General features: G+C 33.9%; 2 protein-coding genes across 2 annotated transcripts; both read right to left on the reverse strand.

The window, feature by feature from the left end:
• Positions 1-5114: 5114 nt before the first annotated feature.
• Positions 5115-5785, reverse strand: LOC139854158 (F-box protein At2g35280-like). Its single transcript, XM_071843481.1, has 2 exons — positions 5625-5785; positions 5115-5544 (listed from the first exon to the last, which is right to left on the reverse strand). The coding sequence occupies exons 1-2, from the start codon at positions 5783-5785 to the stop codon at positions 5115-5117; spliced, it is 591 nt and encodes a 196-aa protein (XP_071699582.1).
• A 13947-nt stretch (positions 5786-19732) lies between these two features.
• Positions 19733-34336, reverse strand: LOC139854159 (uncharacterized). The gene is made up of 8 exons (XM_071843482.1): positions 33604-34336; positions 33394-33490; positions 32943-33137; positions 32552-32857; positions 32348-32447; positions 20660-20665; positions 19997-20461; positions 19733-19915 (listed from the first exon to the last, which is right to left on the reverse strand). Exons 1-8 carry the CDS (start codon positions 34334-34336, stop codon positions 19733-19735), a joined length of 2085 nt encoding a protein of 694 aa, XP_071699583.1.
• Between the last annotated feature and the right edge of the window lie 37753 nt (positions 34337-72089).

Here is a 72089-nt window from a genome sequence, read left to right on the forward strand (position 1 = left end):
TTTAATTGTGCAAGTTTTAGTTGTTAATCAAAATCAATCAAAACCCCCTAATCAAACAAACCCTAGGACAATTAATAGTTTCAATTATCCGACTTAAACCGCTCTCTTGGGACGAACTTGAAACGAATACTTACATTAAAGTACTATAATAAACAAACCGGGTTCTAAGTGCTCGTTAGTTGTGTATGCTTATTTGTAGTGTTTGAATCATGTATAAATTTAGAGGGTAAAAGATGTATTGTTTCGCACACATCACACCCTATCAAACTAATCTCTTAATGTTTTTGTTCAGGTCACCTACAATCCACGCTGCAGTACATGGGTTGTTGATAGTGGGGCTTCCAGGCACATGACGGGAAACTTGTCTTTAATTTCTAATGTCATGGTAGTAGATAGTGGACCTGTTTTTTTTTTTTTTTTTTTTTTTTTTTTTTTTTGCAGGAGATGAGGGTGGTTATGCAAGTGTCAGTTTTAATAAGGTGAATTATGTTGAGCAGATGTTAAACAATTTGCTTTCTGTATCTGAGGTTGGTGACAAAAAGTATACAGTTGATTTTGATGATAAGTTATGCTATATTTTGAGAAAAGAGTATGTGATACCAGAAGATATGATCCTTATGACCGTGCCAAGATGCAAAGATTTCTATATTCTTGATATGAAAAAGGCTCATGTGAAAGCTGCAATAGGTCATCAGGCCTTTATGTCAAAAGCTACTGAACAAGAGTCAATTTTATGGCATAAACGTATGCATCATTTGAGTTTGAGAAAGACGAACACTCTCGTTCATAATGGGCTTGTTGAGGGTGTTAAAATTAAGAGTTTTCAGATTCCATAAGGTTGTCTATTGTGTAAGAAAGGGAAACAAACTAAGAAGTCTCATACATCCAAGAAGCATCATTCTATCGATATTTCTGTAGAGTTATTACATATGGACCTCTTTGGGCCAATTAATCGTATTTCTTCATTCCAGTCACTCCTAAACCTCAACACCCACCGAATAACACATCTAGGAGTCGTCCTAATCTAGCATATAGCCTAAGTTTGATTCATTCGACCCCGACATGACCCGTTATTCGATTGAACCTTGTTCTAGTATTTTCCGCCATTAGATCAAGCTTAGAACGGTCCTAAGATCCTTATTAATTCGTCTACTGACATGCATTTTCTACACCTACTTTTATTGAACTAAACTTAACTAATTTAACACACGAATACAGGTAACTATTCCTGATCAATGTAATAAAGAAGCTAGTAAGCACAAGTTCATCCACGGAGAGAAAAGTGTTTATGATTGAAATAACTAATAGTTATCCTAAGAATTGGGGGGTTTTTGTAAGTATTTAATGAATTAAAATAGTAGCAAAAGTAAACTAACGAATTAACCAGATAAGGAGAAGCAGTGTCCACTTTAATGCTTAACAAATGACTATGATTATTCTTTTATTAAAACCGTTATTAAAGGTCTAGGTAATTAGTTCACATCAGTCTCACGAAATCAATGAACCAAAGGCATAATGAATTTAATTAACTCACATTAATTATCATTCAGAGGTTCAGATTACCATGTTAAATTAAACGAGACTTTCTCTTGGTTAAACTCACATAAAACCTAGACTATCGGGATCACTCATTATAGCCTACACGATTGTGTTATCACAATATCAATTTAATCACCAATTGCAATCACATACAATTGTCTAGATCTAAAAGATGAAGTATAAGCTATGAATATTGCTAAACTCACATAAACGAAATCCAATAACCTGTATAATTAAATTAACGATATATAGATGAACACAACATTGGATCTTTCAAAATAGCATGAATAATTAAATATAAAATCCTTAATAAATCAAAAGATAGAACAATTCATAATCGTAAGTCTTACATCAAGTGGACACAAATAGGTTAGCCTAGCATAGTAAAAGAAAGAACAAATAAACAATTGGACCAAGTAGTATTCATCATAGAATCACTAAAATAATGAAAAACTAGGGTACCAATGATAATTAGATGATCCAATCTTCAACCTTGTTGTTAAGATCTTCAAAATTGATGATGAATGGCCTCTAAATCCTCAAAAACGTCCCTCCTAGCTCCAAAATTCGTAAAATAATAGCTGCCCTAAGTTAGGGGTTTATTAGAGGTACTTATAGTAGGAAAATCGGAGTCCTCACCGACCCCGTTTCGCGACCGAGACCTTGATGAAAAACAGCCATTCCGACCGGACTATAACAATCGTGACCGTGATTCTTAGCTGCTTCGAAACTATTGAGTTCTATCATTCTATTGTAGCCGGGATACACCCCATCGCGACCGCGATGGGACCCTGAGCTGGAATTCGATCATTTTCTTCGTATTTTGCTTTGTCCCAAGCTCATTTGATACTGGAACTTGCTGAATTTATTCATAAAATCAACTCTAAGACTTCTTGAGCTCACTTTATCATTTTCTTTAAGATCATGAACTAAAGTCTTCAATTTTCACAACTTAATAACCAAAAGAACACGATATCGCGCATGAAATAGATGTATAAATGAGCCGATATCAAATTCCCCCACACTTGAACCTTGTTTGTCCTCAAGCAAGACTATTATTCAATATAAATAAAATAGCAAGGTTCAAGCCTTCAACAAACTCAATCTCTTCAATTATCAAATTTAGAATCGCTCGCATGCTTCACAACCGGGATCAAGAACCTCAATATGGCGGAATCATCCAAAAAGTTTGGCCTTAGGGAAAACAAGACCTTTGAAAACCATTTTTTTTATTTTAAGAACGGGCACTACAAGAAAACTGCGTTCTTAGGACCCCTCGTCTGGGACCCCTACGAAAAAGCGTCCTAAGCGACTAAAAATTGGGACGGGGTAATTCTTGGGGTCCTATAATATCCTAAGCTAATAAAGTGGGGCCCTAAGAATAGGACATATAATTTTTGGGTCATATTATTGATACGCTTATAAATCTTTATCCTAAAAAGATGTTTGATATGACACACAATTTTGGGGTCCAATTATTTTTTAGGACACCTAATTTTTGGGTCATATTAATGATACGCTTATAAATTTTTGTCCTAAAAAGATGTTTGATATGACACACAATTTTAGGGTCCTATTATTTTTTAGGACACCTAATTTTTGGGTCATATTGTTGATACGCTTATAAATCTTTGTCCTAAAAAGATGTTTGATATGACACACAATTTTGGGGTCCTATTATTTTTAAGGACACCTAATTTTTGGGTCATATTGTTGATACGCTTATAAATCTTTTTCCTAAAAAGATGTTTAATATGACACACAATTTTGGGGTCCTATTATTTTTTAGGACACTTATAATAAGGTCACAAAAATAGGACGCTTTTATAATAAGGTCACAACAATAGGACGCTTGGGTATTTGAGGTCCTAACTCTTAGGACCCTTAAATTTGTAGTTGCATAAAAATGTACTTAATAGGACACTATCTTGTTGGTGTCTCATAATGATCAACCAACAAGATAATACGGTCACAACAATAGGACGCTTGGGTATTTGAGGTCCTAACTCTTAGGACCCTTAAATTTGTAGTTGCATAAAAATGTACTTAATAGGACACTATGTTGTTGGTGTCTCATAATGATCAACCAACAAGATAATAAGGTCAGAAAAATAGGACGCTTGAGTATTTAAGGTCCTAACTATCATATGACTATATTAGGACCCTTACTAAAGTCGTATTATTGCACTTTTGTTACAAAAAGGACTAAAGTATTATATAAGTTAACTTCCATTAAATATTCAAAAGCATTGATGGCGTAGTGGCTTGTGTGTTATTATTTCAAGTGATTGACCTGGGTTTAAATCCATTTTATGTCTCTTTTGTTTCTAAAATTAAAAAAATATAGTTGGGCCAGATTTAAGCTGGGAATTGTAGTTGGGCCAGATTTAATGGATTTATTTTTTATTTTTGAAATTTCAGCTGGGAATTATAGTTGTGTCATATTTAATGGATTCATTTTTTATTTTCAAAATTTCAGCTGGGAATTGTAGTTGGGCCATATTAAATGGATTCTTTTTTTAAAACCGTAAACTATTACATTAACTTCATGAGATACAAAACAATATAGGTAACAGTTAACATCATTAGATCAACAAAGCAGTTAGGTTTACAATCCATTGAGCCTACACATTTTACAACTTATAATTCACATTTCTCAACAACAATTCTATCCAATACTCCTTCCATATCGATGCCGATTTTCCATCGGTACACCCTTAACAATTCATTGAATAAATATGGTTGTCGATCAATAGTTAAAACATAGCCCAAAAAACATGATTGTTTCTTTTGCAGGATAAACAAACGTGTAAAGTTTTTATGTTTCTTAATGAGCTCCCAAACCAACATTAATGCAGAAATAGATTATGTTTCTCAATGCGTATTCAGTGTATATATATTCAGTTTACATGATCGTAAAGTAAGTCACCCAAACAATATATAGTTAACGATGCAATTAATGATGTTAGTTAATGATCTAATTAATAATGTGAATTGAACACGACCCCTAGCCTTTTCACATTTACTTGGGATAGAATTATTAGCAATGAATTTTGCAGTTAAGAAAATAAAAGAATATGAGTAGTTAAATTCAATTCTGCACTCAATTGAATTCTGCAGTAGAGACAAAAAATAAAAGAAACAAAACAAATGGAATCCTTCCTTTTTAAGGTATATTAGTTGAACTTTGGATTAGAAAGGGACTAATGGCCGGTGACAGTTTTAAGCAACAAGTCAACAGCAAATTGCATACAAACATATATACAAGTAAAAGGGCAGAGCTAGTCAACAACAAACATTAAAAAGGAATCACCTTTTTGGGTGTTCTTTGTTTCTATTAGCATAAAGAACATAAATTCGTGCAGCACCATTGATTGGTTCATGTTAAAATGTATTAATTAAAAACTATGTTGTGATGATAAACCCTAAGCAAAATGGAAGCAATCCAGATAATACGAAGGAAAAATGGAAGCAAATAAACTGATCATCATATAATTAATAGAAATTACTACTAATATTTACATTAAATTAAAGGAGTATAATTTATACAAAATCTAAAAGATACTAACATAAATCTAGTTATATGCAAATCGGTTTACAAAAACACCCAACTCATAAGCCCAAAAACACGACATGCATTCCAGTATCGTGAGTTCAAACCCATGGATGTGTGGAAAATAACCACGGTGGTCAGAGATAGGGCACGACGTTGCCACGTAAGCAAAATGACGGCGGTTAAATAAGCATAAACAACGCAGCAAATCAAAAACCCTTGTTCTCACAGCAACCACCATCTCCGGCTCTGGTGGGAATGTTTCATTCAAAATTTGTAAACCGACATGCTTTTCCTCTATTTTGCAAGAGGCAAACATAATTAAACCATAAACATAAACAGCCTCTTTAAGTTGGCTGTTCGAAGCTTGCTTGAGACATTCAAGCCCATAATCGGTATGTCTACCGTCAAAATAACCTATCAAACCCCAGCGAAATATCGCATTAGGGTTTCTAAAAATCATACAATGAAATAAAAAACAAAGAATCTAGGGTTTCCCCAAGGTAATAGAGGCCACCGATCTAGGGAAAACCTTTTTAATAGTAAAGGATCTTTGGAAAGCTTCGAAAAGCTTTTGCAAACCGACTTACACATGAACAACTGGTCGGATGAGTAACTTCCAACTCGAGATAAAATTTCCACAAGCATATCTTGTGGAAGATTTTCGATTGTCTTCGGTTGAGTAACTTCCATTTTTTTAAATAAAAAATACGAGAAAAAAGGATGAAATTGGTGTACTTGAGAGAAATGTGTACAGGAAGATGATGGAAAGTATAACAGAGAATAGACTTGAGAAGAAAATATGCAACTTGCTTTCTGGCATTAAAAGTTGATTTTTGGTGAAAGTGACTCGACAAGTTACCACGTATGCGCTTAATGATGATTTTATTTAAGTATAAAATATACTTCTAATTTTATTTCAATTAGTATCTATAACAAAGTCAATATATATTACTAGCAAGTAATATTAAGTAAAGGATTACATGGCAAATAATAACCATTAGGTTATTATGAGGACCATTAGATCAAACTCAATGATATATTTGCCAATTTATGATATAATTCTAACTTGGTACAAAAATATGAAAGACAATATATATATATATATATATATATATATATATATATATATATATATATATATATATATATATATATATATATATATATATATATATATATATATATTACTAAATACTGACTCCAAACAAAATAAATTATTAGAGTTTTAAACTTCATATACCCTTCTTAACTTTTAAAATCACATATACATACCCACTTACATAAATTAATAGTATCATATATGCCCATTACTAACATTTGAAAAAGCATATTTATCCATATAAACAAATAATATCACATGCAATTTGAGAGGTTTCTTTTACAAGTAGATTTTTGGTGATACAAGTTTCCTATTTTACCCTTAAATTGCTATTAGGTCAATATACCATTTATGGGTAAGATAGACAATTTATATCCTATAATAACTAACTATACAAAAAATAAATAAAAACTAAATAAAAATGTGGGACTTATAAGTCCATCACAGCACACAGTCCATTAATTACCCACATAATAATTGCCTACATAATAGGGATGCATTTATCTTACCCATAAAGTATGTTACAAGTTACAACTATTTTTTACTATGGTATTTTTTTTATCTGTTGGATATAGAAATTACAACACAAATAAAAACTAAAAATTTCATAATCTATAAAAACTTGATCTCTTTGTGTTTTCACCTTCACTTGGACTGCCTTGACCACGAATAGTTCTACAAAACACAATAATAATAATAATAATAATAATAATAATAATAATAATAATAATAATAATAATAATAATAATAATAATAATAATAATAATAATAATAATAAATAATAAATGGATCTTAATTAATAAATGGAATGATGATTCTTAATAAAAATCACTCAAAATAGCACCCACTCTTGTCCCAATTTATGTTTACTACAACGGTGAGTATTCGGATGATTGGAAATGGTATACACTTGGCGAAAGAAAAACGTTCGAAAAATTGAAGTAATTTGATAATTTATATGGTGTTGAGGTATGGAAGAATGGACATGTACTCGTATTTATATAGGAGAAAACCTAGCTAACTGTTGCAAATATATCAGTTGTATAATAATCTTCTATTCTTATCTTTTAAAAGGGATAATTTATATGGTGTTTATATTTATTTTAATAATAATCTTCTATTCTTATCTTTTAAAAGGGAGTTTGGGGTGATGTAATGACATGTTTTAGGCTATTGTAACAAGTGCTTCAAACAATTGTAAAATGCTATTGATGATGTAATAATTAAAACTATTTAAATTTAAATTAAATATGTGTATTCTATAACTAAATGATCAAAATATTGCTTTCTCAACTTTATACGCAACTCGATTTCCAATGTATATCCACCAGAGTGTTCCCTTGCACACACAATCAATCCTTATACATAATCTTTTTTTATTTTATATTTTTTCTAAACCAATGTAATTTCTTTAAATAGCAGTTTACCCTTTTCAAAATCAACATACATTTTATTCCAATTTACACTTCAACTTTTAAGTGGCCATTATCTATCCACCATTTTCAACACCCAAATACAAAAGATACCAAATCTAGGATCATGAAAACCTGTCTTCCGGATCATTGACCATCATGATATTTGCAATGCATTGAGTCACAGTTCCATAATCAGATCAGAGAGATCATAGTTATTCTGATTGTGAAAATGTGACTCAATCCGTTGCTAGCAATAGCATGATTTTCTACGTGCGGGTTTTGGGCCTGGAAAAAGATCTTAGAAAGCACATATCTCCATCTTTTTCATCTTATAGATATACATGTCTTGCAAAAATAAAACATAAAAAAATAACATCACTAAAAAATAACATCACTAAACATTATGAAAAAAGATCATGAAAAAATAACATCACTAAACATTATGAAAAAAGATCATGAAAACCTGTCTTCTGGATCATTGACCCTCATGGTGTTAGCAATGCATTGAGTCATAATTGGTAGTGAGGCATACCCAATTTAGATGAAAATTGTAGTGACCAATTTAGATGTAAATTGGGTCATGCATCAATACCATATGGGAACCAATGAAGCTCCATCTTTGTCTTTTGTTTAAAAGATGAAAATTTTCTAGTTTTGTGTTTTAAAAAAAAAATGACATCACTAAACATTATGCATTGTTTGTTTGTACAATACAACCTTTAAAATTGATAGATCCACCATTTTTTTTCATCTTCATTGGTTCCCAAATGGTAGTGAGGCATAACCAATTTAGATGATATATGTGTACTTGAGAGGTTTATTTTACACGAAGATATATGATATATATGATGGGAAAATACAACCGAAGAGAGAGAAATAGGTTGCTTTTACAAGAAGATTTTTGGTGATACAAGTTTCCTATTTTACCCTTAAATTGCTATTAGGTCAATATACCATTTAAGGGTAAGATAGATAATTTATATCCTATAATAACTAACTATACAAAAAATAAATCAAAACTAAATAAAAAGGTGGGACCTACAAGTCCATCACAGCACACAGTCCATTAATTACCTTACTACTGTTACCGATAAAGTAAGTTACAAGTTACAAGTTACAACCATTGTGTACTATGGTATTTTTTTATCTATTGGATATAGAAATTACAACACAAATAAATTAAGTACAGGTTACACTCGTACAACACTAACCATTCTCTATATTTGAAATTTGAGATTATATATGTATCATAAGTGTAACACCCCGTCAAATCCCTTTAACGGAATGTTAACTCTGGTCCCAGTGCTTGGCTTGACTTCTACGTAACAGTAATATTCTATAGTGGAAGCAATTAATACCTGAGAATAAAACACGCAAAATGGGTCAACAATAACGTTGAGTGAATCTACAGGTTTTAGGTAAACAATACAGTATGTTTAAGGAACAACATTTTGAAAACGTTTACTAGTGAAAGACCACCAAAGTTTAATGTTAAAGTTTTTAGACAACACCGTTTCTCGTTTCCAAAGTTTGTTGACACTACCATGTAAAATTTCAATCATTTGTAGACAACACCCTGTCAAGTTTTATCTCATTTGCTCGTAAACCATAGTTTAAATATCGTTGTATAGTATCTGAAAGACAGTTATCAGAAAAATAGTTTAATTTCCCTGCCCACGAGATTCTATCGCTGCATACACCGAGCACCTGAATACTAGCATTAACCCGAGTATAGATGCCACTATACCCGCCTTTACCTCCTAAAATGTTATACACCTGTACGAGTGTATCTAATGTTCAAAATAAATGCACCACTGCTTTTATAGTGGGTGAGGTTGTCAACCTAATGGATCCGTCCATCTAAATTGTGCTTACACCGATGGTATTAAAAGTATCCAAGCTAGAGGCTTTGTGTACAAACTCAGTATGCATATGTGTAGTACTCATGTCAATATAAAAGTAATTGAAAATGTAAATATAACAGTGTGTATTCTCATCCCTGAAAACATGTAAAAAGCGGGACTGTAGACTCACCTTCGAATAAGCTAGGAATGAAAGACAAATGACTTGTACGGTTTAGACCCGAGTAATGTAACCTAAGTATACGTATGTAGGTTGGTCAATATATGTATCTTATATAAGTGTGGTATCATAGTGTACATTGTATTATTGCTCGACTCAACGCGTTTCAAAGTAAAAGTCAACTATATCATGCAAGTCAAACAAAGTCAACCGAAGTCAAACCGAAAGTCAAACTTGGTCAAAGTAGTCAAATAAAGTCAACATCAGTAGATTCATGTCAAATATTGGTTAACATGTCAAACCTAAGTCAAACAATACGTTTCAGGTCATGAATGATCATTTTCACAATTTCAGTTTATCGTTATGTACAAAGTTAATGAACACGTAGCATATTTGGCACATTATCTCATAGTACAAAATTCAAGTAATTATGACAAACTCCAGATCATAATTAGACTTAAAATTGATTACAAAAAGTCCAGCCAGGGACTCATACGACAATTAAAAGTCAGGAATCAGAAGGGATACATTTGGGGTTTGCCAGGTCAGTTTCTGACTGCGCACTGATTTCATTTTGGCTATAACCGGAGTTAGGAACTTGAAAATGATACAAGACCAGTGGCCACAGTTCAAGGACAAATAAAAGTAACACATATCAAAAATCTAGCCACTTTTGTTTAGCCAATTGGTACAGTTTATTCGTGCAAATTGAACATTCAGTTTTTCAGCTCAAATCAGAATTCACATAAAGTAAGGCTCTATTGTGCCCAATGCATAAGGTTTCAGAGATTGACATAAACTAACAATAAGTCAAATATCATATTAAGTTTCATTTTCCAGAAGTATACATGCTCAATCAATATACAAAATTCACAAAGTACAAAACCGTGTTCAATTACAGATTCGATTCCCATTTCGTTAGTCACATTCGCATACGATTATCCGAAGATCTAGATACAATTAACCCACGATATCTACATGAAAGATGAAGTAATTTTTGTCTAATTTTCAAATATGCAAATATTTAATTACAGAAGTTAACACATTTTATCATACAAGGTTATTTTTATGCAAGTGCTGTATAAAACTTCATTTACACTAATTCTAGCATATCGTTGGCTATACATAAGCAAACGACATGATATCCTAGTCTAACTTGAGTGTTTTTAAATTATCTTTCCAGTGGTATAAGTCTCACATTCCAATTCGTTTTCTATCAATACCAGATTTCTGATCAAGCAACAAAAACACAACGATAATTCAAACTGACATAACTTAATCATACGGAAACGAAATCAAGGGAATCCAAAGCCTAAACTCAATAGTTTTTCGCAAGGAATCTGATTATAACATAATAATTAACATTTTAAAAACTTAATTTTTCTGATCAAACAATAACAAATTCGTTTTTAAACCCTAGCGCATCAAACAATCAAAATAACGATTACAATTAACACGTATACGTATAGACTTGAGCAATTGACAACATAACTATGAAACTCACATGAAAATCAGATTTTTAAGATTTAGGGTTCATGCAATTATACCTTTGATCGCTAAATTAAATACACCAATGCGTAGAGGAGATCGGGAATTACAACTTTCGTGTTCAAGGTTTAATCAAAAGATCAAAAATTGAAGGTGGTGATGATGTCGACGTGAAAGAGGGAGAGGGAGGGAGAGGCAGTCGAATTTTTTTGAGTATAAGTGAGGGTTCTGCTAAATTTAGGTTTACCCTCTAATTTATATTAGGGTTTAATTATCATCAAATACAAATAAGTCCCTCAAGTAGTGAAAATTCAACATAAAAGGGTGGGGAGGTGGGGTTCGGCCGATGGGCCCCATGGGATGGGTTCCCGGGCCCTCGTTTTGCAAAACCGTGTATTCGTGGTCCGTTTTAAGTGTCGTTTAGTCGTACCGAAGGCCCGGAACGCTAATCCGATCGTTAAATGCAACCAATCGCTTAATTTATTAAAAACCCAATAAATTAAATATTTTAAAAAGTTAATAATTAATTAAATTAATTAGTAAAATAAACCCGAGCGTTTAGTTGCTCAAAAATCTATTATCAAAATCGTATCGTTTTTATCGTATTTCATTATTCGAAATATTTATTTGAATTAATATCAACCCATATCAATTAATGAAACCCTCCAAAGGTCAAGTACGCATTTAATACACGTAAACACATAAAAGTTAAATAATCGCCGTTAAATAAACTAACAGAAGGTTAACGAAGGTAACGGAAAAATCAGGGTTATTACATTACCCACCTGTTATTGAAAATTTCGTCCCGAAATTTTAGTGATCGTCCGCTGAAGTGGTTTCCTCGGGAAACGATTGCGGATACTTCAGCCTCATCTGGTCTTCACCACCGAACTTTAATGGTAGGAATTCTGCTTTGCTTCAACTGTTTGACCTCACGGACCAAGATTTCAATAGGTTCCTCAATGAAATGAAGTTTATCGTCGATACGTAGTTCCTCTAAAGGAATAATCAAATTATCATCGGCTAGGCACTTCTTTAGATTGGATACATGGAAAACATCATGAATACCGCTGAGTGCTTGTGGCAGTTCCAATCTGTAAGCTACTGGTCCGACTCTTTCAGTTATCTCAAACGGTCCAACATATCTAGGACTCAATTTACCTCATTTTCCAAATCGTACAACACCCTTCTAAGGTGATACCTTAAGCATAACCTTGTCACCAACTTGGAACTCTATGTCCTTCCGTCTAACGTTAATGTAACTCTTTTGATGACTTCGAGCCGTTCTCAATCGTTCCTGAATCTGTAGAACTTCCTCAGTTGTCTCCTGAATAATCTCAGGACCTGTCAACTGACTATCTCCCAACTCGCTCCAACAAACGGGAGATCTACACTTTCTTCCGTATAATGCCTCGAAAGGTGCAGCTTTAATACTCGCATGGTAGCTGTTATTGTATGAGAACTCAGCTAGTGGTAAATACTTATCCTATTCGTTTCCAAAATCAATGACACATGCTCTCAACATGTCCTCAAAAGTCTGAATAGTTCGTTCGCTCTGTCCATCTTTCTGGGGGTGATATGCTATGCTCATATCTAAACGGGTTCCCATTGCTTTCTGCAATGATTGTCAAAACCTGGAAGTAAATCTGCTGTTGTGGTCGGATATAATAGATATAGGCACTCCATTCCTAGAGACGACTTCTTTAATGTAGACCTGAGCAAACTTCTCCATCTTATCAGTTTCCCTTATCGGTAAGAAGTGTGCGGATTTAGTGAGATGATCTACGATAACCCAAATGGTATCACGACCTCCAGCCGTTCTCAGCAGTTTCGTAATGAAGTCCATGGAAATACCTTCCCACTTCCACTGGGGAATTTCAAGTTGAATCAGTAATCCTGATGGCTTTTGATGCTCAGCCTTGACTTTAGCGCAAGTCAAGCACTTCCCGACATAAGTAGCAATGTCAGCTTTCAAGTTCGGCCACCAATAAAATGCCTTCAAATCTTCGTACATCCTATCTGATCCCGGATGAATTGAGTATCTCGACTTGTGTGCTTCCTCCAACACTAGTTCTCTCAATCCACCAAACTTTGGTACCCAAATTCGGTTAGCAAAGTACCGTGTTCCGTCCTCTTTGATGTCAAATTTCTTATCCATTCCTCTGAGAAATTCAACATCGACATTTTCTTGTTTCATGGCTTCTTGTTGTGCTTCGCGGATTTGCGATGTGAGATTCGTACGGACAACTATGTTAAGTGCTTTAACCTTAAGAGGTTTCTCTCACTCATTTCTGCTCAAGGCATCTGCCACAACATTCGCCTTGCCCGGATGGTATTGAAGTTCGCAGTTATAATCGTTAAGTAGCTCCATCCAACGTCCGTGTCTCATGTTGAGCTGCTTCTGATCGAATATGTGCTGTAAACTCTTATGGTCAGTGAAGATAGTGAACTTGGTTCCAAACAGGTAGTGTCTCCACATTTTAAGTGCAAAGACAACAGCTCCTAACTCAAGGTCATACGTAGTGTAGTTCTGCTCGTGAATCTTTAACTGACGCGATCCATAAGCAATAACGTTGTTTCGTTGCATAAGCACGCAACCAATTCCTTGACGTGAGGCATCACAATAAACCACAAAATCTTCACTTCCCTCGGGTAGAGACAATACTGGTGCAGTTGTCAACTTCTCTTTCAACAACTGAAATTCAGTCTCTTGCAGTTCTGACCACTCAAACTTCTTGCCTTTATGAGTCAACGCGGTCAATGGTTGGGCGATCTTAGAGAATCCTTCAATGAATCTCCTGTAGTAACCAGCTACACCCAAAAATTGCCTAATCTGCGTTGGCGTCTTTGGAGTTTCCCAATTCTTAACCGACTCAATCTTTGCTGGATCGACCTGTATTCCATTGGCCCCTACAACATGGCCAAGAAACTGTACTTCTGGTAACTAAAAGTCACACTTAGAGAACTTTGCATACAACTTCTCTTCTCTAAGCATAGTCAATATCGAACATAGATGCTGCTCGTGCTCTTCTCTGTTCTTGGAGTACACCAATATATCATCAATGAACATAATGACGAATTTATCTAGGTATGACTTACACATGCAGTTCATGAGGTCCATGAACACTGCTGGTACGTTCGTCAAACCAAACGACATCACTGTAAACTCATAATGTCCATAACGTGTTCTAAACGCTGTCTTCGGAACATCAGCTTCTTTGACTTCTCAATTGGTGATACCCGGATCTCAAATCAATCTTCGAATAACAACTGGATCCCTGAATTTGATCAAATAAGTCATCAATCCTCGGTAACGGATACCGATTCTTGATTGTCAACTTGTTCAATTCTCTGTAGTCGATACACAATCTCATCGACCCATCCTTCTTCTTATCAAACAAGACTGGAGCTCTAACTTGGGAAGTCGTGGTCATGTGACACACCTTCTAGTACATGTCACAATTTAGGGCATTACAACCCTCATGTTCTTCACTCTGGGAAGCTCTTGTAGTTCTAAAGGTGCAAATGTGTGTATTGTATGCGTAACGGGTGCAGCTGTTGGCACCAAATCAATCCGAAATTCGACTTCACGGTGGGGTGGACGTGTAACCTCAGGACAATCTCTAATAGTTGGGAAACATTCGAGTCTCTTAAATGTCGGCTCATCTTTACTCACATGTTCCAGAATTGCTAGACATTCTCATCTCCTGTACTGCTGGACCTTCGAGTAATTACTGTAACATGACGGTGTACTGATCTCTTCCTCGTACACTATTATTGTCGATGAAAGAAATTCGAATAGTCTTCTGGCCGCAGCTGCCTCGGTTGTTTTGTCAAATAACCAGTTTGTTTCAACCACTAAGTTAAAACTTCCCAGTTTAATAGTTTTATAGAGTACACGTTGTCTAAGGAAGGTACAGGTTTATAAACGTCGTGACTAGTTTCTCTAGCGTTAAAGCTTCTCTCAGCACTGGTGTTGACAGCATATATAAAAATTATGGTTGATGAGTGGGAACGTGATGATTTTCATGGAAAACGAAAATGAACAAGGTGTAATGGCAACTCAAACAAAATCTGATATTTAATCGAAAAAGGGTTGGTACAAACTCCCATACGGGTGTGTCTCGCAGGAAAAGATGAAGTGTAGTTCGCGTCGATGTGTTCAAAGTTGGTTGGTAATGTATGTGGGTATAATGAAAATGATTGTCGCTTAAGAATAGTATGTTGGAACAAAATGATGAGGGATATGGTAACGGGTAGTATTACTAGTAGCAATGAGTGGTGGCGTTAGCGATAAGTAGCGATGGGTTGCGATAAGCAGTGATGATAGTGGTGGCGAATAAGTTATTAGATAGCGTGCTCACATCATGAGTATATATACATGTATACTAATGCACCCAATATGGCATAATAGTTATCAATCAGTAGGCTCGTATTGGGAAACAAAATCATGATCGACGGGTGACTGAATGATAGGTAAGTTGGAAATCAAGTGGACAATATCTACTACGTATTGTGCGGGCTGTTACCAGGAATCCTCCTTTAAAGACGTATCAGAATTTAGTTGTGATGCACATTAGTGAGTAGTAAAGCGTGGATGTGTTAATGGTGATGAGTAGTGCTTGGTAGTGGTAAGTAGTAATGATTAGTATTGAGTAGTAGCAAGTAGCAAGGGGTAATAGTAAGTAGTATTTAGTATCGACAAGAAGTGAGAAGTAGTGATCAGTCCAGTCAGAGGCAGCGTGGAGTAGTAGTTAGCAACAATAAACAGTACTGAGAAGTGGTATGAGATGACGAGTATGTTTAAGTAGTGTCTTTGTAGTGACGGGTGGTGATCGGTGGTGGCAGGAAGTGTCGAGTGGTGAGGAGTGGTGTCATGCTTACAAGTTACTTATAAGTTATAATAACAATTAGTTTGCACAGTGTAAGTCTCTACTCATATTTAAGGTTATACAATTTGTGTTCACAACGGTGTTTATCCAAGTAACCTACTTGACTCGCTCCCAATTCCTTATTTTGCGATGTCAGAACTTCTATATGAGTCACCGTAATGTAATCCCAGTCATTACATTACACTATCTCACATATCCATTTCGACATCACTCCGTAAGTTCAAGATAGCGTAGTCAACTTAATTTAGTTAAATCTGGCTTCGTGTGTACGTATGTGTTTCGTGATATAGTATATTTAGTCCAAGTCCATGTTGTATGGTATAAGGCATATATGTATGTGATGTATTGTGTAGCCATACATGTAGCATTGTGAAGCAAATAGTGCAGGTATGATGTATAAAAGTCATCCAAGACACACAGCTATAGACTAGACTTCACTAATGCGTCCTACGGTTAGACACACTAATGTATCCTAGTTCCCTATAGCCAAAGCTCTGATACCAAATGTAACACCCCGTCAAATCCCTTTAATGGAATGTTAAATCTGGTCCCAGTGCTTGGCTTGACTTCTACGTAATAGTAATATTCTACAGCGGAAGCAATTAATACCTGAGAATAAAACACGCAAAACGGGTCAACAATAACGTTGAGTGAATCTACAGGTTTTAGGTAAACAATACAATATGTTTAAGGAATAACATTTTGAAAATGTTTACTAGTGAAAGACCACCAAAGTTTAATGTTAAAGTTTTTAGACAACACCGTTTCTAGTTTCAAAAGTTTGTTGACACTACCATGTCAAATTTCAATCATTTGTAGACAACCCCCTGTCAAGTTTTATCTCATTTGCTCGTAAACCATAGTTTAAATATCTTTGTATAGTATCTGAAAAACAGTTATCAGAAAAATAGTTTAATTTCCCTGCCCACGAGATTCTATCGCTGCATACACCGAGCACCTGAATACTAGCATTAACCCGAGTATAGATGCCACTATACCCGCCTTTACCTCCTAAAATGTTATACACCTGTACGAGTGTATCTAATGTTCAAAATAAATGCACCACTGCTTTTATAGTGGGTGAGGTTGTCAACCTAATGGATCCGTCCATCTAAATTGTGCTTACACCGATGGTATTAAAAGTATCCAAGCTAGAGGCTTTGTGTACAAACTCAGTATGCATATGTGTAGTACTCATGTCAATATAAAAGTAATTGAAAATGTAAATATAACAGCGTGTATTCTCATCCCTGAAAACATGTAAAAAGCGGGACTGTAGACTCACCTTCGAATAAGCTAGGAATGAAAGACAAATGACTTGTACGGTTTAGACCCGAGTAATGTAACCTAAGTATACGTATGTAGGTTGGTCAATATATGTATCTTTTATAAGTGTGGTATCATAGTGTACATTGTCTTATTGCTCGACTCAACGCGTTTCAAAGTAAAAGTCAACTATATCATGCAAGTCAAACAAAGTCAACCGAAGTCAAACCGAAAGTCAAACTTGGTCAAAGTAGTCAAATAAAGTCAACATCAGTAGATTCATGTCAAATATTGGTTAACATGTCAAACCTAAGTCAAACAATACGTTTCAGGTCATGAATGATCATTTTCACAATTTCAGTTTATCGTTATGTACAAAGTTAATGAACACGTAGCATATTTAGCACATTATCTCATAGTACAAAATTCAAGTAATTATGACAAACTCCAGATCATAATTAGACTTAAAATTGATTACAAAAAGTCCAGCCAGGGACTCATACGACAATTAAAAGTCAGGAATCAGAAGGGATACATTTGGGGTTTGCCAGGTCAGTTTCTGACTGCGCACTGATTTCATTTTGGCTATAACCGGAGTTAGGAACTTGAAAATGATACAAGACCAGTGGCCATAGTTCAAGGACAAATAAAAGTAACACATATCAAAAATCTAGCCACTTTTGTTTAGCCAATTGGTACAGTTTATTCGTGCAAATTGAACATTCAGTTTTTCAGCTCAAATCAGAATTCACATAAAGTAAGGCTCTATTGTGCCCAATGCATAAGGTTTCAGAGATTGACATAAACTAACAATAAGTCAAATATCATATTAAGTTTCATTTTCCAGAAGTATACATGCTCAATCAATATACAAAATTCACAAAGTACAAAACCGTGTTCAATTACAGATTCGATTCCCATTTCGTTAGTCACATTCGCATACGATTATCCGAAGATCTAGATACAATTAACCCACGATATCTACATGAAAGATGAAGTACTTTTTGTCTAATTTTCAAATATATAAAGATTTAATTACAGAAGTTAATACATTTTATCATACAAGGTTATTTTCATGCAAGTGCTGTATAAAACTTCATTTACACTAATTCTAGCATATCTTGGGCTATACATAAGCAAACGACATGATATCCTAGTCTAACTTGAGTGTTTTTAAATTATATTTCCAGTGGTATAAGTCTCACATTCCAATTAATTTTATATCAATACCAGATTTCTGATCAAGCAACAAAAACACAACGATAATTCAAACTGACATAACTTAATCATACGGAAACGAAATCAAGCGAATCCAAAGCCTAAACTCAATAGTTTTTCGCAAGGAATCTGATTATAACATAATAATTAACATTTTAAAAACTTAATTTTTCTGATCAAACAATAACAAATTCGTTTTTAAACCCTAGCGCATCAAACAATCAAAATAACGATTACAATTAACACGTATACGTATAGACTTGAGCAATTGACAACATAACTATGAAACTCATATGAAAATCAGATTTTTAAGATTTAGGGTTCATGCAATTATACCTTTGATCGCTAAATTAAATACACCAACGCGTAGAGGATATCGGGAATTACAACTTTCGTGTTCAATGTTTAATCAAAAGATCAAAAATTGAAGGTGGTGATGATGGTGATGATGTCGACGTGAAAGAGGGAGAGGGAGGGAGAGGCAGTCGAATTTTTTTGAGTATAAGTGAGGGTTCTGCTAAATTTAGGTTTACCCTCTAATTTATATTAGGGTTTAATTATCATCAAATACAAATAAGTCCCTCAAGTAGTGAAAATTCAACATAAAAGGGTGGGGAGGTGGGGTTCGGCCAATGGGCCCCGTGGGATGGGTTCCCGGGCCCTCGTTTTGCAAAACCGTGTATTCGTGGTCCGTTTTAAGTGTCGTTTAGTCGTACCGAAGGCCCGGAACGCTAATCCGATCGTTAAATGCAACCAATCGCTTAATTTATTAAAAACCCAATAAATTAAATATTTTAAAAAGTTAATAATTAATTAAATTAATTAGTAAAATAAACCCGAGCGTTTCGTTGCTCAAAAAGCTATTATCAAAATCGTATCGTTTTTATCGCATTTCATTATCCGAAATATTTATTTGAATTAATATCAACCCATATCAATTAATGAAACCCTCCAAAGGTCAAGTATACATTTAATACACGTAAACACATAAAAGTTAAATAATCGCCGTTAAATAAACTAACGGAAGGTTAACGAAGGTAACAGAAAAATCAGGGTTGTTACAATAAGAAACATAAATTCCGTCATCATCTATAAAAACTATAGTTTTGGGATATTTTTGATAAATACAAAAGAACTAAATGACACACACTCATTTGCTTAAATACCAGCATTAGTCATAACAATATTTTTCATAAGTACTACGAGTATATATTGTCGGATTATAGGCCCCTTTGAATTATGAGCCTTGTTCTAGTACACATGTTGAACACTCACAAATCCGCCCCTGATCATGATCAATTTGATTTTTATCTGTAGCAGCAACTAAAGTATCATCGTCAACAATGGCCCCATCCAAATCGCCTCTAACCATATCAATAGTCTCATTTTCTACAAGTTGAGGACCCATCGGTGTGTCACTCTGCAAATGTGTTTCAACATCATCGATACAAATTTATTCATCCATGTTAAAATTATCTCTAGGTGTTGTCTTGATCACAACTTTCCAATCTTTACGAATAGGATCTGCAACATAGAATACTCGTTGTGCTTGCGAAGCTAGGATATAAGGCTCTTTAGTTTGCTTCAGACCTCGAAAATCGAGTGTCGTAAACCCATTCTCATCAACTTTTATCCTGGAACCACTTGATATCCAATCACAATGGAACAAAACAACTTTCTTCTCATCACCATACTGCAACTCGATTATATCTTTTAAAACACAGTAGTAAGTGACATCTCCCACAATAAGATCATTATCTCTAGCACTCGAGAAGCTACTTGTTAGAGCCTGAAGTATGACTCTGCTATTTTGTGTTGTCCTATTCTTCTCTACATCTTTAATGTGAAATCGGAAACCATTTATGATATATCCCTTATATTTCTTTACAACCTCACTTGGACCGTTTGCCAATGTCTCTATATCACTTGTGATTCTGTTATCCCGACTAGTCATGTCCTCATCAACCTGATTTGAGGCAATTTATTTATACAGTAATAAGTTTGGCTCAGTTATGTGACGACCCGGAAATTTTCGACCAAATTTAAACCTAATCCTTATATAATTTCGATACGATAAGCAAAGTTTGTAAAGTTAAGTCTCAAAATGTTTGAACTATTTTTGATGAATGCAATTGTCTTTGACTATTCCCGACGATTCACGAACCATTATCTGAAAATCAATACATATATACAAATATAAATATAAGTACATTTATAATATTTTAAAAATTAATAAAGTATATTTTAATCAATTGAATTAACATATAAAATAATATCTAGAGTAATAAGGTTGTTATTGAAATAAATATTAATAGTAAAATCAGTATTAATAAAAATATTACATATAACATGAATGTGAAATTTAATATGTATTAATTGTTATATTATTATTATTTCTATATTAGTATTTTTATTATTATTAATAATATTAATAGTAGCATTATTATTACTAATATAGTTATTAATTAATGATATTATTTGAATATAAATAAAAAAGACTATAAATCAAAATCACCATCACTTAAATTATTTAATAATTTTCTTGTCTTGTTTTTCAACACCCGTGAATCAACGTTGATTAGTAAGATTACTAGTTTATTTTTATTCTATACTATATTATTACTTTATGTATTATTAATATACATACACGACATATAATCTAAGAATCACCACCACTTGTGATTTTTATATTTTTTTTCTGTCCCAGCTGCTTTCCATCACCAACCCAACAAACAACTTTATTCATCTCCCTTCTTCTTTATGCTCATCAATAATCACAACCACCATCGAGCCTTAGGATTTTCGTTTTATATTTTGGTAATCATGTTTCACCAAGCCACAATCACCATGACTTCACCATTTAATGATCACTTCCACCACCATCTATTCCTTCACCACACCCGGCCACTTTAATACCACCATCACCTCTAGCAAACCACTAGCACCACCTCACAAATTGCTTCATCAACCTAAACCATGTATCCGTCTTTGTATCAAGTTCAAACACCACCAAAACCGAAGCCATAACCATCGGCTAACCCACAACAACCGCCACCATCTTATAATCACCATCCTTTTTTTTTTTATTTTGGGTGTTTCTTTAAACTCACGACCATCTTCTTCAACCAACCCACTTGTAATTACGAACGAACTTCGACTGCCACTTCTGTTATCCTTTTCTCTTCGGTACCACTCTCAAACTAAACAACCCATGAGACTGTTACAGTGATGTTTGCTCTCTAACAAACCCAAACCCACCAAATTCGTGACCCATATTATTACTATTACGGGACTGAAATTAATTTTTTTTTTTTCTCTTTTTAACTGATCAAACCTGCGTAATTTTTTTTTTTTAAAAAAAAAAAAAAACAACAACCACCCTACTACCACTTGCCCACTTGTTAGAGTTATTACAAAATATGATGAGCTGTAAAGTTCTCGTTTGCAAATTGCCTTATGATACGATTTGTTTTTTTTAATACAAAAACTTTTGACTCAAAACTAATTGGTGGATCCAATTCAATAAAGCTAGTAGATTACTAAAGTGGATTCCTCTAAATCTTGTGGGCCGTAAAAACCTAAGGATATATGGGTTGCTATGATGTGTTTTTCTGCTTCGATTTCCATTAAAATGGAGATAGTATTAGAATACTCTGATGATACCGTAAATAAAGATAATGGTGTTGATGAAGATTTGGAATATAAAATGACGATGAACATTGTTAAAAAAATGATTATGATGGTTACGATGAAGATGGTAGTGACTAGCATAACGATGATAAAACGAGTAAATGATGATGACGTTTAAGATGAAGTTTAAGATGATGATGATGATACTCGTTTATAATGGTGATACACGAAATGATTATGATGAAGAAACGAGTATAGGATGATGATGGTTAGAGTGATGTCGAGACCATGAAGATGATGAACTGTTCTGGGTATTGATTTTGAAGAAGAAAAGGAAACAGATTTATACGGTTAATTAAATTTAATCTCTAAGTTAAAACATAAATGAAACATCAGAGGAATGGTATGCGATTGTTCTTGGGAAACAAAAGGTCTTGGGTTCGAACCCAGGTCACAATAACATTTTTTAATTATCAGAGAAGCTGGGCTGTGTTAAAAGATTGGGCATGTTGGGCCGTGATCCAAACTATTATGTTGGGCCGATTATGTTGTGCAAACAGACTATAGAAATAAAAATTAGTATTAAGGCAGATAAGGAATGGCAGAGAAATGGTTAAGGATATGTGTGTGTAACCGAGAGGTCTCGGGTTCGAGACTGGGCGAGGGCGTTTTATTTTTTAAATCCGATTCTTTAAAAGGTAACATTATGTTTTATTACAATTATTGTTATGTTATTTATTTATAACATTAATATTAGGATTATTATCATCGTTAATATAATTAATATCATTATTAAGACTACTAATATTATACTATTAGGATTATTATTAATAATTTTATATGTATTATTATTATTACTCAAATACACCTTTTATTTATTATTATTAATATTATTTTACCAAATAAATATTTGTTATATAAAAAAAATATATTTAAATACATATGACATAACGATAGTAATATTCTTATAATAAATACTAATTATGTATCTAAAGTAACTAGAATAAAAATAGTTAATTAAGTTATTAATGAAACATATAATTTACTAAAATAACAATTAATATATATAAATTTGTTTGATTACAATTATATGTGTTAATATAGATACAAATGATATAGGTTCGTGAATCCGAGGCCAACCCTATATTGTTCAATGTCGTTCTATGTATTTTTACTACAAAATACATTAGGTGAGTTTCATTAATCCCTTTTTAAATGCTTTTGCAATATATATTTTTGGGACTGAGAATACATGCGCTGTTTTTATAACTGTTTTACGAGATGGACACAAGTAATCGAAACTACATTCTATGGTTGGATTATCGAATTAAATATGCCCCTTTTTATTAAGTCTGGTAATCTAAGAATTAGGGAACAGACACCCTAATTGACGCGAACTCTAAAGATAGATCTATCGGGCCCAACAAGCCCCATCCAAAGTACCGGATGCTTTAGTACTTCGAAATTTATATCATGTCCGAAGGAGGATCCCGGAATGATGGGGATATTCTTATATATATATTGTGAATGTCGGTTACCAGGTGTTCAATCCATATGAATGATATTTTTGTCTCTATGTATGAGACGTTTGTTTATGAGAAATGGAAATATGAAATCTTGTGGTCTATTAAAATTATGAAATGATTATTTATGTTAAACTAATGAACTCACCAACCTTTTGGTTGACACTTTAAAGCATGTTTATTCTCAGGTACGAAAGAAATCTTCCGCTGTGCATTTGCTCATCTTAGAGATAGTACTTGAAGTCATTCATGACATATTTCAAAAGACGTTGCATTCGAGTCGTTGAGTTCATCAAGATTATTATTAAGTCAGTTATAGTAAGATATATTACAAAATGGTATGCATATTGTCAACTTTCAATGTAATGAAAGATTGTCTTTTCAAAAACGAATGCAATGTTTGTAAAATGTATCATATAGAGGTCAAGTACCTCGCGATGTAATCAACTGTTGTGAATCGTTTATAATCGATATGGACTTCGTCCGGATGGATTAGGACGGGTCCTTTCAGTTGGTATCAGAGCGGTGGTCTTAGTGAACCAGGTCTTGCATTAGAATGTCTAACTGATAGTTGTTAGAATGCATTAGTAAGTCTGGACTTCGACCGTGTCTGCATGTCAAAAGTTTTGCTTATCATTTTTGTCAAAAATCATCTGCTTATCATCCTTAGGAAATTACATGCTCATTATTCTTAGTCTAGACACGTTTTACTGCATTGACTACATAAATAGTGTATAGACAAAATTTATATCTTAGCGTATCTGACAATTCATATCTTAGCGTATCTGTTACTGTAGACCTTTCCTGATATCTCTCATAAATTTCTCCTTAATTTAAGGGATCCTGGTACTATATATATCTATGCAAATTATGCATTGAGAATACCATCCAACTATAAATTGCTGTCACTAAACTCTTCATACCAAAAAAAAAAAAAAAAAAAAAAAAAATCTTTCCTGAGATCGCGTAAGATGGCCTCTACGAATCAACCAAGTTCCTCTGACTCCGAAGACAGCGTGACAGGAGCACACCAACCAATCAACTACCGTGATTACTGGAGAAAATGGGGGTGGGTTCGCGACATACTCACCCTATGGAGAAGGGAAGAAGGTACTCCATATCATGAACCGAATCTACCACCTAACCTTGGAGTACTTGACCCGCTCACCGGTGAACCCGTTCGCAACACCATTTATACCCTTTTTGCCAGAATTTTTCGTCTTGAGACTACCATTAACGGAACTAGAGAAGATATTCAACCTCTACCCCACACTGATAACCAACCAGGGTTAGTAGAAGAAGTTAAAGAACTCCGAGCTCGAGTGTTAACTTTAGAGAGCACGGTACACAGTTTGCAAGCATCAACAGTATCACCAACACCAGTCACATCACCAACCTTAGCACCAACAGCACTAGTACCACCAACAACAACATCCGCATCACCAGCTTCGACATCTCATTCTGTACCTCGAGTATAATCATTGTTCCACATGACGTTCTACATCATTTATCTTCGTTCGACATGATGATTATGTAAACTCTAATGTTTTAGAGATTATACCTACTTGTTGAAACGGTAAATCAAAAGAGTTTAATATCATATTGACTCGTTAAATCCATGGTTACATCTGAAGAAAATATATATGTAAATATATTTTCATAAAGATTGTGATTAAAAATTCTCTTGTACAAACTGTTAATGGTGAAAATATCTTAACGGGTAGGTAATACCCGAGAACTATTTAAATTTCACATTAATAAGTTACATTGTACGTTCTTCAAATCTGTTTCAACAGTCATATACTATCCTACTTATATCCACCGATATACAAATCAGTTCACCCCAGAATAACCATATTCATCCAATTTCATATTTCGAATTTGATTTATCAAAAATCAAGTGGCATAATGAAGGAAACATTTGACAAAATAAAATTTGTTAGAAACAAACAAATTAACTATGAGAAATTTTGTTAAGAATCCACGTTAACTGTTCCTAGCTAATTCTTCCTAGCTAACTGATTACATTTTATTTATCGCAATTTAATTATCGCAATTTACATTCTCGCAATTTTATCTATCGTCATTTAATTTCTGTTATTTATTTTACGCACTTTAAATATCGGGACATGTATACAAGGTTTTGACATATCATATCGACGCATCTATATATATTATTTGGAATCACCATAGACACTCTATATGCAGTAATGATCGAGTTCTCTATACAGGGTTGAGGTTGATTCTCAAATAATATATATACTTTGAGTTGTGATCGAGTCTGAGACATGTACACGGGTCACGATACATATTAATTAAATCGAATATTATATATTAAATTATATATGAATTATTGGACTGTTAACTGTGGATTATCAACTGAGGACTATCAACATTGGACAATTAAAATAAATTAAAATATTGATTATAACATATGAAACTAAACATATCTTCAAGTTTGCCACTTGATCTCATCTTAAACCTCATCTATATCTTGACGATTACAATCTGCGTTCAAACCTTTCATGATTCTTGAAAACATCTCAATCGAGAAGATGAACCAACCACACTTCATCTACAGAAAGAAAAGATTGATGCGTATAGTTATACACCTGAGAAACTCTCGGCAACTGAGTAAACGTTTAACGCGTAGTTGTGCTAATTCCTTTAGCGTTATTATTACCGAAAATAACTTTGCAATTCCTTTTCAAAACTAGTCAATTTTGTCACAGCTCCAGCAAGTCAACTTCGACTTTTCGTTCGAAACAACCTTATTATCACCTTGACTAATATGTATGTTCATTTATTGTTACCAGGTAACCTTTTATATTCCACCATATTACCATCAGCGTTTAATCATCTAAAAACACAATTCTCCTGAAACCACCTCGGATTGATAACCGATGATTCAGATATCGTAGCATTAAATGCAGAGGAAACAGAAAAATTGTAGATGGTCTAAACAGCCAAAAGTTTGATGATAAATAAGGGAGTGTTAGGAACGCTCGATAGAAAATTTGGTACTGAAAAGCAGATTGAGCTAACCATAAAGGAAACCAAGGAGAAATACAAGTAACATACCCTAAATTCATAGAACTCAGATAAATCTAGATCCGTTGAAATCTTTAGAGAATATCTTGCTCCGAAGTCATGTTAAAATCTTGCGAAAAATCTTTCTCCATCAACCATCGAACTTAGAAATTCCAAAATATCATCATCAATATCTTCGATATTTCTGAGGATATTTTCATAAATATTCTCGTCCGAAATTATATACCTCTTCGTGCTTCCTGTGTGTCATTATATTGGAAACATTCAATAGAAAAATTTAGTACCGAAAAGCAGATTATGCGAAACTATGAAGAAAGCCGTAGACAAATCACAAAGAATAAGTTTGACTTCAAAGAATCCAAATGATTCAATGTCTGCTAAAGTCTTTAGTGAATATCTTACTCCTTACTCTAAATCCTTGCAGACAATAGTTTCTATCATCCTCTGATCTTAGATATTCCGAGATATTATCGTATCTTTCATTATAAATATCCTCCATATTTCTGGAGATATTTTTATAACTATTCTTATCTGAAATCATTAATCTCTTCGTGCTATCAGTATTATATCATATAGAAGCTGTTAGTTTCTATATTCGGTAGACTTTCGAATTTAAAATATGAATGTTTTTGAAGTAGTGTTGGGAACTGATGCATGAGTTAGTATAATATAATGACACTTGATCAACGTGATTATATTATAGTAAGTCATGCTGAGTTCTAATGGGACATGATGGTTCACAGTAAATCATACCACCATCATGTGTCATGTTACATAACTCTTTCATTCTAATTAACTTCTGAACATATCAAGAAAGTATATTCCTGATAGCTCTACTCTCAATGATTCTGGTAATTTGACTAATCAAATCGTGCTATTACGTTCTTTCTTGATTATAACATTAAACTCATTCGCAACTCCATACTTACAAATTCTAGACCATTACTCGTTTTATTAGAGATTGAGAGGAGATTAAAAAGACGAAGAGCTCCGAAACATAAAGGGAGATATAAAACTCGACGACAATACTGAAATTTCAATAATTAAAAAAATTAAAACATCACGACAATTAAAAATTTAAAAGATTACAATCAAGCTACTCGATTGTCGTCAATTGTCATCTGCAAAGTAGCGTTCACCAGTCATTTCACCATCCGTGAGGTACTCTGGAGACATCGGTATTTCTCTTGATGCCTCAACTGCTGCTTCAGTTGATTCATCGAGGTAACGATAACTCAACGTCTCTTCATCTTCCAGAACCGCATACAAAGAAATACGTTTACCACGATCTTCAATGGTATCTTTTATAAAGTACCATTGATCATCGGTACACAGAAAACTTGCCCTACAATCCGCATCATAATCGTCTTTATAAAAGAACACAGACGTAAATTCACACGGGACTTTTTCCTTCAGAAAGGATAGCAAGTCTTGTAAACCAACATCACGAATGTCAATATCTTCAAACGAAATACTGTCGCACCACTTATATTCCTTCATTTGATTACGGAAATCACCTCCGTAATGAACATCGAATGAAACAATCATTGGGGGAAGTGTTAACATTTTGCAGTTTGGGAGTGTTTGATTTTGATTTTGAGAAAGGTGGAAATGTAAAAGAAATATATGTTTGAGTGAATAAAATGAAGTATATGGTTGGTGTTATTATAGGATAAAAGTGACCGTTGGGATAGCCGTTGGAATTTTTTTTTTACTAACGGCTAAAAAAAAAAATTTGGGCAAGTTTTTGGGCGAAGGTGGACGATGCCCGTTAGGACCTCTCTCATGATAGTTTCATTCGTGATATAAATATACATTCAATTTATCCAGGTTAGACCCTGTGATAAAATTCTATTTATCAACTCATATTTGCCATGAAAATATTTTTATTGTTAGCCATGACGACCTCACTCAAATTTCGGGACGAAATTTCTTTAACGGGTAGGTACTGTGACGACCCGGAAATTTTCGACCAAATTTAAACCTAATCCTTATATAATTTCGATACGATAAGCAAAGTTTGTAAAGTTAAGTCTCAAAATGTTTGAACTATTTTTGATGAATGCAATTGTCTTTGACTATTCCCGACGATTCACGAACCATTATCTGAAAATCAATACATATATACAAATATAAATATAAGTACATTTATAATATTTTAAAAATTAATAAAGTATATTTTAATCAATTGAATTAACATATAAAATAATATCTAGAGTAATAAGGTTGTTATTGAAATAAATATTAATAGTAAAATCAGTATTAATAAAAATATTACATATAACATGAATGTGAAATTTAATATGTATTAATTGTTATATTATTATTATTTCTATATTAGTATTTTTATTATTATTAATAATATTAATAGTAGCATTATTATTACTAATATAGTTATTAATTAATGATATTATTTGAATATAAATAAAAAAGACTATAAATCAAAATCACCATCACTTAAATTATTTAATAATTTTCTTGTCTTGTTTTTCAACACCCGTGAATCAACGTTGATTAGTAAGATTACTAGTTTATTTTTATTCTATACTATATTATTACTTTATGTATTATTAATATACATACACGACATATAATCTAAGAATCACCACCACTTGTGATTTTTATATTTTTTTTCTGTCCCAGCTGCTTTCCATCACCAACCCAACAAACAACTTTATTCATCTCCCTTCTTCTTTATGCTCATCAATAATCACAACCACCATCGAGCCTTAGGATTTTCGTTTTATATTTTGGTAATCATGTTTCACCAAGCCACAATCACCATGACTTCACCATTTAATGATCACTTCCACCACCATCTATTCCTTCACCACACCCGGCCACTTTAATACCACCATCACCTCTAGCAAACCACTAGCACCACCTCACAAATTGCTTCATCAACCTAAACCATGTATCCGTCTTTGTATCAAGTTCAAACACCACCAAAACCGAAGCCATAACCATCGGCTAACCCACAACAACCGCCACCATCTTATAATCACCATCCTTTTTTTTTTTATTTTGGGTGTTTCTTTAAACTCACGACCATCTTCTTCAACCAACCCACTTGTAATTACGAACGAACTTCGACTGCCACTTCTGTTATCCTTTTCTCTTCGGTACCACTCTCAAACTAAACAACCCATGAGACTGTTACAGTGATGTTTGCTCTCTAACAAACCCAAACCCACCAAATTCGTGACCCATATTATTACTATTACGGGACTGAAATTAATTTTTTTTTTTTCTCTTTTTAACTGATCAAACCTGCGTAATTTTTTTTTTTAAAAAAAAAAAAAAACAACAACCACCCTACTACCACTTGCCCACTTGTTAGAGTTATTACAAAATATGATGAGCTGTAAAGTTCTCGTTTGCAAATTGCCTTATGATACGATTTGTTTTTTTTAATACAAAAACTTTTGACTCAAAACTAATTGGTGGATCCAATTCAATAAAGCTAGTAGATTACTAAAGTGGATTCCTCTAAATCTTGTGGGCCGTAAAAACCTAAGGATATATGGGTTGCTATGATGTGTTTTTCTGCTTCGATTTCCATTAAAATGGAGATAGTATTAGAATACTCTGATGATACCGTAAATAAAGATAATGGTGTTGATGAAGATTTGGAATATAAAATGACGATGAACATTGTTAAAAAAATGATTATGATGGTTACGATGAAGATGGTAGTGACTAGCATAACGATGATAAAACGAGTAAATGATGATGACGTTTAAGATGAAGTTTAAGATGATGATGATGATACTCGTTTATAATGGTGATACACGAAATGATTATGATGAAGAAACGAGTATAGGATGATGATGGTTAGAGTGATGTCGAGACCATGAAGATGATGAACTGTTCTGGGTATTGATTTTGAAGAAGAAAAGGAAACAGATTTATACGGTTAATTAAATTTAATCTCTAAGTTAAAACATAAATGAAACATCAGAGGAATGGTATGCGATTGTTCTTGGGAAACAAAAGGTCTTGGGTTCGAACCCAGGTCACAATAACATTTTTTAATTATCAGAGAAGCTGGGCTGTGTTAAAAGATTGGGCATGTTGGGCCGTGATCCAAACTATTATGTTGGGCCGATTATGTTGTGCAAACAGACTATAGAAATAAAAATTAGTATTAAGGCAGATAAGGAATGGCAGAGAAATGGTTAAGGATATGTGTGTGTAACCGAGAGGTCTCGGGTTCGAGACTGGGCGAGGGCGTTTTATTTTTTAAATCCGATTCTTTAAAAGGTAACATTATGTTTTATTACAATTATTGTTATGTTATTTATTTATAACATTAATATTAGGATTATTATCATCGTTAATATAATTAATATCATTATTAAGACTACTAATATTATACTATTAGGATTATTATTAATAATTTTATATGTATTATTATTATTACTCAAATACACCTTTTATTTATTATTATTAATATTATTTTACCAAATAAATATTTGTTATATAAAAAAAATATATTTAAATACATATGACATAACGATAGTAATATTCTTATAATAAATACTAATTATGTATCTAAAGTAACTAGAATAAAAATAGTTAATTAAGTTATTAATGAAACATATAATTTACTAAAATAACAATTAATATATATAAATTTGTTTGATTACAATTATATGTGTTAATATAGATACAAATGATATAGGTTCGTGAATCCGAGGCCAACCCTATATTGTTCAATGTCGTTCTATGTATTTTTACTACAAAATACATTAGGTGAGTTTCATTAATCCCTTTTTAAATGCTTTTGCAATATATATTTTTGGGACTGAGAATACATGCGCTGTTTTTATAACTGTTTTACGAGATGGACACAAGTAATCGAAACTACATTCTATGGTTGGATTATCGAATTAAATATGCCCCTTTTTATTAAGTCTGGTAATCTAAGAATTAGGGAACAGACACCCTAATTGACGCGAACTCTAAAGATAGATCTATCGGGCCCAACAAGCCCCATCCAAAGTACCGGATGCTTTAGTACTTCGAAATTTATATCATGTCCGAAGGAGGATCCCGGAATGATGGGGATATTCTTATATATATATTGTGAATGTCGGTTACCAGGTGTTCAATCCATATGAATGATATTTTTGTCTCTATGTATGAGACGTTTGTTTATGAGAAATGGAAATATGAAATCTTGTGGTCTATTAAAATTATGAAATGATTATTTATGTTAAACTAATGAACTCACCAACCTTTTGGTTGACACTTTAAAGCATGTTTATTCTCAGGTACGAAAGAAATCTTCCGCTGTGCATTTGCTCATCTTAGAGATAGTACTTGAAGTCATTCATGACATATTTCAAAAGACGTTGCATTCGAGTCGTTGAGTTCATCAAGATTATTATTAAGTCAGTTATAGTAAGATATATTACAAAATGGTATGCATATTGTCAACTTTCAATGTAATGAAAGATTGTCTTTTCAAAAACGAATGCAATGTTTGTAAAATGTATCATATAGAGGTCAAGTACCTCGCGATGTAATCAACTGTTGTGAATCGTTTATAATCGATATGGACTTCGTCCGGATGGATTAGGACGGGTCCTTTCAAGTTATATCATCACTACATTATCGTAATAAAACTAGCAAAAATAACTTACGTAATCAGACAGCCACTCCTCAAACTCCTGAGTATGTAAATGTTGAATGTCACGCTTACGTTTTTTTGAATTTTGATGACTAAGAATATTCAGATGCTCTCTGCAATCAAAGTAACAAAAAGAGAATAATGTACATTATCGTCAAAATTACACAATGTCATATAAAAAAATAATCTCATAACATAGTAAATTTAAATAACTTACGTTCGTAAGAAATCTATTTCACTACAATTGAACAGCACATGTGAGTGTGCAATAGCCAAAGTGTCATAGCCGAGTTTTACTACGTTTGTTGCACCAATTGGTCGACCAGGCATATAAAATATTGGTAAGACATTATCATCACCACCATCATCATGATTTCGGCTAGTCTTATTATGTATGGTCTCGACATCACTGGCTAAATACAGAGAACAAAATGACAAACACTCTTCCACTAAATATCCTTCTGCAATTGAACCATCGGGTTTACTCTTGTTTCGCACATAAGATTTTAATGTACCTAAATACCTGAGTGGTCAAAAAAAGTTTATATCAGATTCAAAAAAAAAGTTGTATTCAAACGAGTATAATTTACTACATCATAAATGGTCACCTCTCGATTAGATACATCCAACGGTAATGAACAGGTCCCCCTAATCTGGCCTCTGAAGCTAGATGAACCGATAGATGAATCATGACGTCAAAAAATGATGGTGGAAAAATCCTTTCTAAATCACAAAGTATTTTTCCAATATCTTTTTCCATGTTAAATAAATCATTAGGATTAAGAACTTTTGAGCATAATTGTCTGTAGTACCGACATAACTTCATGATAATAGAATGCACAGCTTCGGTAAAATATTTCTTATTGCCACGGGAAGAAACTGCTGCATCAAAATATGATTATCGTGACATTTTAGGCCTAACATTTTTGGAGTAGGTTTTACCTGAATGCATCTAGAAATATTAGCAGCATAACCATCTGGCACTTTCACCTCTTTTACCACATTACAAAATTTTCTTTTTCTTTTTTATCCATTTCGAAACATGCAGGAGGCAAATACACTTTGCCATTTGATAAAGGTTCTGGATGAAGTTCATGTCTAATACTCATTTCTTCCAAATCATAACGTCCTTTTAAATGATCCTTGGTCTTTCCATCTATATTCATTAATGTTCCAATGAGACTGTCACACACATTCTTTTCAGTATGCATTACGTCTATATTATGACGTATTAAGTTATTTTTCCAGTATGGTAACTGAAAAAAATACTTCTCTTCTTCCAATTATATGGTAAGGATAGGTTATCCTTCACAAGTTTTCCAAATTTTATTTCAAAACCTTTCAGCACCGCAAGCACTTGTTCCCCTGTTAAGCTACGAGGTGGCCCTTCACGTTCTTCCATGCCATCAAAAGAATCTTTATCCATACGGAAAGGATGCAACAATTCCAACCAGTGACGATGTGCCATGAAGATTTCTTTGTGGGAGTTTGATAAACGTGTTGATCTGGTTTCCTTATGGCATGAAGGACAAGCTAATTTACCTTTAGTGCTCCAACCCGATAAATTTGCATACGCAGGAAAGTCACTTACCGTCCATAACAAAGAAGCATGCAGTGTGAAGTAACTCTTAGTTGATGCGTCAAAAGTATTAACTCCAGTATCCCACAACTCTTTTAACTCATCAACTAGAGGTTGCATATAGACATCTATATTATTACCTGGAGTAGATGGACCGGGTATAAGTAAACTTAGGAATAAAAAAGGTTTTTTCATGCACAACCATGGAGGTAGATTATATGGCATTAAAATAACAGGCCATGTAATATGTGAAACACTCATGTTTCCAAAAGGGTTAAACCCATCACTCGCCAAACCAAGCCTCACATTACGAGGTTCTTTAGCAAATTCAATATTCTCATAATCGAATGTTTTCCAGGCTAGTGAATCTGCGAGATGTCTTAATCTACCATCTTTCGTACGACTCTCTTCATGCCATCTCATCGACTAGGCCATTTTAGGCGACATAAACAATCTTTGCAAGTGTGGTATGAGTGGAAAATAACGCAACACTTTTGCTCCAACCTTCTTAGCTTTATAATCACCATCATTATCAGCTTCTGTGGTTGACTCATTTTCAGAATCATTATTAATTTGTTTATATCTTGAGGTCTGACATACGTCACACTTAATTTTGTCCTTGTTTTCTTTCCAGTACAACATACAATCATTTGGACAATCATAAATTTTCTCATAACCAAGACCCAAATCTCTTATTATCTTCCTTAATTCGTACAATGACTTCGATATGGCAGTATGAGGGAAGGCTTCCCTCATTGTGTCAAGAATCATGCTGAATCCTTTTTCATTACATTTTCCAACACATTTTGAATTGAAGTGTCTAACAATGAACGAAAGAACAGAGAACTTACAGCCGGGATATAATTCTTTCTTTGCATCTTCCAATACTTTATTAAAATTTTCAGCATTTAAGTTTGGTACAGTCTAATTTTTAGTTTGTTGGATATCATCTTCATCTTCATCTTCATCTTCATCTTCAAATACATTGAAGACGCATTGGGCCAATGCTTGCATATCATCTTCATCGGCATCTTCAAACGTTGGTGTATCATCCGGTTCGAAATACACATTTGGAATTTTATAACCTTATAGCAAATGTGTTTTAGCCTGGACCCGATCAACCTGTTTGTGATTACCGCAATATTTGCACGGACAATATATATGACCATCTTTTCCCTTTTTAGAGAAAATATGTTCTATAAATTTTTCAAGTCCTTTTTCGTATGCAGGGGAAGATCTACACAAGGACATCCAAGTCGAGTCCATCATATATAGACCAGTATTCTACAAACACATTTAATCGAACATAAATTAACGTGGTTCAAAATCAAAGATTGTACTGTAAGAATTAAGGGGTATGGACATGAAACAAAATAAATTAACCTGTTTTAAAATCAAAGATTCAAAATTAAGGGGTATGGACAAAGCGTATGAAACAAGCTGACCCAATTTTTCGATGATTGAAACTTATATCTTTAATTACGTACTAACTGATTAATAATCGATGATTGAAATTAACTTAGATCTGCAAACACATCTTCAAAAACTGATGATGATTGCAATTGTAATTAAATACGTACGATGTTATTATAAATTGTTAATAGTAATAGTAATAATTATAATAATAATTATTATTATTATATGATGATTTTGATACATCTAATAAGATCTAATACGAGTATAAGTTTAAGATAAATATTCAAATAATTAATAAAATATAAAATAATATACATAATGTTGGTTAAAAGTTGGCCGATGGTGTACGGATCATCACCCTTATAGTTTAGGCCAGGTATAGGGTTATGGTACATGGTTTAATGTTTATTGTATATAGGATATAGGATTTAGGGTATCGAGTTTAGGATTAAGTGTTTATGATTTAATGTGTACGTTTACGGTATATGGTATAGGGTTTAGGGTTTAGGGTTTGGGGTTTAGGGTTTAGGGTTAAGTGTCTATGATTTAATGTTTAAGGTTTAGGGTTTAGGGTTTATGTAACATCCTGTTTTTTAGTTACACGTTATTTTGGACGCCATTCGAATTACTAGGCATGTAAGCGTATATTTGGATCCCAAATAAAGTTTGAGTTAATGTTCTAAAACCTTACCATTAGATGTAAATCTTATTACGTTTCCAACGATATTTGATTCATCGAAAACTGAGTTACGGTTTGAAAGTTACGACCAAAACAAACTGTTGTTTCAGTCCTAGTGCATTTGGACGCCGTCCAGCCTTTTTGAAAGCCGTCCAAATGGCCTGATGGGCCAGCTGTGTAATTTTAAAGTTTTTAAAAGAGGGTATTTGAGTCTTTTCACTTGGGGATCGGTTGAGCCATTAAAACTTATCCAATTTCATTCTTATCCCCATTTTCACCTTCTCAAACACTCTCATCCAATCCTAGAGAGAGAGGAACCCATTTTAGAAAGAGAGCTTGATTTGAGGAAGAAGATGAGTGAATTGGGTCAAGTCGTGAGAGTTAATGTTGTTCACCTCGTTTATGGCTACGTTGTGGTAGTGTTGTTAAGTTCTAAATCCGAATTTCATTGTTAAGATTATTATTTGAGTTAGGGTTTGTGCTAGTTGGAGTTATAACCCACTTATTATGAAATTTGGGGGTTTTGGGTAAGATTCATGAAAGTAAACCCAAATTGGTGACTTAGGGTTTTGATTGATGAAATTGTAAGTTTGGATCATGCATGTGTTGGTTAAACTTTAGAACACTTGTGTACTAGTGATCTTGGTGTGTGTTGACTTGATTTTGGGTGTAAACCCTAATTTGGGTCAAAATCGGTTTTGAGTTGAAATGGGTCAAGTGTTCTTGATTTTTGGTGTCAAATGATGATTTCGAGACACAATCACTAGTTGTTATTGATCGTAGGTACTTTGGGTGTAATTTAACAAGTCAAAGTGAGTTAAACCTAATTTGGTCAATGGAAGTCAAACTTTGTGTTAAGTGTTAAATTGGTGACTTTATGACATAATCACTAGTAATGGCGCTTATGGGTCGAACTTGACTTGTTTTAGCGGTTAAGTGCAATTTAGGTCGAGTTGCACTTATGGGTTGGTTTTGTATGATCAAGTGCATTAAGTGTTAGTGAGTACTTGTTTGTATGGGTCGAAATTACCACCCGTAGTGGTAATTGGTTTGTGTCCATTAGGTGTTAAATGGGCGGGTTTTGGCGAGCAAGATGTGATCTCTCGACTAAGGGATAATTGCGTCGGATTCTCTTTTAGAGAATGTATATTTATGTGTATATTGTGCCTATGTGCGATATAGGTAACTATTTGCTCGGATATGAGGACGGAGATCTTAATACACTACTCGTGCGAACGTTTCCAAGGTGAGTGGAATAATTATATATGTATGTATATAGTCTACTTATTTGTGTGCTATGGTATGAACCAAAGAGCTGGTAGTGCCATAGTATGTGCGAGTGTGCAATGATGTGAACCAAAGAGCCGGTAGCATCATAGTACGTGTGTTGTAGTGTGAACCAAAGAGCTGGTAGCACTATAGCACGAGTTGTTAGGGTGTGAACCAAAGAGCCGGTAGCACCTTAGCGTGAGTATGACTCAGAGTTATGATGTGAACCAAAGAGCCGGTAGCATCATGACAAATGCGTAGTGGCGTGAACCAAAGAGTCGGTAGTGCCATAGCATGTGACGTATGGTGTGAACCAAAGAGCAGGTAGCACCATAGCGTGGGTATGGTTAACCATATTGTGTGTGTGTGTGTGTATTGTTTATTTAGCATTTAATATTGTGATGGATATATGCTATTGGTTATGCTAGCTTACGGTATGGGAGATTATTAGCTTTATACTTGCGATGGTATGCTAATTAGATTGCTAGCATGTATGCGGTATTTGTGTAAGTGTTTGCAAGTAAGTAGATTATATATGTATATGTATAATTATTGCATTCACTAAGCTTTATGCTTACCCCTCTCGTTGTTTACCTTTTTACAGGTATTGTGTTATGAAGCTAGCTAGTTGTTAGGCTAGATGCGTAGGAGCACTTGGACTCGATAGGGTAGCTTTTGGAGATATGGACGCGGATTGGGGATTTGGTAGTCCCCGGGATTATGCTCGTGGCATTGGGTGGGGTTATTGAGTCTTAACCCGTATTTGTGGCGTAAACACTTTTATTTAACGTTTTATTGATGTAAAACTTGATTTGGTTGTACAAAACGTTTGGTTGTGGATTTGAAGTGTTTAATGTATTTTGAAATGAAATGGGGCTGATCAGGTCTGATGGACGCCGTCCAGATTTAGTTGGACGTCGTCCAGTATAACGTGGGTTGGGTGAGTACAATCACAGAACATTTTAGTGTTACTAGAAGCCATCCTGATTGTTGGACGCCGTCCTGTCCTTTATTACCGGACGCCGTCCAGAGACCTGGATGCCGTCCATATGTGCTGTTTATAAAAAAACAAATTAAGACATGTTTTTGGTAAAACGAATTTGGGTCGTTACAACTGGTATTAGAGCATAGTCTAAGGGAATTAGGTGACCTTGGAGTAGGTGCCTAGTCTTAGACTTATTGACAGTGGTGCATTATTTGCAGTACTTGTAGGAATACGGGTCGGATTGAGATTTGTTAGTGCCTTAGAGTAGGTGACTAACTAGGACTTGTGTTTGTCTAGAGTGTGATTATGTGGGGCCTTATTTCATGTGTAAATTAGTGCCTTAGATAGCTAGTGCCTAATGTAAGTAGGCGAACTTGGACGTTGCTTTAGTGATAGTCACCTAGGTTGTAGGTTGACTTGTTGTTGCGATGTACTTGTGTACATTTATTATTATATTGTATATAGGTGTATATATATACAGGTATCTTTTTTTACGGTGTCCTAGGGACGAGTCTATTGGAAAGATTCGGAGGTTTGACGATTTTGAGTGATCAAGTTCGCGGTAAGGACTTTGGTCATTCGGGTACTAGGAGTTTTCGCGTGTTATTTGGTGTGAATGCCGCGTCAGTCCGGGTAAAGTACTTTGCGTGACCATGCGAAAATGGTAAGGTCCGCAATTGTAATAGTGACTGATCACCATTATTACAACCGTGTATCTTGACACCAAGCATGACATGACAAGTACCGAGCAGAGGAAACGTGGCATGGTTGGGGTAGAATCGAGACGAGTTAGGAATCTTTTATTGGTTCCTAGGATATAGTGGTCTCGGGTGAAGTGCTTATTGTCACATTGGATTTGTTGTGAGTCAGAAATTGTTACGGTGGATTCGGTTAGTTAAGTGAGTGAGCCAACTCACGAGTTCGGTGCATATTTAGTCACCCTACGTAGTGGGTGCATTATTGAGATCGTCATTGGTTGTAGTTACCCATCGTAACTAGGATGACCGATTAGTGTTTATGTGTGTATGTCGAGGACTTGAATTCTGTAATGGAATGCGACAAGTCTAATGTTTGTAGTTTGGGGTTACACTCGGTAGAGTGTGTGGTTAGAGGATCATGTAAGGATTCTAGTTGTGAGTTGCCTTGGAATTGGCGAATCGAATAGTCTTAGGGTCATTAAACTCATGGGAGTGGGACCCGTAGAACGATGATTGCGTTAGCATGTTAGCGTGTTGTGGATTATAGGGTAACATTCCTAACGGAATATCCCTCGTAGTGGTGGATGTGTCGATGTGTGGAAGGGTGTAAGACTTGGTGTTCCCGAGCATCTCCTTAGTGATAGAGGAAGGCCTTCATTTAGGCTATATCGTTTGGCCTTGTGGAATTCGCGGGTAGCACGTGATCGGTAGAAACCTTCGATAAGATAATAAACCGTAAGGTTTTTCGGGTAGGTATGAGTTTGGGTCATTATTGTAGAGAGATGGGCGATATTGGGTGTATGAAACCCAAGGATCAAGTTTCTAAATCTCGATAGGTTGCGGTAGGAGTTGCATGACACTGCGTCAGGTGCCTCCTTATACCTGCTAGTGTAATGTTCAACTCCGGTGATGGTGTGATCACTTTGTGCTTAGGGAATCCGTGAGATATCCTTGGAAGCAGTGGAGATTACAGTAGTGATCGACGGGTGATAGTAATTCGACGGTTGCGAAAGTCAAAGATTAAGAGCATTGCGGTGAATACTTCTTATGAATTGACGGATGAGCGAATCTTGTTGCTCTTAAGTATGGATGGGTAAAGATTACCGGTGAGCCGGTGATGGACTTAATGGTTGGTTAGGCCAAAGGTTTTGATGAAGTGTTGATATTGTGGTCGATATAATTATTGCACCGGATTGGTCACTCTTCTCCATGATAGTAGCAATTATTATTAAAGGTTCGTTGCGAGAAAGGTCGGGTGATCTCGACTGAGTTCGCAACTGATTAAGCGGAGTGGCATATGCCTAGTCGTAGAGGTGTATGTGAGACTTTGGTGGAGTTCGCTTTGCGAACGGTGAAGGACTGTTATTTGTAATTGTGGTATGAAGGTGCGATGTTGTCGCGTGTACGACATCTCAACTGAAGGTGCATGTCGGCTCTGAGAGCCTAAAGTGAATTCGTGGTGACTTGGAGTATATGACCAACGATGAGGATGGTCATGTGTTTTGTGGAATGATAATTCCGCAGGATGTTATCATCTTGGCGGTGAGAATGTGGAGCCAAATTCTAAGTGGGGGAGTTTTTACTGCCGCTTGAGGAAACTTCGGTGGTGTTATGTATAGTGAAATGTCGGAGTGTACCGTGCTAAGCCTCAATAGGTATTCAGAGTTCCTAACGAGGAAGAGTGACGGGTTTTTGATGTTGACTCGAGATCGGGCATTACGATTGTGAGTTACAATTCTGGAATGTTATGCATGAAGGTTGTAATGATGGGATCGAAGGAAGTGTAAGACTTTCTATGTAAGGTGGTCGTTTAGTACCAATGTGCGGTATGAGACCAAATGTGATGTTTGAGATCCCGACGTGAGAGAATGAAGTTGTCGTTGTGGGTACTCTCATAGTGAAAATATGGGTTGTCTTGAAACTCAGATAGTATTATTGAATGGGTACGAGTTTGATGTCGCGAAGGATACTGTATTTTCCCTATCGGGAAACGTTTTCGTGGGAATTGTCAGTGGATTATTCCACTTTATGGACGATTGTGAGGCGGAGAGTGTCGGTTCTGATTGTCTCACGTAGAGACACGCAGATGTGTTTGGTTGCGATAGTGTGTACCCTAGTGATGTGACCCGTGGGTTACATTGAGATGTCGAGGCCATCCTTAACGGACGGTCTAGGTAGGAAGGTTCACCCGGCGTTGGTGAATATTTTGTGAGTCGTGTGGCGAATTGCGGAAATTTTGTGATGATAATTCGCCATTTACGGGATTCTAGTATACGAAAAGTCTCCATGATAGTACTAGGAAGACGTCTTGTGTGGTTGTGTGGTAGGGTTTAGAGGAGGAGCCCTATGTCGAATGTTGATGTATTGTTCGGCACGTGGTGTATTATTGTCATTCTGGATTAATCCAGTGACGGATGGTCGTGCGCGGATCGATTGATGGGAAATTGGTGCTCCTAAAGTGATTATTTTGGAGTACCAAAATTTCTTCGTTGAAGGAATGACCCAGTTGTGGAGCCGGAGGAAGTTGGTTCTCGGTCTAGAGAATATTCATGAATGACCGGTTGAGTAGTACGTTTGGGAACCGATGGAATACGGAGTTTTAAGGAAACATGAATCCTTCTCGATTTGGATTAATGCAAGTCATGGTTCACGATGTAGTGGGTTTAGTAGATTGCGTTGAGTGTATGAGATATCGCTTTTTGCGGTAGTGCACGCTAGTGATTATTAGCGTGTGGTGAGATCTTAGAATTCACGAAAGATGTTATGGATGTCGGGCTTGGTTGTGTTTCGTAGGATCGTGAGGCGTGATTCCTAGTTGTAAGAATGTGAGAAGGCTTTGGAGCACTTAACTATTGGTAGATGATGAGGATCACGGGGACGTGATCCAGGCTAAGTGGGGGAGAGTTGTAACATCCCGTTTTTTAGTTACGCATTATTTTGGACGACATTCGAATTACGAGGCATGTAAGCATATATTTGGATCCTAAATAAAGTGTGAGTTAATGTTCTAAAACCTTACCATTGGATAGTAAATCTTATTACGTTTCCAACGATATTTGATTCATCGAAAACGGAGTTACGGTTTGAAAGTTACGACCAAAACAACATGTTGTTTCAGTCCTAGTGCATTTGGACGCCGTCCAGCCTTTTTGGACGCCTTCCAAATGGCCTGCTGGGCCAGCTGTGAAATTTTAAATTTTTAAAAGAGGGTATTTAAGTCTTTTCACTTGGGGGTCGGTTGAGCCATTAAAACTGATCCAATTTCATTCTTATCCTCATTTTCACCTTCTCAAACACTCTCATCCAATCCTAGAGAGAGAGGAACCCATTTTAGAGAGCGAGAGCTTGATTTGAGGAAGAAGATGAGTGAATCGGGTCAAGTCGTGAGAGTTAATGTTGTTCACCTCGTTCATGGCTACGTTGTGGTAGTGTTGGTAAGTTCTAAATCCGGATTTCATTGTTAAGATTATTGTTTGAGTTGGGGTTTGTGCTAGTTAGAGTTATAACCCACTTATTATGAAATTTGGGGGTTTTGGGTAAGATTCATGAAAGTAAACCCAAATTGGTGACTTAGGGTTTTGATTGATGAAATTGTAAGTTTGGATCTTGCATATGTTGGTTAAACTTTAGAACACTTGTGTACTAGTGATCTTGGTGTGTGTTGACTTGATTTTGGGTGTAAACCCTAATTTGGGTCAAAATGGGTTTTGAGTTGAAATGGGTCAAGTGTTCTTGATTTTTGGTGTCAAATGATGATTTCGAGACACAATCACTAGTTGTTAGTGATTGTAGGTACTTTGGGTGTAATTTGACAAGTCAAAGTGAGTTAAACCTATTTTGGTCAATGGAAGTCAAACTTTGTGTTAAGTGTTAAATTGGTGATTTTATGACATAATCACTAGTAATGGCGCTTATGGGTCGAACTTGACTTGTTTTAGTGGTTAAGTGCAATTTGTGTCGAGTTGCACTTATGGGTTGGTTTTGTATGATCAAGTGCATTAAGTGTTAGTGAGTACTTGTTTGTATGGGTCGAAATTACCACCCGTAGTGGTAATTGGTTTGTGTCCATTAGGTGTTAAATGGGCGGGTTTTAGCGAGCAAGATGTGATCCCTCGACTAAGGGATAATTGTGTCGGATTCTCTTTTAGAGAATGTATATTTATGTGTATATTGTGCCTATGTGCCATATATAGGTAACTATTTGCTCGAATATTTATGTGAACTAAAGAGCCGGTAGCATCATAGTACGTGTGTTGTAGTGTGAACCAAAGATCCGGTAGCGCTATAGCACGAGTTGTTAGGGTGTGAACCAAAGAGCCGGTAGCACCTTAGCGTGAATAAGACTCGGAGTTATGATGTGAACCAAAGAGCTGGTAGCATCATGACAAATGCGTTGTGCCGTGAACCAAAGAGCCGGTAGCGCCATACAGTGTTGTAAATCTCGTGAGATCTCCCCGAGATCTCCCCCGAGATCTCGTTTTTAGAAGGCATCCGAGACGAGATGTTCATTTCCCGAGATTTCTCGGTCAACAGGGTCAAACTTAGTCAAAGCCATGATTTCTCGTATTTTCTTGCTAGTTTGTAAATTTTTTTTTGTAAAATTCGCAATTCCTAAGATTTTCTAGGTCATTTCTCGGATATTTTTGTAAAATCTCGTAAAAACGTATATAAATATACAAATATTTATGTTTTTATGTATATTTTTATTAAAAAACTATAAAGTCAACAAAAGTCAACGTCCGAGATCTCCCCGAGATTTCCGAGATGCCGAGATCTCCCTAAAAAAGTCCAAACAAGATCTCCCCGAGATCCGAGTTCTCCAACCTTGGCGCCATAGCATGTGACGTATGGTGTGAACCAAAGAGCAGGTAGCACCATAGCGTGGGTATGGTTAACCATATTGTGTGTGTGTGTTGTTTATTTAGCATTTAATATTGTGATGGATATATGCTATTGGTTATGCTAGCTTACGATATGGGAGATTATTAGCTTTATATTTGCGATGGTATGCTAATTAGATTGCTAGCATGTATGCGGTACTTGTGTAAGTGTTTGCAAGTAAGTAGATTATATATGTATATGTATAATTATTGTATTCACTAAGCTTTATGCTTACTCCTCTCGTTGTTTATTGCTAGCTTTGGGCTCGATGGGGTAGCTTTTGGAGATATGGACGCGGATTGGGGATTTGGTAGTCCCCGGGATTATTCTCGTGGTATTGGGTTGGGTTATTGAGTCTTAACCCGTATTTGTGGCGTAAACACTTTTATTTAACGTTTTATTGATGTAAAACTTGAGTTGGTTGTACAAAATGTTTAGTTGTGGATTTTTAGTGTTTAATGTATTTTGAAATGAAATGGGGCTGATCAGGTCTGCTGGACGCCGTCCAGATTTGGTTGGACGCCGTCCAGTATAACGTAGGTTGGGTGAGTTCAATCACAGAACATTTTAGTGTTACTGGACGCCGTCCTGATTGTTGGACGCCGTCCTGTCCTTTGTTACCGGACGCTGTTGAAATGTCTCGTTCATAATGATTATAAACGTTCCATATTAATTGATTTCTTTGCAAGGTTTTGACCTCTATATGAAACGTTTTTCAAAGACTGCATTCGTTTTTAAAACAAACCATAGCCTTTATTTTATCGACAAGGCTTAAAGGATACAACCTAGATTACCAAGATATGATAATCTGAAAATATCACACTTACACACTACCATTACATAATGGTTTACAATATTAATATGTTACAACAAAGTATGTTCTCGAATGCAGTTTTTAAACAATATTATACAAGCATGGACTCCAAATCTTGTCCTTAATTTAGTATGCAACAGCGGAAGCTCTTAACAATCACCTGAGAATAAACATGCTTAAAACGTCAACAAAAAATGTTGGTGAGTTATAGGTTTAACCTATATATTTATCAATTTGTATTAATAGACCACAAGATTTCATATTTTCATTTCTTGTAAACAACATGCATGCATATAGCAATCTGCATAAAAATCATTCATATGGTGAACACCTGGTAACCGACATTAACAAGATGCATATAAGAATATCCCCATCATTCCGGGACATCCTTCGAACATGATAAAAAAACTCGAAGTACTAAAGCATCCGCAACCATGGATGGGGTTTGTTAGGCCCAATAGATCTATCTTTAGGATTCGCGTCAATTAGGGGCCAGTTTCCTAATTCTTAGGCTACCAAGCAAAAAGGGGTATATTCGGCTTCGATCATTCACCTATAGAATGTAGTTTCTATTTCTTGTGTCTATTTCGTAAAACATTTATAAAACTGCATGTATTCTCATCCCAAAAATATTAGATTTTAAAAGTGGGACTATAACTTTCTTTCATAGATTTTTACTTCGTCGGAATTTAAGACTTGGCCACGGGTCAATTCACGAACCTATAAAAAATATATACATATATATCAAAGTATGATCGAAATATATTCACAACATTTTTTATTACGATTTAATGATTTAAGTTTGTTAAGTTAATAGTCCAACATTATTAATCTACAACTAGTTGTCCACAGTTAGTAGTACAGAAATAAATCAATATATATTATCTCGAATCAATCCACGACCCAGTGTATACATGTCTCAGGCTAGATCACAACTCAAAGTATATATATTATTTTGGAATCAACCTCAACCCTGTATAGCGAACTCGAGCATTACAGCATATAAAGTGTCTATGGTTGTTCCAAATAATATATATAGATGACGTCGATATTATATGTCAAAACATTGTATACGTGTCTATGGTATCTCAAGATTACATAATATATGTTAGAATATATGTATAACACAATATAAGTTAGTTAAGTTATGGTTAGTATAGATTTGTTACAAAATTTTCGTAGCTAAAACTAGCAAAATTATCCGATTTTGTTTTACCCGTCATTTCTTCTTTACAAATCCGTTTTGAGTGAATCAAGTTGCTATGGTTTCATAATGAACTGAAATTTATGAAACTAAATATAAAAAGTATAAGTTTATAGTCGGAAATACAGGTTACAAGTCATTTTTAAAGAGGTAGTCATTTCCGTCGAAAGAACGACATCTTGATGACCATTTTGAAAAACATACTTCAACTTTGTGTTTAACCATGATTTTTGGATATAGTATCATGTTCATATGAAATATTATTTTTACAGAAAACAAACTTCCAATTCAAAGATTAAGAAAGTTTTTATTTTTCTAACCCAAAACAGCCCCCGGTTTCACTACGACGGCGTATGTCTGGTTTTTCGGTGTTTTTCGTGTTTCCAGGTTTTAAATCATTAAGTTAGCATATCATATAGATATATAAAATGTGTTTAGTTGATTTTAAAAGTTAAGTTAGAAGGATTAACTTTGTTTGAGAACAAGTTTAGAATTAACTAAACTATGCTCTTGTGATTACATGTTCAAATCTTCGAATAAGATAGTTTTATATATATGAATCGAATGATATTATGAACATTCAAGTTTAGTAGGTAAGCCTACTGGAAGTGACAAAAATTAATCTAGCTTCAAAGGATCTTGGATGGCTTGAAAGTTCTTGAAGTAGAATCATGACATGAAAACAAGTTCAAGTAAGATTATCACTCGAATTAAGATTGTTATAGTTATAGAAATTGAATCAAAGTTTGAATATGAGTATTACCTTGATTTAGAAAGATAACCTACTGTAAATAACAAAGATTTCTTGAGATTGGATGATCACTTTAAATGGATTTGCAAGATTGAAAGTAAGCTAGTAAGCTTGAAAGTATTTGTGAAGTGTTCTTGATGTGTTCTTGAATGATGATGTTTCTTGATTGTAATTGAAGCTAGATTGACTTAGATGATCAATATTACTGAAGTATAGACGTTCTTAAGCTTAGAGAGAGTTAAGATGGAGAGAATTTGGATTAGAAAATCAAAGAAATGTGATGTGTGTGTTGTTTGAAAAAAAAATGCCTAATGCATAGTCAATATAAGGTTACTAGTTTTTATTTTCATACTCATAAGTCATGCTAGTTGTTAAATGATGGTTTCCACATGTCTTGGTGACTCACAAGGGCTACTAAGAGCTGATCATTGGAGTGTATATACCAATAGTAAATACATCTAGAAGCTGTGTATTGTACGAGTACGAATACGGGTGCATACTAGTAGAATTGTTGATGAAAATGAATGAGAATGCAATTGTAAGCATTTTTGTTAAGTAGAAGTACTTTGATATGTGTCTTGAAGTCTTTCAAAAGTGTACTAATACATCTTAATATACTACATGTATATATATTTTAACTGAGTTGTTAAGTCATCATTAGTCGTTACATGTAAGTGTTGTTTTGAAACTTTTAAGTTAACGATCTCATTTAATGTTGTTAACCCATTATTTATTATATCTAATGAGATGTTAAATTATTATATTATCATGATATTATGATGTATGAATATATCTTAATATGATATATATATATATATATATATATATATATATATATATATATATATATATATATTAAAATGTCATTACAACGATAATCGTTACATATATGTCTCGTTTCGAAATTCTTAAGTTAGTAGTCTTGTTTTACATATGTAGTTCATTGTTAACATACTTAATGATATATATAATTATCATTTTATCATGTTAAATATAGTGTAACAATATCTTAATATGATAGATATGTATTTAATAAGACGTTGTTATAACGATAATCGTTATATATATCGTTTCGAGTTTCTTAACTTAGTAGTCTCATTTTTTATGTATATAACTCATTGTTAATATACCTAGTTAGATACTTACTTATCATAATATCATGTTAACTATATATATATATATATATATATATATATATATATATATATATATATATATATATATATATATATATATATATATATATATATATATATATATATATATATATATATATATATATATCATCGTTTTAACATTCATGAATCGCCGGTCAACTTGGGTGGTCAATTGTCTACATGAAACTCATTTCAAATAATCAAGTTTTAACAACTTTGATTGCTTAACATGTTGGAAACATTTAATCATGTAAATATTAATTTCATTTAATATATATAAATATGGAAAAGTTCAGGTCACTACAGTACCTACCTGTTAAATAAATTTCGTCCCGAAATTTTAAGCTGTTGGAGGTGTTGACGCATCTTCAGGAAATAAGTGCGGGTATTTTAGCTTCATCTGATCCTCACGCTCCCAGGTGAACTCGGGTCCTCTACGAGCATTCCATCGAACCTTAACAATTTTTATCTTGTTTTGCTTAAGTCTTTTAATCTCGCGATCCATTATTTCGACGGGTTCTTCAATGAATTGAAGTTTTTCATTGATTTGGATTTCGTCTAAAGGAATGGTAAGATCTTCTTTAGCAAAATATTTCTTCAAATTCGAGATGTGGAAGGTGTTATGTACTCGCGTGAGTTGTTGAGGTAACTCCAGTCGGTAAGCTACTGGTCCGACACGGTTAATAATCTTGAATGGTCCAATGTACCTTGGATTTAGTTTCCCCGTTTACCAAATCGAACAACGTCTTTCCAAGATGAAACCTTAAGCATGACCATCTCTCCTGTGATGTCCTCCAGATAGGGTCTAGAATAAAACGTCACTAATATCAAATAAACCAACATATTATAATACGAGAACAAAACTATATGATAAAAACAAACTTTATTGAGTACGCATCGGAAAATGAAGTGTCGTTACAATGATGGAAAATTACAATAAAGTAAATGTTTCAAATGCAAGAATAATAAATGCGATAGTTCTTGATCCTAAGTCCAAGTAAGCATCACATAAGCAGTATAATATCCTTGATCAATCGGCACCTGAGACAAACATGCTAAAGTGTCAACCAAAAAGGTTGAGTGAAATCATAGGTTTAACAAAAGTAGTTATCGTTGTTTTTAGATCACAAGATTTTGTTTTCAAAAGTAGATCACACAGATCTTTAGTTGTCAAAGAAGATCACAAAGATCTTAAAAGTTGATCTCGCAGGGATCAAAAAGTTATGCCAGTTCGTGATATTTAGACTAAACGTTCAAAGTTTGCCCCAATGACAAGTTGTGTCTATACTTGTCGGTTTAATTTCATTATTAATTAGTACAATGACTTGGTCAAATGTATCGAGGATGTTACTCCCGATAGGCCTACCCCCAATAATTAAGAATGCATTTAACGAGCAATTAAAAATATCATTGTAGGGACTTTGTCGGACATAGCCGGGTATAGCATAGTTTAACAGTTGGTACTTGTGTCTAAATTGTAAATAATAAAAGTAGCATGTGTCTCACCTCAAGAAGTTAAATAAGTTGTGCACAATATAAAGTGGGGCTATGAAATTCACCTTAGTAAGTAGAGAGAGATGGTTATTCCTCGAAATGGAAAGTTTGGATGGATGAGCAGAAAGTCAACCTAATGACATTTAAGAGTAGTTAAGTGTTTTGCCCAAATTTAAGTTAAGTATGAAAGTGTTTTAAGTATAGTCTGTTTTACTAAGTTCCATTCCTAGTAAGTTTCTACTTTTAGCAAGTTTCCACTTTTAGTAGTTTCCACTTTTAGTAAGTTAGTGTCGAACACTAGTGAGTTGTCCTTAATAAGTCTACCACCTATTAAGTGTGAAAATAACTAAGTGTATAATTACTATAGTTGGGTTGATATTGTGGACCATACCCAAACATCTATGCCACCGCCGAGTCACTAGAATGACCAATTGTTACCGGTTGGCCCAGGATTTCTCGACCAAAATCTATGTTTGGCATTCGAAATCCACAAGCGTCCTATAGTAGTACCAAGGATCACCCTAGGCCTTAAGCAGCGTCGGTGTTCAAGTAATGTCATACCCCCAAATAGGGCCGGGGAAATATGACTTCACAATATCACAACACAAGTATGTATAACCGAGAACGACTCTATGTGAGACGTTTTTAATGTAAACCAATATATTAAAGCAGCGGAAAGTATTATGTCATTACAATAAGTGTTTTAATGCAATAATATGAATGTAATAATGCGGACTCCAAAAGCAGCAAAGTCCAAATAGCAAATAATCTTTAGCAATCTTCACCTGAGACAAAACATGCTTAAAGTGTCAACCAAAATGGTTGAGTGAACAACATAGGTTTATCAATAATAACTAAGTTTTTAGACCACAAGATTTAATTATAAAGTTTAATCAGTCTGGTAGTAGTGCTGGTGTATATGATATCAATACTAACCATAAGTTACTCTAAACACATCACGTTCGTGTCGTGTATCATTATTATGTATCCATTGACCAACGGTCATCCGGATAAAGACGTCACTCTTCATAGTGCTATTCACAGTAACTAAGCTTGCCTTTTATACGTAGCAATTAACGATATCATGGTAGGGATTTAGCATGAATCAAAGCATGTTAGCACAGTTTGAACTAATCAAAATAAAGTTTGAGTACTCGTGTCTAAGCGTAAAATAGTTTGAAAGCAAGCATGTGTCTCACCCCAAAGTTATAAAACAGTTAAGAAATAGTAAAAAGAGGGGCTATGAAGTTCACCTTAATAGCAGATAGATATTCCACGCAAGTAGCATGTAATCGGAGTGTAATCGAAAATCTCAACCTAGAGATATAATATTCGATTAGGTAATGTCTAATAGACATAAAGTTTGTTTATTAATATAGAAAACTATATTAACAGTGACCGTTTTCGAGAAAAGTTATATTTATATAAGTAATAATGTACTTAGTGTTATTAAGTGTTACTATATAATTAAGTGTATAAGTTATACTAATAATAGTATTATTATTTTCTTTAATCCATTACTATGTATATCTATCATTATATGTTACGTATATAATTATACCTATGTGATACATACATATATATTCTTTATTATTATTATACATGTATGTGTTCAATACTATATGATATATATATATATATATATATATATATATATATATATATATATATATATATATATATATATATATATATATATATATATATATAGTAGGTGTATGTGTTACATATATAATAGTGTAAGATGGTACATATACATATACTTATTACTTTTCTTATTATTAGGTTTACTAACTTATAATAATACTTACTTAATACACGTTCATACATACATACACACATACATATACATACATATATACACATACATATACACGTATGTATATATATCTAAATATATACACAAGTATATACCTACCTATACATATGTACATACATACGCATGCATGCATGCACGTATATCATCTTCGTTATTACTTATTAATTTAAATCATGCACATGAAATCATAACCTAATTATCATAACCTTAATAGCTTTAACATAAAATCATAAGTTTTTAACTTAATAACTAGTAATCTTTTTAGCCATAATCAATTCATAATCTTTATCTATCTTTACTAACTAGTTAATAACTTTTCACATAAAATCATAACTTTTCAACATAATTACTAGTCATATTCATTAACCCTAACTCTTATTGATCATATGTATCATCCAAGTCTTATAACCCTAATCTTTTTACTCATAAACATTTCCCTTTTCATAATCTATATCATATTCATTATTATCTTTTAATTATACTTTTACTTTGATCATATCCATTAACATTATTCATTATAATTATCCTTATTCAACATGATTATACGTAATTCATACTAACATAATAACTAATCAAGATCATACTTTATATTCAATAATACTTATATTTATTCATACATGATATCCATAATTAATACATAATACTTGTAATCTTTTTCATGTACATAATCTTAGTTTCTTTTAATTACAAACTTATTAATAATCTTGTAATCCTTATTCATAATCATCATACTTATTAACAATAAACTTAAGAGATTGTACTAGGGTTTATTAGGTATACCTTACAAGAATGAGACCTATGATTTATGATGAATGCGAACTGAATCAGAAACAGAAACCAAGCAGCTGCAGCAACAAACCACGACCCAAAAGGAGTCTGTTTGGGTCTGAATTGATCACGAACCAAAGCAGGCTACAGCAGCAGCAACACTCGATCAAGAAGAGGGTTTCTTGATCTAAATTTTGGCTCGACAAACACAGCAGAAATAGCAGTAGACTTACTAGATTTTCCTGGGTTGCTTTGGACGAAACAGAAGGCTGAATCAGCAGTAACCAATAGTCGAATTGCAGCAGGTTTTGTGGTGGTTTTTAGTCACTGCAGGAGGTTGTTTTGATGGGGTTATATGTCGACTGCAACAGCAAGGTTGAAGGCTGCTTTTAGTCAATTAATTTGGAGGGAAAAGGGCTGTGATGGTTGACGTATGGAAGGCTGTGGAGGGCTGGTATTGATCGACAGAAAAATAAAAGAGGGAGAGGCTGAACTGTCGACAATTTACAGCAGGTTTAGGGGTTTAAGTTGTGGTGAAAACTTGGAATACATGAGAGTTTATATAGCTATGTTGGTTTCCTAATTGCACTATGATTCTAAGGTTACTTGATGATCAAGAAGTAATTTGAATTTGCCTAGGATTGTTTAAACTTAATGAACGAGGTTTTTTTTTTATATATTCTCAAACCAGCCGATTATTTGGTTATACATATATAATTAAATTTTTTACGGCATTTTATTATTTATTATGTATTTTATATATTTTTTTTTATTTTTATTATTAATATTACTTATTATTACTTAATATTAGGGTTACATTTTATTTAATTACTAACCCCTAACTTTTATTAATTTTCTTAAGTTCCAATTAGTTTACATAAATTCTTATTTGTTTAAATCTTATAAATATTGTCACATTTTAATTTATTACATATTATTTATATTATTTCTTTAGTATTAGGGTTAGGGTTTAATATTCAATATTAAATGCTATTAGGGTTTCGTATTTTATGTATAGGGTTAGGTTTAGGGTTTTATATAATATTAGGGTTTTAACAATACTTACGATCATTTAATGAAAGCATAAATGTTCGTTTGTCGAAATGGATAACAACCCTAATGATGATGCACAGAATATGACATTGAAACCCTAAGGACAACTTGGTAAATTCAGAAGGGAAAAGTGAGGGTTGTTATAGTACATCCCCGTTAATTTAAACTTCGTCCTGAAGTTTCAGGAAGACTTCTCGAATGCATCAGCGGGTGAGAATAGATGTGGATATTTTCGTTGCATCTGGTCTTCACGTTCCCAGGTATACTCGGGGCCTCTTCATGAATTCCAACGGATCTTAACAACAGGAATAGAGCTTTATTTCAAACGTTTAATCTTACGATCCATAACTTCTTTAGGTTTTTCGGTAAAGTGCAATTTATCATCATTGCGAAGATCATTCTAGGGGATAACAGGTATGTCATCAACAGAACACTTTTTAAGATTCGATATGTGAAATGTATGAACTTTAATTAACAGGAAGTGTTGACTAAAAATATTACCATTCGGTCAACGTTTTATTAAAGCAAAGTCTACACTTAATTACAGTGGGGATCTATTTGAGTGAGAGCTGATGTTGCATGAAATTTTGGCTAAAAGAGCCTAGGTGATTAGAATATCTAGTCTTATGGACTTCCTCCATGACTAGTTCTTGAAAATTTCTGATTAATGGTGATTTTCATAAGATCGACATGTATTTCTTCACTATTAACTACATGTCCAAGGAATTGTACGATTCGTAGCCAAAGTTCACACTTGGAAAAACTTGGCATACAGTTGTTCCTTCTTTAAGAGCTCTAGAATCAATTGCAGATGTTGCTCATGCTCTTTCTCGCTCTTGGAATAGATTAAGATGTCATCAATGAAAACGGTTACGAATTTATCAAGATAAGGTTTTCATGCATGGTTCATAAGATCCATGAATACAGCAGGAGCATTGGTTAAACTAAAAGGCATGTCAAGAAACTCATAGTTTCTACAACGAGTTCGGATAGTAGTCTTAGAAACATCGGTTTCCGTGACTCTCAATTGATGATAACCCGACCTAAGATCAAGCTTCGAATAGATACTTAACCCTTACAGTTGGTCAAACGGGTAATCAATAAGCGAGAATGGATAACAATTCTTGATGGTTAGCGTGTTGAGTTCTTGGTAATCAATACACATTCTCAACGTGCCATCTTTCTTCTAAATGAAAAGAACGGGTGCTCCTCACTGAGGCAAGCTATGACGAATGAAACCTTTTTCCAAAAGCTCTTGGAGTTGGATGGATGATTCCTTCATTTCAGGTGGAGCTAATCGGTATGATACCTATGCAATAGGTACAGCACCAGGCGTGGATAATTGACAAGTGAAGAATATATAATATCTAGGGTTGATATTTTTAGTTGACAATATAGTGATAAGGAGTAGGTAATGGTCCTAAGGTTGATCAAATCTTATTCCCATCATGATCCATTAGGATTTCTGTATGACTTATCATAATATAATGACGTTGATCAAGTGTCATTATATTATTCTAAATCATACTTTTATCACTCCATAAGGTTACTACTATGTCATCTAATCAATATTCATCTTCTTCGAGGTGAATGATTCAATGGAAAAAGAAAGGAAAGAAAATAACATCATTCATTCATTTAAAAGGAAATAACCAGAGTATTACAGAAACTTAACGAAATCTTCCAAAATGTAAAAGTACTAAATGGTAACATAAAGAATACTATGAAAATGAAAATTTTAAATGTCTCTAGTGGTTTCCAAAAACTCTTCATTGTGCCTCTTCATTCTTCTTCTTATCCGAACATTGATTTTTGAAATGCCCTACTCCTTCGCAGTTATAGCAAGTAGGAACGGTTACATTTGTTTTTGTGGCTGGAGTTTTGGTTGATGGAATAACAACTCTACAATTCCTGGCTACGTGACCCACCTTCTTGCACTTGGTGCACTTGGCCTTACACCATCATTCATGATGTCTCTCACATCTTTTGCAATAAGGACGTTTTCCCTTATACAACTTGTTGAATTTTCCCTTATAAAGCTTGTTGAATTTGCTTTTAGAATTTTCTTGCTCCATTCCTTCTCTCTTCCTTTTTGCACCTTCTTTCTCCTTATGTTTGTCAATGAAATAGCTTGCCATGCAAGCAGCTTCTTGTATGGTGCTCAGGTTCTCCAAGATAACATCTCTTCGAACTTCATTAGGCAATCCATTGATGTAGCATTGGATACCTAGATACTCGGGAGTAGCCATGAGAGCAAACTCTTGAAATCGGTTGGTGTAGCTCATAAGATCAGCATTCACCATTTCAATATTACTGAACCCAGGTCTTTCAGTACTCTTATATGTAGGGGGTGGGTAGCTTATATAACTTTGATCAGAACAAATAGTCAAAAGGTTTCGCGGTATGCCATTGTTGCCATTGCCTTGAACAGAGGACTCGGACTTGGATTCTTCCTCAACTTCTTCTTCTTCAATCATCTCCTCCACAAACTCTTCCTCCTCGTCATCCCTATTATAGTTATCATTAGTGTGGGATTCTTCCAAATGAGGAGGAGTGTGGTGGACTAGCAGGGACATAGTTTGGGTGAGTTGGTGAAAATGGCGAGGAAACGGGTCCATAAGTGGGTGTGCGGACAGATCTTTCGGAGTAGGATTCCTCGGAGTCAGAAATGATGACCGGGTTAAGGCAAGACATCCTAAATGAAAAGAAATAGAGATAATTAGGTAGGTTCTAAGGATGACGCAAAAGCACGAATAAAATGTAAGAGGAAAATGCACTAGAACTAAAACAGGAAAGGTTATAGTCCTATAGATTGCTAAGGCACCTAACTAACACATAAGGCACACATAAAATGCAATCCTGGTTCTCTATAACAAACCTGGCTCTGATACCACTCTGTCATACCCCCAAATAGGGCAGGGGAAATATAACTTCACAATATCACAACACAAGTATGTATAACCTAGAACGACTCTATATGAGACGTTTATAATGTAAACCAATATATTAAAGCAGTGGAAAGTATTATGTCATTACAATAAGTGTTTTAATGCAATAATATGAATGTAATAATGCGGACTCCAAAAGCAGCAAAGTCCAAATAGCAAATAATCTTTAGCAATCTTCACCTAAGACAAAACATGCTTAAAGTGTCAACCAAAATGATTGAGTGAACAACATAGGTTTATTAATAATAACCAAGTTTTTAGACCACAAGATTTAATTATAAAGTTTAATCAGTCCGGTAGTAGTGCTGGTGTATATGATATCGATACTAACCATAAGTTACCCTAAACACATCACGTTCGTGTCGTGTATCATTATTATGTATCCATTGACCAACGGTCATCCAGATAGAGACGTCACTCTCCATAGCGCTATTCACAGTAACTAAGCTTGCCTTTATACGTAGAAATTAACGATATCATGGTAGGGATTTAGCATGAATCAAAGCATGTTAGCACAGTTTGAACTAATCAAAATAAAGTTTGAGTACTCGTATCTAAGCATAAAACAGTTTAAAAGCAAGCATGTGTCTCACCCTAAAGTTATAAAACAGTTAAGAAAGAGTAAAAAGAGGGGCTATGAAGTTCACCTTAATAGCAGATAGATATTCCACGCAAGTAGTATGTAATCGGAGTGTAATCGAAAATCTCAACCTAGAGATATAATATTCGATTAGGTAATGTCTAATAGACATAAAGTTTGTTTATTAACATAGCAAACTATATTAACAGTGACCGTTTTCGAGAAAAGTTATATTTATATAAGTAATAATATACTTAGTGTTATTAAGTGTTACTATATAATTAAGTGTATAAGTTATACTAATAATAGTATTATTATTTTCTTTAATCCATTACTATGTATATCTATCATTATATGTTACGTATATAATTATACCTATGTGATACATACATATATATTCTTTATTATTATTATACATGTATGTGTTCAATACTATATGATATATATATATATATATATATATATATATATATATATATATATATAGTAGGTGTATGTGTTACATATATAATAGTGTAAGATGGTACATATACATATACTTATTACTTTTCTTATTATTAGGTTTACTAACTTATAATAATACTTACTTCATACACGTTCATACATACATACATACATACATATACATACATATATACACATACATATACACGTATGTATATATATCTAAATATATACACAAGTATATACCTACCTATACATATGTACATACACATGCATGCATGCACGTATATCATCTTCATTATTACTTATTAATTTAACTCATGCACATTAAATCATAACCTAACTAGTTAATAACTTTTCACATAAAATCATAAATTTTCAACATAATTACTAGTCATATTCATTAACCTAACTCTTATTGATCATATGTATCATCCAAGTCTTATAACACTAATCTTTTTACTCATAAACAGTTCCCTTTTCATAATCTATATCATATTCATTATTATCTTTTAATTATACTTTTACTTTGATCATAACCATTAACATAATTCATTATAATTATCCTTATTCAACATGATTATACCTAATTCTTACAAACATAATAACTAATCAAGATCATACTTCATATTTAATAATACTTATATTTATTCATACATGATATCCATAATTAATACATAATACTTGTAATCTTTTTCATGTACATAATCTTAGTTTCTTTTAATTACAAACTTATTAATAATCTTGTAATCCTTATTCATAATCATCATACTTATTAACAATAAACTTAAGAGATTGTACTAGGGTTTATTAGGTTTACCTTACAAGAATGAGACCTATGATTGATGATGAATGCGAATTGAATCAGAAACAGAAACCAAGCAGCTGCAGCAACAAACCACGACCCAAAAGGAGTCTGTTTGGGTCTGAATTGATCATCCGAAGCAGGCTACAGCAGCAGCAACACTCGATCAAGAAGAGGGTTTCTTGGACTAAATTTTGGCTCGAAAAACACAGCAGAAATAGCAGTAGACTTACTCGATTTTCCTGGGTTGCTTTGGACGAAACAGAAGGCTGAATCAGTAGCAACCAATAGTCGAATTGCAGCAGGTTTTGTGGTGGTTTTTAGTCGCTGTAGGAGGTTGTTTTGATGGGGTTATATGTCGACTGCAACAGCAAGGTTGAAGGCTGCTTTTAGTCGATTAATTTGGAGGTAAAAGGGCTGTGATGGTTGATGTATGGAAGGCTGTGGAGGGTTGGTATTGATCGACAGAAAAATAAAAGAGGGAGAGGCTGAACTGTCGACAATTTGCAGCAGGTTTAGGGGTTTAAGTTGTGGTGAAAACTTGGAATACATGAGAGTTTATATAGCTATGTTGGTTTCCTAATTGCACTATGATTCTAAGGTTACTTGATGATCAAGAAGTAATTTGAATTTGCCTAGGATTGTTTAAACTTAATGAACGAGGTTTTTTTTTTATATATATTCTCAAACCAGCCGATTATTTGGTTATACATATATAATTATATTATTTTTTTACTGCATTTTATTATTTATTATGTATTTTATATATTTTTTTTTATTTTTATTATTAATATTACTTATTATTACTTAATATTAGGGTTATATTTTATTTAATTACTAACCCCTAACTTTTATTAATTTTCTTAAGTTCCAATTAGTTTACATAAATTCTTATTTGTTTAAATCTGATAAATATTGTCACATTTTAATTTATTACATATTATTTATATTATTTATTTAGTATTAGGGTTAGGGTTTAATATTCAATATTAAATGCTATTAGGGTTTCGTATTTTATGTATAGGGTTAGGTTTAGGGTTTTATATAATATTAGGGTTTTAACAATACTTACGATCATTTAATGAAAGCATAAATGTTCGTTTGTCAAAATGTATAACAACCCTAATGATGATGCACAGAATATGACATTGAAAACCTAAGGACAACTTGGTAAATTCAGAAGGGAAAAGTGATGGTTGTTATAAGTAATTTCACAATATCGTATATATAACCTTATAATATAAGTGTTATAACATAAGTAGTACACTATAAGTGTTAATAGTAGTATAGGTGTGTAAGTAGTAGTATGTAGTATAGTATAAGTAGTATTAAGTGAATGATTAGTAGTATTAGGGTTAAGTAGTAAGTAGTATTAATTAATTAGGTTTAATTAATTAAAGTAGTATTAATAATTAGGGTTTAGTAAAGTAATGATTAGGTAATGATTATTAGGGTGATATAATAAATGTTTAGGGTTTAAGTAGTATTAGGGTTTTATTAATTAATTAAGTTTAATTAATTAAAGTAGTATTTAATGATTAGGGTTTATGTGATAAATGTTTAATAGTATTACTAGGTTTAGGGTTTAGTGAAGTAATGATTAGGTAATGATTAGGGTTTTATTTAATGTTTTAGGGTTTAGGTAATATTAGGGTTTTATTAAATTAGGGGTTAGATTAATTAGGGTTTAAGTATTAAATATATATATATATATATATATATATATATATATATATATATATATATATCATGTATATGTATATATATAGTATTTTTATTTTATTTTATATATATATATATATATGTAGTCGTGTATATATATATATGTGTGTGTGTGTATATATATATATATATTATTAGTAAACACACACATATATATATATATATATATATATATATATATATATATATATATATATATATATATATATATATATATATATATGTAATGTGTATCTTCTTTCCAAATATAACTACCCTAACACAATCTTAGTGAATCCTTAAGGTTTTTAAGATCTAACAAAACTTTTTTTATATGTATGTAAGCCGTATGTATGTATATGTATATGCATATTTTATTTCTTTTTTTTTACATAAACAATATAGATGTTAAGATCATGCATGAATGTAATTATGAAAACATGAATTGGAAGTAAGATTTAAAAGTTTTGGATCTAGGGTTTTTACCTTGATGAACAATGATGAATATTAACAAGAAAAATATGATGATGACTTGAAGATGAAGATCAAAACCCTTGAATAATGAAGAACACCTTGAAGATCTTTGAAGAACACGAAGAACGAGCTTGAAGATCACTTGAAAAACCCTTGAAGAGGATGATGATGAGTTCGATGGTGGTGGTGGTGATTTTCGGTTTTTGGCCGAAAATTAGGAGAGGGAGAGAGAGATTTGAGAGAGAGTTGAGAGAATGATTTGGTACAAGAAAATGGGTTAGCCTAGGTCTCTATTTATAGGAGTGATTAGAAAATTCTAGAATTAGGGTTTAATTAGGAATTACTTTGGGAACAAGTTAGGTTAAATGAGGAGGTGATGGGGGGTTGCTTGGGCCAAAATTTAGAGGGGCAAAAGGGTAATTTTCCCTTCAAATTTTTGGCTAGGGTTAGGAGAATTAGGGTTTGGAACTTTTCACTTTAGTCCTTGTACTTTAGATTAGCTTAAATGGTTCCTTAATTATCCAAGTTTAATTATTTATGTGTACAAGGTTTATGGTTATTTATTTTGTTCACAAAAATTAATAAGCTCATTATTTTTATCTTTTTATTAACTTGTCAATTATTACACCAAGTTAATTAACATAATTTATAATTCTTATTACTTAACAATCGTTAATTAAAGTTTAATCGTTAAGTTTAATTATATTGTTGGGCATTTAATGTAAAAATATAGTATGGAAAAATGAGGGTCGTTATAGTACCTCCCCGTTATTAGAAACTTCGTCCTAAAGTTTTAGGTAGATTTCTCGTTTGCATCAGTAGTTGAGAAGAGATGGAAGTATTTCCGTATCATTTGGTCTTTGCGTTCCCATGTATATTAGGGGCTTCTACGCGAATCCCAATGGACTTTAACAATAGAGTTTGATTTTCACGTTCCCGGGTACAATCGGGGCCCTTACGTGAATTCCAATGAGTGTTAACAATAAGTGTATTGTTTTGTTTACATGTTTGATCTCATGATCCTTAACCTTAATAGGTCGTTTACAAAGTACATTAAATGCGGAGATTTTCCAAGGAATAACAAGAGTGTCGTTTGACTAGTTTTCCTTTAAAAGGAAAGATGATGCTATATCAGCATGAAATGTATTATTGAGCTCATTAAGATCTTAAGTGTTTATGCCACAATAGTAGGGTAGATAAAATAGAGTAGAGTACGTAAAGATTTCAGTTACGTAGTTTGATGTATGGCTGGTGTTTGTTATAGGTAGTACCAGCTTCAAGTTTCGAAAGGTAACCATAATACCTTTGGTTTTCAAGAGATGTCTAATAGACAAATGAGATGTTAGTTGAGAATTCATTGACCTCAGGATAATACGAGTGATTAAATGAAAGACATCGTTCAGTATACATGAAAACTTGTCTTTAGAAATAGTTTCAGGATGTAGCTTTAAGATTTATGATTTCAGTTTTGTGTCGAATCATACTTTAAAATTTGACAAGAATACCATCTAGTTGCAATCCAAAAAGGGAATAAATGTTTAGAGTATCTTCATAAATGTTTAAGGTAACTCCTTCAGAGTAAGAAAGTCGTTTTCGCACAAATGGCGGGTCGGTCTATTATTTACTTATGAGTTTAAATGTGGATGAGAATAAATGTGAATCATTGATTATAAGGTATTGTTTCTACCATGAAGGAACCTTTGCTTCCTTGTTCAGAAGATCGTAGTATTGATGTTTACGAGAGCGTTGTGGTTTAGCCATGAAATACCGGAAGTAGGAACTTCTTAATGATTAGCATAGCAAGGAAGAGATGATGTACGTAAAGAGGTAAGACTCGTTCTTGCATGGAGAATGAGAATAAAGGTGATCCAAACATATTGGAGAGCAATACGAAAGTTTTAATAATAAGCCAAAGTAATTCTTGAAAAGTTGCGACATTTGATATAACAATATAAATGAAGTGGAGCTATTGGTAAAACTTAAGTTACGTACAACACGTACTATTTTATGTGAAATAATTCGAACAATACAAAAAAGAGTTGATTAAAAAGAAAGTATAACTTGATAATACGAAAGTGTTTATATAATAAGTGGAAGTAATTTTGGAGGATGTGACGAACTAAAGTTCATAGTAAAACTAGGGTTACGTAAAATTTGTAAAGTAATTTCGATTTAATCAAAGTGGAAATTTGTAGAATCGAAAGTATAATTTGATATGTACTAGTCAAAATATGTATAGGTAAATTTATGTATAAGATTTTATAGATCGCATAAGTGAAAAATCATTTTCTTTATAAATTCTGGGATAATTTGAAAATAAAGACACGTGTATGAAATATTTAGAAAACAGGATATTTGTATTTAAGAGTTTATTTGTTTGAGAAGAATTGATTGGAGATTTTAAAATCCCGGAGGATAATTGTGTAATAATTGTTTCGAGGTAGTGAAAACTAATGAATTGACTTTTATCAGGGCACGAGTCCTTGGACTCAAAATGTTAACATTAAAGTAAGAAGGAAGATAATGTGATTATCATCAAATGAGTAAATCCCTCGGATTTAGAGTTATGCATGAAAGAACTTCAAATAAGATTTGCAACTTTGAAGCGTTCGAGTGATAGTGAGAGTTCGAGAACTCGTCATGAATAATCTGGCAGTCGCATAGACAAGTATAAATAAATGCTAAAGCAGTGACTTTCAACTATGAAATGATCTTTTGAATTCAGCCTTAGTTGGTCTGAGAGGAGGATACGTAAAGTATGATGGAATCATTTCAATTGTTACAGCAGTTTTTCAGATGTGATGAGTTTAGCTCAAGCCACAACTTGAGATAGTGTATTTCACCTTTAATTTTCGAGTTGACAATGATCGATTATTGTTTGAGTATGACACCATTACTTGCATGGTGCCAAGTAGTCTATTATAAGTAGATGTACGAGTACAGAAGTTTCTTGACTATGATAGTCAACACGATACACGTATGGAGGTTCCATTTTTCAAAAGATTATGCATATGAGATGTTTATCATCTTGACATAGAAAATGTAATATTGGACATGGTGTTTGTAATATCGATGTTTGAGGGTTCATATGACATGGGTTTATGAAAGTCATATGAAAATTTACACCGAAAGTGTAATAACAGAGAGGATTTGGATATAACAAGTGATGATTAAGTATCAATGATCATGAGATATCCACTTAGGATACATGAATGTAAAATTTCAAGATTCGATTGTTTACAACTTTTATGGTACATGAAAGTTTGTTAAATGAGTATGATATAGATATATAGTTTGATTAGAATGAGTTCTTCGTATCTACTAAATATCAAGATGATCATTTTCCTCCTTTCATGCCCTTGCATTTGGGTTTTTGAACAGATAGCTTGAGAGTTTTCTTTGATTCACTTTCTATTCCATACGTCATGATATTGGAATATTTCTATGAATTACCGTAATATAATCACGTTGGCCACCGCCATTATATTTCACTAATTCATATTTCCATTTCAATATCACCCCATGAGGTCAGGTTATGTGATCAATGATGCTTTCCAATATAGTGTGTTAAGGATAGCAGTAATCTTAGCTGGATCGACAACATGTCGGTTTTAAGCCAAGACTTGCACTTGGAAAAGTTTGCATAGTGTTGTTTTTCTTAAGAGTTCAAGAATGAATTTGCAAATGTTGCTCGTGTCCTTTCTCACTCTTGGAGAAGATCGAAATATCATCCATGAATACAGTTACGAACTTGTCGAGTTATGGTTGACTAGTTTTAAGTTGAAGTCTTTATTGACTTGGTCAACTTTCATATCTTTAAAAGTTATGGAAGTTGTGAAAGTTATGAAATGGTCGTGGTCAAACGAGAAAGTTATGAAACATCATGGTAAGAGTTGGTGCGGTTGGACGAACCATGATTCTTCACTACATAATGGTGTATAGAAGTTTGATAAATCTGATAGGTCATAAGTTTGAAAAATTTTAAGCGGTATGAAGATGAATATGATATAAATGAAACACTTTATATTATTAAGAACGAGGTTTTAAACAAGCCTTTTTATTGCACGATTTGGAAATAGAAATAGTTTAAGGCATAGCCTTTACATAGATAGGAAAATGGAAAATAAATAAATAGGAAAACAAAGAACAAGATACGCTTCATTTCTTCTCTTTCTCAGCCATCACTTTCTCCATCACTTTGTCCATGTTATTCTTCACAAGTTTCTCTAGCCTTTCGGTTTGAGAGTCGAAGGACTCTTTGATGACTTCCTTCAAGATTTTGTTTTCTTTTTCTAGGTTGTTTAGACGCACTTCTATCCGAGCAACATGGCGTCTGCTATACTCTCTATTCTTCTCACAACTATTCTGAAGGTTGATGATATCACGCTTCACCATTACGTGCTCCATGTTATTACAAAATGATGGACAGGTTTCACCAGTAGTAGCGGGTTCGGGTTGCTTTCTCTTTAGAGTTGAGTTTTCAGATGATTCTTCAATAGGCTCCTCTTCCGGCTCATAATTTGAGAAGTCACTGTCGTAGTTATATACCAGTGAGTGATAAGAGCCAGAGTCAGCAGAATTAGCAGGGCTTTTTCCTTTGCTTTCATATCCTTGAGTCGAGTGAAAATTAGGAGAAGTAGGTAGAGTATCCGGGCTATAATTTGGTGAGGGTGGACTACCAACGCCATAAGGTGGACTTTGGACTGGTCTTTTAGTGAAAGACCTTTCAGCTCCTTTTTCGGTTGGCTTGAAAAGATTCATTTTGTTCGCTTGATGAGAGTTAGGCATCCTACCATTAGGAAAGAGATTTCAATCAGTTTTAAGATAAAATTGTAAAGCATATGTTTTAAGATTACAAGGAAATCCTAAGTGCTTTAAAGTCTAAGGCAGGAAAGGTTATAGTTTCCTAGATTGCTAAAAGGCACTATAGCTAACAAGTAAGGCACACATAAAGATGCAATCCTGGTTCTCTATAACAGCCTGGTTATGCTCTGATACCAATCTGTGACGTCCTCCAGATAGGGTCTGGAAGAAAACGTCATTAATATCAAATAAACTAACATATTATAATACGAGAACAAAACTATATGATAAAAACAAACTTTACTGAGTATGCAGCGGAAAATGAAGTGTCGTTACAATGATGGAAAATTACAATAAAGTAAATGTTTCAAATGCAAGAATAATAAATGCGATAGTTCTTGATCCTAAGTCCAAGTAAGCATCACATAAGCAGTATAATATCCTTGATCAATTGGCACCTGAGACAAACATGCTAAAGTGTCAACCAAAAAGGTTGAGTGAAATCATAGGTTTAATAAAAGTAGTTATCGTTGTTTTTAGATCACAAGATTTTGTTTTCAAAAGTAGATCACACAGATCTTTAGTTGTCAAAGAAAATCACAAAGATCTTAAAAGTTGATCTCGCAGAGATCAAAAAGTTATGCCGGTTCATGATATTTAGACTAAACGTTCAAAGTTTGCCCCACTGACAACTTGTGTCTATACTTGTCGGTTTAATTTCATTATTAAGTAATACAATGACTTGGTCAAATGTATCAGGGACGTTACTCCCGATAGGCCTACCCCCAATAATTAAGAATGCATTTAACGAGCAATTAAAAATATCACTGTAGGGTTGGCATTCGAAATCCACAAGCGTCCCATAGTGGTACCAAGGATCACCTTAGGCCTTAAGCAGCGTCGGTGTTCAAGTAATTTCACAATATCGTATATATAACCTTATAATATCAGTGTTATAATATAAGTAGTACACTATAAGTGTTAATAGTAGTATAGGTGTGTAAGTAGTAGTATGTAGTATAGTATAAGTAGTATTAAGTGAATGATTAGTAGTATTAGGGTTAAGTAGTAAGTAGTATTAATTAATTAGGTTTAATTAATTAAAGTAGTATTAATGATTAGGGTTTAGTAAAGTATATATATATGTAGTCATGTATATATATGTATATATATATATATATATATATATATATATATATATATATATATATATATATATTTAATACTTAAACCCTAATTAATCTAACCCTAATTTAATAAAACCCTAATATTACCTAAACCCTAAAACATTAAATAAAACCCTAAACATTACCTAATCATTACCTAATCATTACATATATATACATGACTATATATATATATATATATTATTAGTAAACACATATATATGTAATGTGTATCTTCTTTCCAAATATAACTACCCTAACACAATCTTAGTGAATCCTTAAGGTTTTTAAGATCTAACAAAACTTTTTTTTATATGTATGTAAGCTGTATATATGTATGTGTATATGCATATTTTATTTCTTTTTTTTTTACATAAACAATATAGATGTTAAGATCATGCATGAATGTAATTATGAAAACATGAATTGGAAGTAAGATTTAAAAGTTTTGGATCTAGGGTTTTTACCTTGATGAACAATGATGAAGATTAACAAGAAAAAGATGATGATGACTTGAAGATGAAGATCAAACCCCTTGAATAACGAAGAACACCTTGAAGATCTTTGAAGAACACTAAGAACGAGCTTGAAGATCACTTGAAAAACCCTTGAAGATGATGTTGATGAATTCGATGGTGGTGGTGGTATTTTTGGTTTTTGGCTGAAAATTAGGAGAGGGAGAGAGAGATTTGAGAGAGAGTTGAGAGAATGGTTTGGTACAAGAAAATGGGTTAGCCTAGGTCTCTATTTATAGGAGTGATTAGAAAATTCTAGAATTAGGGTTTAATTAGGAATTACTTTGGGAACAAGTTAGGTTAAATGAGGAGGTGATGGGGGGTTGCTTGGGCCGAAATTTAGAGGGGCAAAAGGGTAATTTTCCCTTCAAATTTTCGGCTAGGGTTAGGAGAATTAGGGTTTGGAACTTTTCACTTTAGTCCTTGTACTTTAGATTAGCTTAAATGGTTCCTTAATTATCCAAGTTTAATTATTTATGTGTACAAGGTTTATGGTTATTTATTTTGTTCGCAAAAATTAATAAGCTCATTATTTTTATCTTTTTATTAACTTGTCAATTATTACACCAAGTTAATTAACATAATTTATAATTCTTATTACTTAACAATCATTAATTAAAGTTTAATCGTTAAGTTTAATTATATTGTTGGGCATTTAATGTAAAAATATAGTATGGAAAAATAAGGGTCGTTATATCTCCAATTTCAAATTCTATATCTTTTTTTTAATGTCCGCGTAGCTCTTTTGACGACTTTGGACGGTTTTCAACCGTTGTTGAATTTGAATGATTTTCTCGGTAGTTTCTTAGATTATCTCTGGACCCGTTATTTGTCTATCCCCCATTTCACTCCAACAAATCGGAGACCTACACTTTTTACCATAAAGTGCATCAAAGGGTGTCATCTCAATACTCGAATGGTAACTGTTGTTGTAGGAAAACTCTGCTAATGGTAGATGTCGATCCCAACTGTTTCCGAAATCAATAACACATGCTCGTAGCATGTCTTCAAGGGTTTGTATTGTCCTTTCACTTTGCCCATCAGTTTGTGGGTGATAGGCAGTACTCATGTCTAGACAAGTCCACAATGCTTGTTGCAACGTCTGCCAGAATCTTGAAACAAATCTGCCATCCCTATCAGAGATAATAGAGACTGGTATTCCATGTTTGGAGATGACTTCCTTCATCTATAAATGTTCCAACTTTTCCATTTTATCATCTTCTCTCATTGACAAAAAGTGTGCTGATTTGGTGAGACGGTCGACTATTACCCAAATAGTATCATAACCACTTGCAGTCCTTGGCAATTTAGTAATGAAATCCATGGTAATGTTTTTCCATTTCCATTTCGGGATTTCAGGTTGTTGAAATAGACCTGATGGTTTCTGATGTTCCGCTTTGACCTTAGAACACGTCAAACATTCTCCTACGTATTTTGCAATATCGGATTTCATACCCGGCCACCAAAAATGTTTCTTGAGATCTTTGTAGATCTTCTCCGCTCCGGGATGTATTGAATATCTGGTTTTATGTGCTTCCTTAAGTACCATTTCTCTCACATCTCCAAACTTTGGTACCCAAATTCTTTCAGCCCTATATCGAGTTTCGTCTTCCTGAATATTAAGATGTTTCTCCGATCCTTGGGGTATTTTATTCTTCAAATTTCCTTCTTTTAAAACTCCCTGTTGCGCCTCCTTTATTTGAGTAGTAAGGTTAGTACGAATAATTATATTCATAGATTTTACCCGCATAGGTTCTCTGTCCTTTCTACTCAAAGCGTCGGCTACCACATTCTCCTTCCCCGGGTGGTAACGAATCTAAGTCGTAATCATTCAACAATTCAATCTACCTACGTTGCCTCATGTTCAGTTGTTTCTGATCAAATATATGTTGGAGACTTTTGTGGTCGGTATATATGATAATTTTGACCCCATATAAGTAGTGCCTCTAAGTCTTTAATGCAAAAACAACAGCACCTAATTCCAAATCGTAAGTCGTATAATTTTGTTCATGAATCTTCAATTGTCTGGACGCATAAGCAACTACCTTCATTCGTTGCATTAATACACAACTGAGACCTTGCATTGAGGCGTCACAATATATCACAAAATCATCATTCCCTTCAGGTAATGACAATATAGGTGCCGTAGTTAACTTTTTCTTCAATAATTAAATGCTTTCTCCTGCTCATCCTTCCATTCAAATTTCTTCCCTTTATGCGCTAATGCAGTCAAGGGTTTTGCTATTTTGGAAAAATCTTGGATGAACCTTCTGTAGTAACTAGCCAGTCCTAAAAATTGGCGTATATGTTTCGGAGTTTTTGGGGTTTCCCACTTTTCAACGGTTTCAATCTTTGCCGGATCCACCTGAATACCTTCTTTGTTCACTATGTGAACGAGGAATTGAACTTCTTCCAACCAAAATGCACACTTTGAAAACTTAGCGTACAGTTTTTCTTTCGTCAATAAATCTAGCACTTTTCTCAAATGTTCTTCATGCTCTTGATCATTCTTTGAGTAAATAAGTATGTCATCGATAAAGACAATGACAAACTTGTCAAGATATGGTCCACACACTCGGTTCATGAGGTCCATGAACACAGCTGGTGCGTTAGTTAAACCAAACGGCATAACCATAAACTCGTAATGACTGTAACGCGTCCTAAAAGTAGTCTTTGGAATATCATCCTCCTTCACCCGCATTTGATGATACCCAGAACGTAAATCAATCTTCGAATAAACTGACGAGCCTTGCAGCTGATCAAATAAGTCGTTGATTATTGGTAGTGGATAGCGGTTCTTGATGGTAAGTTTGTTCAACTCTCGGTAGTCGATACACAACCTGAATGTATCATCCTTCTTTTTGACAAACAAAACAGGAGCTCCCCATGGTGATGTACTTGGTCGTATGAAATCACGCTCTAAAAGTTCTTGTAATTGGCTTTGGAGTTCCTTCATTTCACTGGGTGAAAGTCTGTATGGAGCATGAGCTATTGGTACAGCTCCTAGTACAAGGTCTATTTGAAATTCAACGGATCTGTGTGGAGGCAGTCCCGGTAATTCTTTTGGAAATACATCGGGAAATTCTTTTGCGACGGGAACATCATTGATGTTCTTTTCTTCGGTTTATACTTTCTCGACATGTGCTAGAACAGCATACCAACATTTTCTTATTAGTTTTTTTGCGCCTTTAAATTACTAATAAGATTTAGCTTCGCGTTTCTCTTTTCTCCGTACACCATTAAGGGTTTCCCTTTTTCTCGTACAATTCAAATTGCATTTTTGTAACATACAATTTCTGCTCTCTCCTTTTTCAACCAGTCCATGCCGATTATCACATCAAAACTCCCTACCTCTACTGGTATCAAATCAATCTTAAACGTTTTGCTAACCAGATTAATTTCTCGATTCCGACATATATTATCTGCTGTAATTAATTTACCGTTTGCTAATTCGAGTAAAAATTTATTATCCAAGGGCGTCGGTGGACAACTTAGTTTGGCACAAAAATCTCTACTCATATAGCTTCTATCCGCACACGAATCAAATAAAACATAAGCAGATTTATTGTCAATAAGAAACGTACCTGTAACAAGCTCCGGGTCTTCCTGCGCTTCTGTTGTATTAATATTCAAAACTCTTCCGCGGCCCTGCCCATTAGTATTCCCCTGATTCGGGAAATTTCTATTAATGTGACCCGGTTTTCCACATCCAAAACAAACTATGGCGGAATTATTTGTTCCGACATTATTTGTTCTTTTAATCTTGTTGTACATTGGTCCGTAGACCTCACACTTTGTCGCACTACGACCATTTCTTTTACACCTGGTGCAAAATGTCGTGCAGAACCCATTCTGGTGGTACTCTTCACACCTTTGGCATGGTTGTTTCTGGTTTTTGTTGCCATTGTTGTTATTGAGATTGCTGTTGGGATTGTTGTGGTTGTTATTATTGTTGGGATGTTTGTTGAAGTTATTGTTGTTGGGACATTTGTTGTAGTTGTTGTTGGGATTGCGATTGTTGTTGTTGCGATTGATGTTACGGTTGTTGGGATAGTTGTTGCGATTGTGATTGTTGTTGTTGTTGTTGTTGTATTGGTGACTCTTGTCACTGTTTTCCTCCCACTTTCTCTTGACTTGTTTCATGTTGGCTTCTTTGGTCGCCTGCTCTTTAATTCTTTCTTCTATTTGATTTATGAGTTTATGAGCCATTCGAATTGCCTTTTGTATGGAGGCGCGCTCGTGTGAACTCACATTTTCTTGTATTCTTTCTGGTAATCCTTTCACAAACGCGTCGATCTTCTCTTCTTCATCTTCGAACGCTCTTGGATACAATAGGCACAATTCTGTGAATCTTCATTCGTATGTGGTAATGTCGAAACCTTGCGTTCGTAATCCTCTAAGCTCTACCTTGATCTTATTGACCTCGTTTCCGGGACGGTACTGCTCGTTCATCAAGTGCTTGAATGCTGACCACGGTAGTGCGTAAGCAGCATCTTGTCCTACTTATTCTAGATAGGTATTCCACCATGTTAACGCAGTACCTGTGAAGGTATGCGTGGCGTACTTCACCCTATCATCTTCAGTACATTTACTTATGGAAAACACCAATTCGACCTTCTCGGTCCACCGTTTCAATCCGATTGGTCCTTCGGTTCCATCAAATTCCAAAGGTTTGCAGGCAGTAAATTCTTTGTAGGAGCATCCTACACGATTTCTAGTAGCGTTAGTTGCATTGCTAGATTCAGAGTTATTATTTTTGTTTTGCATTGTAGCCTGTACTGCGGCTATGTTTGCAGCAAGAAAAACACGGAAGTCTTCCTCACTCATGTTCAAGTTCTGACGAGTAGTCGGTGCCATTTCCTTCAAAAATAGCCAAAAGAATTAAGTTAATCATATAGAATATTAAGAGTAGTCAATAGTATTTCGTAGCATAATATGAACTCATTTTTAAAAGATTTTTCTTCATATTAGCGTTTTATAAGTTTTAATATGGGTAATACCTACCCGTTAAGTTCATACTTAGTAGCTAATATACAATTCAACTACTACAATTCTATATGAAAAACTGATAATAATATTTTGCGTTCAAACTTTTATACAATATTTTACAAACTTACAATACCGCTATTTTACATATAGCATGAAATATAGCACATAATAACTTTGATACAAAGCAGTTGTGAAGACAATTCTAGTTAATAAGCAAGTCATTCAGCAAAGGCAATAAAGACACGTAACTCATAAGTCCATAAACAAGTCATGCATTCGGATTTTACTAGTATTATTTCCCATCCTTGGTCTTGTGGGAAATAACCGTTGTGATCGTTGGCTAGATAGCATGTTGTAACGTCATCAAAAGTACGAGGGTTACATAATGACCAACAGCCCCATAACAATCTAAAAACTTCATTTCTCTACTGAGTCCGTCACTTGTGGGAATATTTTATTTAACAGTTGTAATCCGATGTTCGTTTTCTCACTTTGGTGAGAAGCGAACATCACTAACCCGTAAACATAACATGCTTCTTTATGTTGCATGTTAGAAGCTCTTTCTAAAGAATGAAGTCCTATGTTGGGATATGTGGAGTCAAAATAGGCTCTCAACCCGTAGCGTAAAATTGCATTTGGGTTCCCCGCATTTAATGCTTTAAAGTAAACACGGCATAACTTAAGGTCTCCCCAATGTGATATACCCCATCTTTTAAAGGCAAGCCTTTTATAAACTAAGGCATGCTTGGAACGTCTTTCAAAT

Source organism: Rutidosis leptorrhynchoides, chromosome 6 (genome assembly GCF_046630445.1).
Source record: "Rutidosis leptorrhynchoides isolate AG116_Rl617_1_P2 chromosome 6, CSIRO_AGI_Rlap_v1, whole genome shotgun sequence".
Taxonomy (NCBI): domain Eukaryota; kingdom Viridiplantae; phylum Streptophyta; class Magnoliopsida; order Asterales; family Asteraceae; genus Rutidosis; species Rutidosis leptorrhynchoides.

What these genes read in the sequence shown, in the direction of transcription:
- LOC139854159 (XM_071843482.1), bottom strand. Translation starts at nt 34,336, where the DNA reads ATGAGATGGCATGAAGAGAGTCGTACGAAAGATGGTAGATTAAGACAT. An exon ending in ATATAATTGGAAGAAGAGAA is followed by an intron (nt 33,491 to 33,603) that starts GTATTTTTTTCA and finishes TAATGAATATAG; the next exon opens with ATGGAAAGACCAAGGATCAT. An exon ending in CCTTTATCAAATGGCAAAGT is followed by an intron (nt 33,138 to 33,393) that starts GTATTTGCCTCC and finishes TCGGTACTACAG; the next exon opens with ACAATTATGCTCAAAAGTTC.
- LOC139854158 (XM_071843481.1), bottom strand. Translation starts at nt 5,785, where the DNA reads ATGGAAGTTACTCAACCGAAGACAATCGAAAATCTTCCACAAGATATG. An exon ending in GATCCTTTACTATTAAAAAG is followed by an intron (nt 5,545 to 5,624) that starts GTTTTCCCTAGA and finishes TATGATTTTTAG; the next exon opens with AAACCCTAATGCGATATTTC.